Raw genomic sequence first — 72,089 nt, forward strand, 5'->3', positions numbered from 1 at the left:
AGCTAGTGTTAAATATATTAACTCTAAATAGTTATTAATTGGTTTTAGTAATCTACTTTCTTCAATAAATCAAACATATATACTCAATGTGACCATAAATAACAATACTTAGACCCACCAACAAATTTTTATATGTTGTTTTACTGTCAAATAAGAACATATCAAAATTAGCTCAAAATAAATAATAAATTATTAGAGAATTCTAATGCACAAAATTCTCTAATAAAAAATAAATAATTTAAATCTATTAAAAAACAACTCAACACTTTTCTTTGATGCCTGCAAAACATATACCTAAAATAATATTATATCAATGTTTGTATATAGTTTTACAATCATCGACCGTATTTACTATACATGACTCCTTCTTAAAAGTTATTCTATACACGTGTGCAGTCGGAAGATAAATTACTGGACTTTATTTTATTTTTCTAAATTATTATAATTATGCATTATTCATTAAATGCTAATTGTAAGATTGTAATATAATTATAATAAAGATATTTTTCTAAAATAAATTTAGAAGAGAGAATAGTACTTTTATTTTGGAGAGAAAATGAATTCATGAGGAATTGACACATCACTTTTATTAGTTGATAATGTATTAAATATTGATTTTATATAATTATAATAAAAATATTTCTCTAAATTAGTATAATCATACATTATTCGTTAAATGTTAATTGTAATATAATTATAATAAATATATTTTTTAAAATAAATTTTGAAAAGAAAATAGTAATTTCATTTTAGAGAAAAAATGAATTCATGAGAAATTAACACCTCACTTTTATTAGTTGGAGAAAAAATCCAATTTTAGTATATTTTGTCATTATTATACATTTTTCTCTAATCATATATCCACTGTTTTCTTTTCTTTGTTTCAGCATTTTGAACTTGGGTTTAACTTCTCGTAGTTCTCACTTCTCAGTCATTCTATTAGATGTAGTTAATAACTATTGAAATTTTTTTATTAATATAGGAGAAAAATATATTATTATATGATATAATTAATATGAGTATATTTTATTATTAAATAAATAAAGTTAATATAAAATATATTATTATATAGAATTTCACTACCTTTGAGTACTAAATTAAAATTCAAAATGATACTAAAAAAAAAATAAAGAGTATAAAATTATTGATTGAAAAACACTCTAAATAATAAAAAGCCAAATTAACTTTAATATTAAATTCATTAATACGATTTTAATTTTATATAATAGTTAGAAAATATATTAGTAAAAGCAAATGGAAGAATAGCTTTAATTAGTATTTGATAAAATATTTATTTAGAATAATTAAAAAATATAAAATTATGATATTATTAAAAATAATACATTTTTATGTTAAAAAAATATATTTAAATAAAATATTTATAAAATATAAAATTTAAAGCAACATAGCTTTATAAACATTAATCATTAATCAATTATGAACTAACATAAAATTATAATATAATTTATTTATGAAAAAATAATCAATAATTAATATTAATAAATATAAAAATCATCCAAACACTTTAATTAAAAGTATGAATGGTTAATTATTATTCATTATTAATAATATTTTGTTCATAAAAAAACTGAAAATATAATTATTCAGATTTAGATTTTAGAAAAATAAATGTATAAATAATAAATGATCTATTTTATCATGTATATTATAAATTAATGAATTAAACTAACTGATATAATGAATTATAATTAATTAATTGGTATAAATTATAATAAATTATATGATATTTAAAAAAAAATAAAATAAATAAAAGAATAAAAAATAGAAGAATAGAACTACAATAAAATAAATTGAATGTAAGTTTTTTTCTTTTTACAAATTTATATCACATCTGCTTCAATAATAATAAATAAAAATACATCAACTTAATATCTAAGAAAAAAGGATGAGATAAAATCATAACACAATTCTAAAATAAAAGCTTAAATTAAACCATAATATCATTGCACAACACAAATAAAAAGTAATTTCACACTATAATATACCACACAAATAGATAAATGACTTAAACTTAATTATGGATTTTTTATTTATTTATGCAAACATGATAACACCATGGTCTATAAATGCTTAATGGATAACATATCATATATTGCTCTAAATGATGAGCACGGGAGTTGAAGAGTGTGTGCTGATTTGTGTTCATGATAGTTGCCTTCTTGTGACGGCGCCTCATAGGAAGAAAAAGAATTGTTGTAAAAGCTACCCAATGAAAGAGTAATTGGTAAATGAATGATATTTTCTTTTAGCATATATGGTCTTTTATAGTGGTAAAATAAAAATGGAATGAATAAAATTTTGTATTTTTATATTAGAAATAGAATTTGATATTTATCCTAATAAAATTAAATAATTAATTAGTTATAAAATAAATAAAATAAAAATATTTTTAAGAATTAATCAAATCAATTAGTCAATACAAATAATTAGTATAATTAATTTTATTTGATTTATTGAATTCAAAAAATAAATTAAAAAATAATTGATTGAATTAATTAGTTGATATAATTAATTTATTATAATTGATTGGATTTAATAAATTAAAAAATAAATAGAAAAACATAGGAGACAATGATTTTTTTTAACTAAATTAATATGTATTTATTGTATTTAATCAGTATAAGTAACAAATCATCTATGTTATTATATATCTTATTTAATCTTGCATGGCACGGGTAATTATAAGTTATATTTTGATTTCTAATTATTTACGTACATAAATGATTAAAATATATAACATAAATATCGTAATTATTATAATTCTATGATATAATTATAATTAACATATTTTATCATAATTAAATATTGATTTGATATAATTATAATGAAAATACTTTCCCAAAATAATACAATCTACTATTATTCATCCACTAATTATTTGGCAATAAACCTTAATATGATTTTTTACATTTCCGCTATGGGAAATAACTACTTAGATATACCAAATAATATGTAACATATTACTATCTGTATAAGTTAAGGCACAAACACAGGATTTAATTAAGGTGATTGAAACTTTCACCAAACAGAATATGACCTCAATCGAATAAAAAAAGATACTCGATTTTGCATTAATTAGCTAGTCGAAGAAATAACATACTCAGTTATTATTCATGTTTCATTATATTTTTTAAATAATATATAAAAAATATATATCTTGTGCATAAAAATGTGACTATTAGTAATTTTATTAATAAACCTTTTTTTAAACTATTACTAATTTCAATTTTAATAGAAAATATGAGGAAATAATTTCGCTTGCCATAAATAATATACTAAAACTTTTAGTATATTATCTTCTATATAGTTAATTGAATTTATCAATGATTTTTCCGTGTAAATCGTTATTACCCAGTTTTTGATAACTACTTAATATACAAAATTTGAAATTGAAAATTATTATTGCTAATTCAATTAACTGGTTAATTGAGTAATAATTGTCAAATTATTAAGGTGCAAAATCATTGATTTACTCAATAAATTTCCATATATTATTTATATTTCAAGTAATAATTTGAAATTATATTATTTACCTAGTTAATAATACTATTATTAATAATTATTTTTTGCATTGATTTTTAAATCAATTATTAAATAATTATTTTTGTTAAGATAATTGTTTATAAATTATTTCAAATTATATTTTGTTAAGATATAATTATTTAGATTATTACTGATGGCACGGGTATAATTTTATTTTATATCAATTAATCAATTATAATTATATGACACGGGTGTAATTTCAATTTTATCCACCAATTATTGGCAAATAAATTATCTTTAGGTCAACGATTTAATATATGTATAGGTTTATTTTTTGTCAAATATAATGATAATACAAATAAAGAAATAAAGAATAAAAATAAACTTAATAATATCTGACACTACTTCATTTTATTAAATTATTTAAAAATAGCAAATCCACAAAAAATAATCGTAATATATAAATTGAGGCAATAATTTAAAATTCTATAATTATAATTTAATCAAATACTAATAGTAAAACCAAATTATCTAAACAATATTGAACCTATTCTAGTCCTTAGTCACGTATAGTATAGAATCATTCTTATAATGACAACCAACTGAAATAACATCGTAAGTTTCAATATTTAGAATTCGTGCAAAATCAGACCATTCTCTTGTTAGATAAGCTTCATCATCCGTTATCCATGCAATGCGGCAAGATATAGAATTATCACACCGAGAAACCAAACTAACTCTTATTCTCCTCATTGGCATTGCATGCATGCAAAAGAAAGCTAGTAATTTTTGAAAAAAATTAAAATATGTTAAAAAGTTATTCTAATAATTCACAGTTTAAACTAAGAAAATTTAAATATATTACCAATCATTGAAATTGCATATCTGAATTTGTCACGAATTTAGCAAAACTGAACTGAAACTGAGGGAACTCAATTTCATTATGTGCTCCACTTCGAAGATTTTTGGGCATACATAAAAAGCATAGAGGGGATGGAACTTGAACTTGCCCTATAAAGTTCCGTGTATGCAATTCCTCAATCAAAAATCGAGCTCCTCCTAAAAAATCTAACTTTAACCACGTTCCATTGGGTTGGTCATAATAGGTGAGTAGATCCAACCATCCTTCGGTAAAGTAGAGACTATTGCCTCTTATTTGAACGCTTACATCCATGTAGTTGGAACCCGAATCAGTGAAGACAACTCGATGAGATATTTCATGGATGTGATGCATTGTAAATGATTGTGGCAAAAGACAATCGATCTGGAACATTAGACGATAAGAATAACTTAGAGTAACAACAAATAAAAAATTATCAAAAGAATAATATAATAAAATGAGTATATGATATTATAAAAAATTATAAATTGTACCTTAAAAGGATAAATTTCAATAAAAAACGAAGAATACATTCTTATTCTATGGTAAAAAAAATACTAAATATAAAATTATGAATTGACTATCAAATTTAGATTCATGTACCACAGGAAAACACTATATATAGACTTTAGCAAAACAAAAATAAATATGTAAATTACCTATTATTAAGGTAATTTTTTAATAATGCATTAAATTTTGATTTGATACCATTATAATGAAGATATGTTTCTAAATTAGTATAATTATATATTATTCATTAAATATTGATTATAATATAATTATATTAAAGATATTTTTTATAAAATAATTTAGAAAAATTATTTGATATACGTGAATCGGGTAACAAAGATTTATTATTATTATTATTATTATTATTATTATTATTATTATTATTATTATTATTATTATTATTACTATTATTGATATTATTATTATCATTAAAATTATTAAAAATATTTTTAATTGATAATTGATAAGTAGTTTAATAGTGCATTAAATATTGATTTGATATAATTATAATGAAGATATGTTGCTAAATTAGTATAATTATATATTATTCATTTAGTATTCATTATAATATAATTACAATAAAATAATTTAGAATAGAAAAAAAAAATTATTCGTTTTGGAGGGAAAACAGAGACACGAGAGATCGACACGTCACCTTTAATAGCCAGGAGAAAACCCAGTTTTAGTATATTAAGTAGATAGTGTAATATATGAAAAGGCTGTCTAACTAAGTTATAGATAAAATAAATTATTACGATCGATAGTATAAATCTATCTTATTAATTTAGTGAGAAATGAGAAGTCAATTATATGGAATCGGATATTCTTAAAACGGATGGGAATAATGAATTTATATTAGTTAACAAGTGTCTTATCAAGTATTCTTAAAATATTTATTAAGGTATTAAATATTAAAAAATTTTTATTAAAAAATTTTATTATACTCTTAACTCTTACACTCTTTACTAAATCAATATCAATATCTCGTATAATTTTTTTAATAAAATATTGTAAAAAAAATTTGTATAATTAAAACTAAAATTTTAAAAATATTTTATAAAATTAGTGAATTAAAAAATATTAAAAATTTTAAAATTATAAAAAATTGAGAAAAAAATTGAAGAAAGGACTAATTTGGTGTGCGACATTCAATTTTCAGGGACTAAAATAAGTATGCAAAGTAAAGGACCAATTTGGTGCATTTGTAATAATGACATAATGAATAACACGTGGACAAATAATATTTGAACACATGGCATAATTTGACACGTGGTAAAATAGTATTGTGACATGTGACATAACCATCCATGTCATCATGCCATGTGTCGCTGACCGACACATCATCGTACCGTTACATGTGGTCAAACTACGAAGTAACACGTGTTATCAAAGATTCACGTCATTAAGCCACGTTAGCGCATTAACAGAAAATGGGTGAGTGACTAATATGATACAATTTTTCTAATATAAAAAACGTAAATAATACAATTAAAAATTTTATGGACGATTTTAGTGCAGCATAAATTTCAGGAACCACTTTAAAAATTTAGTCTGAGTCTTTACCTAAATTAATATATAATTAATCTTTTAAATTACGTTTATAAATAAAATTGAGACTAAATATATTTAGTATAAAATATTAAAATATATTAAATTAAAGTATATCTAAATTTTATGTTTAATTTAAAATAAATATAAAATTAAAAAAATAAATTTAAAATTTAAAAATTAAATAAAAATAATTTTAAAAAAATCTCATTAAAATTTCAATTCCAATCTAAAAATATGTATCAATAATTTAATACTCTTTCTCAATTTCTAAAAATATTAAAAAGACTGAAATTTTATTTCCTTAAACAATCAAACATAGGGAGGGTCATGGAAGACGGTGTTGAGACCTAGTGGAGCCCACGAGGATCCCATCAAGACCCATGAGTTTGACTTCCATTAATTAACCGGCCACAGCCGGTGAGTTTTGGTGGCACCGACACACATTTTCCGGTTACCGCTGTTACTTCTAATCAGTTTTAAAAACGTGACCCCGTTCCCGCACTCTATCCCTCTCAAGTTGTAATTAACAATATCAATGTGGTTAATCCCAAAGGGTTTAGGTTCGATTCTCGGTGTTAATTCCATCATTTTGGAGTATTAATCACTCCTCTTTGTCTTTCTCTCTCATTACGCCCCGTGCTTCTTTTCTTCTTCTTCGCTTCTCTTCTCTCTGTACTTGCAAGTTGCAACCTTTTCTTTCTTCCTCTTCTGTTAGTTGCGTTTCACGTGACACACCAAATAATTCAAACGCTCTCTCCGAATTGACCACACACAAGTTCGTACCAACTCTTTCATCTGCGTTTTTGGAACCTTTTATATAGATCTTGTTCGTTTCCTACTACTACTCTCACTTCACTTCTCATTCTCTACTTTACTTTCTTTGTATGACATTTTACTTGTTTTGTTCTTCAAATGTAGATATGGATGTGGATATACTTGTCATTTTATATGGAATCATGCATCAAAGTTTTCTCTTTGATTGTGGTTGCACTTATGGATTTGGATTTTAGATGCTTGTGGTTGTGGTAACTTCATGTTGTTGTTGATGTAGCGGTTTTTAACTAATGCGGACAAAGTTTTTTTCTTTGGTTGATGAATAGGGTTGGTCAAAGAAGAAAGATTGGCGAAATTGTGATACAGATTAGTGACAGTTGTTAAAATGGCGTCATTCAAATTATTGGAATATATAATAGACAGCTTGCAAATTTTGATGATGTTGATGGAAATGGAACACATTTCGTTCTTATTCAGTCATCAACCACTCTCACTTTATTGACACTGCATTTCAAGATTCCTTTTTTAGATTTTTACTCAGAAAATGGTTTCCTTTAGAAGCATCTTGTTTGGTTTGCCATTCTTCTTCCTCTTTTTTATTTTTATCGTGTTAAAGAATATTTCATTTTCAATGATATCACTTTGTCTTCGTCCATCATTCCCTTTTGCTTTCTAAATTTGACTTGGTTTAAGACAAATTAGTGATGTTCCTTTTATTTGTCTACTCTCGCTAAACAGAATATTGGAAAGTTTTATGTGTTATTACGATTTTAGGAATCTACTAGATTTTAAATAAAATTGATAAGATCGCGTTGGAAGCAATAACGTGTATCAAATAGCTTGGCATTATGCATCTATGTTATTTCTTCATATTAATATCTGCCTACCGACACTGTTGTTGGTTTCTGCTGAAGTCCTGAATTATATTCGGTGGAAACTTTCTGCACTTGTCATCTTGCTGATTTTTCCATTTTTAGCTTGTGCTGTGCTTGCTGGTACATCCAGACAGAGATTTTTATCTCCTTAGTTTTATAAATTATGATCATTGTGATGAATGTTTTAATTTTTAAATGCCTTCAAAACTATGTTATAAATTATGCTTGATGAATGATTTTTACTAATATCTGTCTCTCTTCCTTTTGATTTAACCACTTTTGCAGGTAGATCATAGCTGTTTTTGAATCACTGGAAAAGCAGCCCCCAAGAAGTTCTGGAGTTTTAAGGCGGAGGAATCACTATCCTGGGAAGTAGGTATGGATGGTGGCTACATACTCTAGGAGCTGAGAATTGTGTTGCACCAAAGGCAGCTTGCTAAGGTTAGTTTATGCTATCATTCCCCCTGTCACAGCTTCTTCATTAAATTGATATTTGAGGGAATTTGAAACCATGAAAGAAATTGAGAAGAGAAAAACTGCAAGGAATAGTGAGACCAAGAGTTCGAGAAGAACAGTAAGGAAAGAGAATATATTGCAAGATAATTCATCCAAAACATTAAGCGAAAAAGGAACAGAATCTAAGGCACCCCTGGCTAGACAAACCGCAAAAAGTTTTACAAGTGATTCAAACACGGTCTCAGAGAATTCGGAAACTTATGAAAACATGGTTATACATTATGTGGATGATGTTAACAGGTCTGAGGAGGTACCTGTTGAGATGAAAGTTAATGAAATGGTAGCTAGTGAAAGCAAAAATAAAGTAGTTGATGGTCATTCCAGCGATATGGAGAAAGAGCGAAATGATGGGAATGAAGAAGTGTCAGATACGGAGACAGTAAAGGATTCAGTATCATCACAAGGTGATTCTTTCACAAATGAGGATGATGAAAATTCTGAAAAAGCTTCTAAAGATCCCAAAAGTAAGGTTAGAGTAGCTCCTATAGAAGGCAATCGTCGATTAAGGGAGAGATCTGATAGAAAAACTAATAAACAAGCAGCAAAGGTATCCAATGGTAATCAAAAGAAACCTATCAACTCAAATAAAGGGCCTTCTAGAGTTACCAACAAAAACACTCCTTCAACCAATTTCAAGGCTGTGAAAGCTCCTGCAAAACTTTCGTCAGAATTGTCTGATGGAAATGGAATTGATGAAAAATCTGTTCATGTGGTCAAGGAAATTGATATTGTGGATGGATCCTCAAATGGTGCTCAGAGTGTAGGAAGTGAAGATGAAAGTAATGAAACAGTTGATGTTGAAGTAAAAGTTGAGCATGAAGATAATGCAGCCATGCAATCAAAAATTGAGGAAATGGAAGTGCGAATTGAAAAGCTAGAAGAGGAACTAAGAGAAGTTGCTGCACTTGAGGTGTCACTTTATTCTGTGGTACCAGAGCATGGGAGCTCAGCGCACAAAGTGCACACACCTGCTCGTCGCCTTTCTAGGTTATATATACATGCTTGTAAGCATTGGACCCAAGACCGGCGGGCGACAATTGCCAAGAATACTGTTTCTGGCCTTATTTTGGTGGCCAAATCTTGTGGTAATGATGTTTCAAGGTATGTACATTATACCACATTGTTAAGATTTTGTCATCTACTGATTTTGGCCTTTTTTTTTTAATCCAAGATTTTGGCTATGTATTTTGAACAATCAATATTCTGATCTTGATTTCTGTTATAGGTTAACTTACTGGTTGTCAAATACTGTTGTGCTGAGAGAGATACTTTCACAAGCCTTTGGGAGCTCATTTCAAACTAGCCACCTTGTGAGGTTAGCCGAGTCAAATGGGAAGTCTACAGCACTGAAATGGAAAGTTGGCTCCATTGGCAAACAAGGAAAGGGCTTTGTGAAGTTTGTTGAAGATTGGCAAGAGACAGGAACATTCGGATCTGCACTAGAAAGAGTAGAATCATGGATATTCTCTCGGCTAGTGGAATCAGTATGGTGGCAGGTATAAATGTTTGTCTCCTATTGTGAAATTATCATTGGTGCTTATAATCAAGATATAGGTGCATTTGCTGATGCAAGGAAATAACCCTTCTTAATTTTGCTTGGTATAAGGGGGAGGAGTACATACTCCATTAGCAATAACTTTAGCTGCATGCTATGTTTTCAGGCCTTGACTCCTTATATGCAGTCTCCAGTTGGAGACTCGTCAAATAAGTCCATTGGGAGGCTTTGGGGACCTTCCCTAGGTGATCAGAAGCAAGGGAGCTTTTCCATGAATCTATGGAGAAATGCTTTTCAAGATGCTTTTCAGCGGCTCTGTCCTGTTCGAGCAGGAGGTCATGAGTGTGGTTGTTTGCCTGTTTTGGCTAGAATGGTATGCTTTTTCTTTGTTACTAATATCCTTCCTTTCTGTAAGGAGCTTTTCATTCCCCTTTACTTTGCTTGAAATACTGAGTAGATGTAAAACCTTTCTCAGGTCATGGAACAGTGCATAGCTAGACTAGATGTAGCAATGTTCAATGCAATTCTTCGGGAGTCAGCACTTGAGATCCCAACTGATCCTGTATCAGATCCTATTGTGGATTCGAAGGTTTTGCCAATTCCCGCAGGAGATTTGAGCTTTGGTTCTGGTGCACAGATGAAAAATTCTGTATGTATATATTTGTTTGTATTAAACCTTATGGGGTGTGTCTATAACTTGAATTTGAATGTTTGGACAATAGGAAAATCTTCTATTGATTAAAAGCACCAGTTTCTTAGAGGGATAGTCATTAGGCATAAGATTCAAATTTTTGTTGCCTAGCATAGAATATTGCTGTAGTGATTGTTGGAAATAAAAATGATTAATATGAACTAACAAAATTGGGGTTTACAAACATGTTGATGTGAACAGCACAACTACTGTAGTTTCACGTTTTCATCTTATGGAAAGTTTGTTTAGGCTTATGAAAGGACTACTTGAACTGTAGGTTGGCAATTGGTCTCGATGGCTTACTGATATGTTCGGCATGGATGTTGAAGATTGTCTGCAAGATCAGGAGAGTGGTGAGAACGATGAGAGCAGGGACAACGATAGCAAACCTAAATCTTTTCTCCTCCTTAACGATTTGAGTGACCTTCTAATGCTCCCAAAGGATATGCTTATGGATAAACAAGTCAGACGAGAGGTTAATTCTCTTCTGTACCATTTCCCTTTCACTTTCTTTTTTGTTGCTCTATCATTATGTTTATTCTGTTTCTTTAATTGTTGAGCAGGTATGTCCATCCATCACCCTTTCGTTGATTATACGGGTGCTCTGCAACTTCACTCCTGATGAGTTCTGTCCAGATCCTGTTCCAGGAATTGTGCTGGAATCTCTGCATGAGGAGGTTTATTCATAATTTAGTTTTTTGCTTGATTTAATCAAACTTGTGAACATCAAATTTTGTTATTCAACTATACTATGTTATGAATGATTGGATGTCAAACTTAGTTATTGTGGTTTCTCTCAACATTCAAAACTAAACCTGTTTGCTTTTAATAAATGAACAGATATATTATTCTAATTCTCTCTCTGATAATGCCTAAAATATCAATTTCATGGAGCACCTATACTATATTACTACTAAAGGTAAAACTAGTTTTACTGAATTTATTTACTTTGTCTTTAGTTTATGGCGGAGAGGAAGTTGTCACCAGAATCTGCTAGGAGTTTCCCGTATGCGGCTGCTCCTGTTTTCTACGTTCCTCCCTCCTCGGCTAACGTGGCGGAGAAAGTTGCAGAGGCCGGAGGAAAGTCTCACCTAGAGAGGAATGCCTCAGCCGTTCAGAAGAGAGGATATACCAGTGATGAAGAACTGGAGGAACTTGATTCCCCTCTTACATCCATCATTGATAAGATGCCTTCATCTCCTACAGTTACTGCTAATGGAGAAGGCCATCACAACGAGCAAGGAAGTATCACAAATGTTAGATATCAACTCCTTCGAGAAGTCTGGTCCACGTGAAATCCTGCATTCATACTTTGTGTGTTTCCATCAAATGGTAAAGTGAATATGTAAGATATAGGTGCAATCAATTGTTGATGGAGGAGAGAAACAAATGGGAAAGATTCAAGATAATTTTAGAATCTTGGGTAATAGTGAAGCATGAGGTTGCAGTTTGTGTATATAAAGGAGAAGTTGGTATAGCACAACATTTGAGGATTTGATTTGTTCTGTTGTTTAAGTGTATGATCTATTTGTAATAGAAATTGTAATGTTGATTTATTACTATAAAAATATTCAAGCATCTATTACAATTTACAATATACAGGGCTTATGCATTGGATAATGTCTATACTCTTACACTCAGGGTTAGGAACTCTTGTTTGGTTAAGGCACAAAACCTTAAGTTTACTTCATGGATTATATTCATGCAGAATTACACATAATCCTAATTACTGAATGTGTTACTATCAGCAAATGAGGCACTGAAGGTTAAAAACTTCAAACCAATTCTCTTGACTCCCAAAATATTGACTTAAACAAGTATATTATATGGGACAATTTATTTAAGCCTAAATCTTTTTACTTCACAAAGTACGATAGAATTTCAGAAGTAGGCATCACATGCACAAAAAGCTAAGCCTAAAACAACACAAAAAACGATAGTTTATGAACAAATACAAGATGGTACCCATTAGACTACCATTACCAGTGGTAAGTAACCTGTGCGACACATTGAATGAGTCATTGCTCTAACAATTTCTATATTCCAAATTCATCACATTCCAAATAAAATAAAAAAGGAAACATGTGAAATATAAAGCTGATAATTTACATTACAAAGACTACACCCCCCAAAAAAATGTATATAATCAGATTGGAATATTGGAGTGTTCCTCATTTGGTGGTTGATCTTGCAAGTTTGCAATGCAAGTCCTTAACTCAAGGGACTGAAGAGACTTCACAACTTCCACCATTGATGGCCTCTTCTCAGGAACCACTGTGGTGCAACGGAGAGCAATGTCTAAGGCTCCAACCATTTCTTGGTGGCATGTAGTTGATGATATTCTTTGATCAAGAATTTGTTGCACCCCATTTGCTATATTCACTTTCCTCCTAACCCACTTCACTATGTCAATAATGGATTCACTTGATTCTGCTTTCTCAGCTTGTCTTCCACTCACTAGCTCTAGCAATACAACACCAAAGCTATACACATCTAATTGTTCAGTGGCTTTCTTGCTGTAACCATATTCTGCAATGGAATGTAACAGTATATCTAGTTAGTGCCATATTGTGCTATCATATCATGCACCACAATGAGAAAGAAATTATATGTTGGTGTTTAATTTAAATGCATCATGTGACATCCGATCAGGTGCTGCCATGTAAACAAAAAGAAATCATTTTTGTCTACGTGGCAGCATTGTCATCTGATTAGATGTCACAATGCATAGAAAAACTCATCACATGTTTTATAAGATGAAATGATCAATTTGCTGAACACACTAGGTGGGAAATATTTGTGCAGTGAGCTAATAGAAAGATGCACTTATAGTTTCTGTTTGACAAATATTCAAGGATGCAACTTCAAATATGAAAATGTGAAATCAAATGTTCATTCTGTGGTCATGGATAACTACTTATATCAGTAAATTTTAAGAAGAATTCTGCCTAATTTATCAGCTATCAAGAGACACAAGCTCTGCCATCAAATTTGCTAAGAGACAGAGAAGCCAATTTATAAGTCAACTAAACAGTTCACCTAAGAAACCAAGCTATTACCTTAGAAAGTTAACAATAGATCAAAATTTTAGAAATTACAGCATTGCATTTTCAGCTGAATGTTTTCACTATAGAACTGTTAAAACTTAAAACCTTTTATGTAATTCACATGACATCTCATACCTGGTGCAATGTAGCAGGAAGATGGTGCTTCAGAATCCAAAGTAGACTGAAATGCAGCTTCTCCAAGAACTCTATCAAGAGCAAAATCTGTGAGCTTTGGCTCAAAGTTTGCATCCAAAAGAATGTTACTGGACTTGACATTGCGGTGAAGCAATCGTGGCGCGTAGTCCTTGTGAAGATATGCAAGTCCCTGAGCAACTCCAATGGCAATCCTCAACCTAACACTCCACTCCAGCTTAAAATCCGGTCTCGAAATCAAATCCCTTAAGCTCCCTTCATTCAAGAACTCATAGATAAGAAAAACTGACTCATCAGAGTGGCAGAACCCCAGAATCTTAACAATGTTCTTGTGCCTAATCTTTGCCAGAGTCTTGACCTCGGATTTCAAACTCTTTGAGGACTGATTCCTAAAATTCACTAACTTCTTCACAGCAACAAGTTCACCACTTGGCAAGTTCATAACATAAACTCTTCCGAAAATGCCACCATTTCCCATTGAACTCTTCTCATTCATTCCTATGAGGAGATCATGCTCAGTGATCCTGAGGGGATAGAAGAACACTGATCTCCAAACACCTACTTCATTGTTTCCCTTACATGATCTCCTATACAATACAAAGCCACCAGCAACAATGGCAGTACCAGCAACAAAGGCTAAGGAGATCAATGCACATGTTAAGGTTGTAATGCCACCATTTTTGTGTCTTCCAACTTCATCAGAACAAGAATTGTCCAATCCAGGGCCACAAAGACCAGGATTTCCTTCCAAGAATGAAGCAGGAAGACCTGAAATCAAGGAATATGGTACTTTACCTGAAAGATCATTGAAGGAAACATTGAAAAGTGCAAGCTTCAGATTCTGAAGCCCTTCTGGGATTGGACCAGTGAGGTTGTTATCTGAGAGGTCAATGTAAGTCAACACTGGAAGCTCAGCAAGAGAAGAAGGTATTTCTCCGGTTAAACTATTATCAGCCAAAGAAAGTGAAACTAGCTTCCTGCATTTATTCAGTTCTGGGATTTGACCAGAGAGAGAATTGTGTGAGAGGTTCACAATGCTCATAACTGGTGAGTCACAAAAATTTGGTGGGATTTCACCATAGAAGTGGTTGAGTGATGCTGAGAATCTGTATAAGCTCTTAACAAGGCCAAGACCTTGAGGAATTTTGCCAGAGAAGGTGTTGTTGTCAAGCTGAACTTGCTCCAATTGTGAAGCTTCAGATACTGATTCAGGTATTTGACCTGAGAATCTGTTGTTCTCAGCTCTAATGAGCTTCACTTTTGGCAATGACCACAATGCAGAAGGTAAGTTACCAGAAAAACCATTGTTTTGAACTTGGAACCTCTCAAGACTCTTGCATTCACCAATGGAATTGTTTGGTATTAAACCAGTGAATGCATTTGTGTGGAGGCTGAGATGTATTATAAGGCCTCTGCAAATTCCACTTGGAAATGGCCCTGAGAGCTTGTTCTGTGAGACATCAAAGGAAACAAGGTTCTTGAGAGAAGAAGAAAGTTCTTGAGGAACTTTACCTGTGAGATTGTTCTCAGAGAGATCTAAATGAGTTAAGCCAAGTAATCCCACAAAAGAAGGTGGAATTTCTCCTTGGAGTGAAGAACCCTGCAGCATAAGCTGCTTCAGGTTCTTGAGTTCACCAATGTCATGTGGAATCTCACTCTCCAAGGTTGGATTCATAGACAAATCAAGAACCTCAAGCTTGGTTAAGTTTCCAAAGATAACAGGAACAGAACCTGAGAGCAAGTTGCTCCCCATGTTAAGTACTTGGAGATTCTTTAGTGAGCCTAAGGTATCAGGGATGATTCCTTCAATTTTGTTTTTGCTGAAGTCAAGAACTTTGAGAGAAGAAAACTGAGAAATCTGAGATGGGATAGTTCCCCATATGAGGTTGTTGCTGATGTTAAGAGTCTCCAGTGAGCTGCACTGTGAAAGATGAAGAGGTATGGGTTGGTTGAAGATGTTGTCAGCAAGGTTGAGATAAGACAAACTTGGAAGGTCACATATGGAAGCTGAGATATCACCAGAAAGATTCAAACTTTGAAGGCTGATTGAAGTTACAGAAGGTGGGGTTGTGCTAATGGAGCATGAGATTCCAGTCCAGTTACAGTGGTGTGTTGATGTAGTGTTTGACCAAGTTGACAAGGCATTCTTGGAGTCTTCAATGGAGGCCTTGAAGGACAGAAGGGTGTCAACCTCTGATGATGATGAACTAAGCTTGATAAAGAATGCAAAGGTAAGAGAGAGAAGAAGAAGAAGAAGGAATAAGGGGTATGTACAGAATTTAGTAGTAGCCATTAGCTATCACTATGTGTTTGTGTTTGTGTCTGCAAATGTAAAGAGATCTTTCTCTTCTTTGTGTTCTTTCAGCAAATCTTTTCTTTCTTTATATTCACTCTAATCAAAAGCCAGGGAATGTGAGACTCTACAATAGTCAATTCATATCAGATAAATATAAAATATGTTTTTCCGTAATATACCCAACTCGACATGTCAAGAACTAATATATTGCATATATGATCTTTATTTAATGTTTGTTGTCCGTTGCTCAATAAATTACTATATATGCAATCAAACAATCAACCTCTAATACTTATTTATGCGGATGAGTCAACTAATTACTCAATCAACTTTATCATTTGACCAACTCGATTACTCGAGTAAATGTCTTTTTGTTTAAACAATGACATCACATGTATGTTAAAATTATATAAAATATACATTAAAATACACATTAAGAATAAATAAAATTACATATATTTATACATAAATATATAGCGACTAATTTTTAAAATAGATCACTGTATATAACTTCCTTCATACTCGTTGATATCACTTATTTATCATTAGATGAAGTGTGATTTTTTGTAAAAGTAGAATTTAGAATTCATGTAATAATGAATGAATAATATATCAATGCAGAATAAAGATTTGATTTTCCATTTTTCTGCATGAAATTGCGTTGAGTTATGAAGCCTTTGCAAGACACAGCACAGGCCTCAAGAGAGCTTGGTGCCTAGTTTTCAACCATCTACCCCACCATTACTTTATTCTTCTTTCTCTTTTGTTTTCACTTATTAGAAACAAGAAACATTTATTTATTGCTGCTAACACATCGTTCCAAAACCTCATGAATTATTGGATGAAGTTAGGTGTATGCGTATCACTTCATTTGAGATAATGAAATTATATATGTTTGCTTCACCCCACAATTTCATATTTCAATAACAACTAGCAAGTAGCAATGCAGTCATAATTATTTTATAGATTTGTTATTCAACATTTTATCTTCACTTTTCAATTTGACTTCTTAGAGTATAATAGTCAACACTGTTAATAACTTCACATTTTTATGATAATATTATTTAAATCCTTTATTAATAAAACTAATAATAATTAAAATTCAACTATAAATATAACTAAAGATGATATTATAATTTCACGTCACAGAATAATTTAATAAATTTTTATAGAGTAAAAATTTGACTTTTGAATAATGTATCATTTTGTTTAAAATTTATTATCAAAATATTACTCTTTTAAAATTAATTATTTAAATTTTTTTTCACTAAGGTAATCACTAATTTATTATGTTATTTTTAATTATGATTTATTATTATAATAATACTAATAATATAAGAAAGATCACATCTGAATAATTAATTTTAAAAATACGATACTTTAATATTAAATTTTGGAAAAAAAATGGTTAACGAATTATAATTTAAATAGAGAAAAACCCAAAACTGACAATTACCTTAAAAGATAATAAGGCTCTTAACAAAAAAAATCAATCCGGCCCTGACACCTCGAAAGGACAACGAGGTCTCTGTGCTAAAAAAAGTCAATGTTATTTTTTTTGGCACAGGGGTTAATCTATCCAAAAAAAAAAAAAAAGATCAGGGTTGAATTAGGTTTTTTTTTTTTGGTCTCGTTGTCCTTTCTAGATAATTATCAGGAGTCGGATGGAATATTCACTCATTTAAATAGCATAATCTCTCTGTACTTATCTCGAAATCGCAAGTTCGAGTTCTACTATCACCTCTTTTTTTTTATTCTCGAAGGTGAATTCCTATTTTCATAAAAACTTGACAAATTTCTCGTAACAAATCATTTTTACAAATTTCATTTTTGCAAATTTTTTTTGGTGATCCGTGCAGAATAGAATCCTAAGCAAGAGGGGGGAAACAATGAAGTGAATAATAAGTGTAAAGATTATTAGGGGATGATAAAGTGATAACAAAATTCAATGCACGTACCCTCACAACATTGAACATGTTTTGGCTTGTATGGTATGGTCACGTGCATCATCTACTGTTGTCACGTGGGCCCCCCTATTGACCATCACAGACACCTCTGAAAGTCAGACATTCAAAGAGTGCTTTGCTTTCGCCCAATGCATCACAACAACATTTTATTCATTTTTCTATTCTCCTATCTGCCACAATTTAGCAGGATTATATTACCAATAATATTATCAGTATCGTAATTAAGAAAATAATATTCATGCCTCAATCGTCGAAATATAATAACAAACTTAGATAAATCGTGTGTTTAATTTATCCATCTATTTAAATAAATATTAAAAATTTAAATTTTATTTTATATTATTAGAAACATAATTATTAATATTATTTTTTTATTAATTTAAAATTTTGAATGATTAATTTTATAATATAATATTAAAATTTTATATCTCAAAAAATTAAAATTTGATCCTTAATAAATTTTAAAATATAAAAAAACAAAAGATAAATAAAAAAATCTATATAAAAATCAAATCAATTTAAAAAATATTATTGTTTGAAAAAAGTATTAAAAATAAAATTATTAATATTATTATTTATCAATTTAAATTTTTAAGATGAATAATTCATAATACGTATATGTAATAATTTATTAACTAATAATAAATTTTTAAATAAGATTTAGATTAAAAAAAATCTTTAATCTATTAAATTAGATAATATTATAAAAAATAAAAAAAATATCATAATATAATGCAGCTTTGTTTTAGGAGAAAGGGGTTTAAAGTAATAGAGGATTATTAATTAATTAATTATATTTCTTAAAATAATTAACAATAAAGAAAATATAGATAAATAATAAAAATATTAAATAATATAAACAATAAATATGTTAGATGTTCAATTCAATAAATATGCAGATGATTATATTTATTATTTTTAATTAAATTATTTTTTTTTATTTAATTTATTTATATACAATTAATAATAATTAAATATTCAATTTACTAGACGTGTATATAGTTATTTTAATATAAAAATTTAAAAAATAATTTAAAAAATATAATATTTTTTTACTTTATTAGATCAAATTTAAAATTTATTATTTACATTATTTACAAAAATTATTTTTCATTAACTGTAATATTGTTGGTCTGTCAACAAAAAATATAATATTATTGGGGAAAAGATACAAGGATTTGTGTGAAGAAAGAAAAGATCGAAAAGGTTCTCGTGACTCGTGAGTGAATCGCTGACAATGAGACAAAAGTCCTCACCGCACCTCGCATACTCTTTTGGAACTATATACCACATTTGCATTTACTAAATTAATAAATAATTAAATTCATCCACTTGTTATTAATACTATAATGTAATATTATTAAAATCTCCTCTTCATTTCTTAATTCAGTATTATTATTGAACACCCTCTTACTAAATGATAAATAGTCAAATTCGTATCTCAAAGGTTATTATTTTTTAAATTATTTTTTTAATTAATTAAATTTATCTTTTAAAAATTTTAAGTTGGACAAATTAATCTTTTTGTTATTTTTATTTTCGTACCGTCAAAATTATTCATATCACACAATAACATCACAATATACACCTAAAAATTTTAATTGACTGCTAACATGATAAATTTACGAAATTAAATCAAATCAACTCTAAATTAAAGAATTTTAATATCTCAAAGTCTCTTTAATTTAGAATTAATTTAATTTAATTATATAAATTTATCATATTAACAATTAATTAAGACTATTAGATATATATTATGGTCAATTTTGTATCATTTAATGTATTATATTAATAAATTTTTATATTGTCAACAATAAAAATGATAAAAAAAACTCAACTAACTTAAAATATTTAAAAAATAAATTTAATTAAAAAATTTTCGAAAATCAATTTAAAAAACGACTCATCTTTATGAATTTGATTATTTACTCTAATAAATAATCATAATGCTTTAATTGAAAAAAAAAATAAAGATCAACAGATTTCACCAACTCTTGTCTCTACATGATCTTTTATATTTAGGTCTCTACTGTGTATTAGTGGGTATGTGTAAGTCACTGTTGTCTTGTTTGGCCTTTTACGTACCTCTTTTAAATGGTTTTGTTATTTTTTTTAAATTAATAATTAGTTGATAAAATAGTGAATGAATAAATATGGCAGTCTATGCAAAAAGGTGCTAATTAGTTTCAGGTCTATTCAAGATTATATAAGGTTAAATTTATTTTTGATACTTTTCATTTAATAGTTAAATTGGTAATATATATGATGGGAAAAATGAATAAAGCCGTATATTTTTTGGTGGGTAATCATGTTCCTAACTTGCTATATATAATGGGTAAATAAATGGGATTTTTTATTTAAATAAATAAAATAAAATATTAATTATCGAAATAAATAAATTTAAAAATATTTATCGAATTGCGTTCTCCAGTCATATCTCGTTTATACTATAAACGAGATGGCATTGCATGTATCTCGTTTACACTGTAAACGAGATAAGACCGAACGGTGCCTATAAGTAGAAATCATTCACAGCATGTTCCTGGACCTCACTTTAACCTAATCAAACTCTTTTTCCCCTCTTTTAACCGTTTTCTATCATATTTGAGTCCGATACGGTGATGGCACGTCAGGCGGGGCACGATGGAGACATCAACAAACTAAATGAGACTTCCCATTACGCCGGGGCAGCCGACTTTGAGGTTAGTCGCGTTACGTTCAGTTAGTCTAATAAGTATGTGGACATTGTTAGGGTAGTCTCGTAGTGACAAGCACTGAGTAAAATGCTTTAGGGGTTGAAATCTATGATGAATTTAGAACAATATTTGCTTCTGTACGATTTGTTTGACTTAATTAGGATTTGCTTACCGACATAAGTAATTTAGAGACAGTTGTAGAGTAGGCACATGGTAGTATGTTCCTAAGTAGTAGTAGTACGTTGTTCTTAAGTAGAGTAGAAAAATTTGTTGTTATATGTTTATAGGTTAAAAATTTATTTTTGCATTCCACAGAGGTCTCGCCTTCTATTGCCCCGGCGAGTCAGCCATACCCTTCCTCCACTGGACGCCATTGTCCCATATCTGGCTGAGGCCGGATTCGGCGACATGGTGTCGCTCAGGGACTTCACATTTGACAATTTCCTGATTTCAGCACTCGTGGAGCGATGGCGTCCAGAGACGCACACGTTTCATCTCCCGTGGGGCGAGGTGACTATCACCCTGCAGGACGTGGCGTACCACCTGGACCTACGTGCACACAGGAACCCCGTTGGGGGTGCTTGCGTGACTTTGGTAGGTGGTACAACGGCAAGATGACCCGGCAGATCAGATTGCTGTCTAGCTGACGATGGTCTTGAGACATGGTGGGTGCAAGACAACTATGCACTCCACCCACCCTCCGAACCTCCCTGAACACAACAACACAGTATTGCTTCAGCCATGTCGTATACCTACTTAGTATATTGTATAAAAGTAATGAAAGGCGAAGGTAAACTTAAGCTTACCAGTATCCGAGGTTCTGACGAAGGGCCACACGGAGGCTCCCATTATCAGCTTGACGGCACTGCATATGGTACTTTAACCGGTCTGATTCGATCACTCGGTACTCCGCACTCCTCCAAATACTGTAGTTCTTGACACCCTGAAGTACTGCCTCCCGGCTTCTAAACTTGTGGCCGACCCGAAACTCTACACCGCCGTCTAGGTTGTAATCCTCTTCACCCGTGTCAAGAAACGGAGTCCTCTCATGCATGGCGTCCAAATCCAGACTGTGATAGTGAGACGGAACTACCAAAAGCGCCGGTATTGAAAGAGGTGGAGGCAGGACGTAGCGGGCCGCAGTAGGAACGGGTGTCTCCGGAACACACTCATTCTCATCCCCACTATCGGACAAGTCGCTACCCCCACTGTCCGTCACGTAATCCTCGTCCGACTCCTCCTTGCACTCCTCGGCCTGATCCAATGGAACAGCGACATGAATGGGCGGTGGTGCGAGGGGTCGGTCGTCCTGCACATAGGTCGAGTGTACAAAAGGATCATCGCCGCTGTGTTCCACCTCTGCAGACAGCTCCATCACTTGCTCCACCATGATCCTCCCATGGATGTCAAACATCACTTGCACATGCTCGTCGTCTTGTAGTCGGAATAGTCGAAATCGGAAGATTCCGTTACCCATGGGGGACAGCAACCTATACGCCACCCTTCCGATCTCCATCGTTTCTGTACCACCAAGCCTGCTCAATATCAAACATTTCAAATTCGACAACGTATTCACACGTTGAGTGAGAAACAATATCGGATCATCGCACTCAAATGTCACTCCATTGTCGCCGTTTCTCATACGGAAATTGGGATACACAAGCACAATTATGTACGGACTACTACTAGCCATTAATGCCTTGTATTTTTGTGAGAAAATATGATACGAAAAGTTTGTGAGAAATACCAAGGGTTACACATCCTTTTATAGCCGGTTGGACACAACTCCAAATATCTCATTTACACTATAAACGAGATAGACATGGCGCAACTGACGTGTCATATCTCGTTTACACTGTAAATGAGATACGTGGAATTCTATCTCGTTTACAGTATAAACGAGATATGACTGAAAAACGAAAAATAATAAATATTTTTAAATTTATTTATTTCGGTAATTAATATTTTTATTTTATTTATTTAAATAAAAAATCCTAAATAAATGAGCAAATTTGTATACCTGGTTAAAAATTCTCTCAATTGTTATACTATTCATGCATTTATATAGATGCAGGTACTACTGTCACTTGTACAAATTCATATTTATTTAGATCTCACGTACATAGTTTGAGTATATGCGTCTCTATTTATTTATTTCAAGGTGGAAAAGAAAGGAGAAAAAAAAAGGGCCAAATTTTATTAGTTTACTTTTTTTTTTCATTTCCTTAAAAGACATTTCAAAATCCAATATTGCTATAAATGAGATTATCTAAGAATTGTTATACAAATTCGATTACTATAAAATTTTGCATTATTTGAAAAGGAAGTTAGATAGTTTTTATAAGTATAAGATAATTTTAAGTTTAGTTATTTTGTTGGTCATTATAATTTTATTAAATTTTTATTTAAGTTTATATATATATATATATTTTATTGAGTCTCCATATAATATTAAATTTTGTATTAAGTTTTCGTCGTGATAAAAATATTGAAATTAACAGAATATTCTGTTAAACAAAACGAATATACTTAATACTTTATTGAATATTTTGTATAGTTTATTAGAATATTTTATTAATTTTAATATTTTTATTACAATAGATACTTAATTACAAAATCTGATATGATATATAGATTTAATTATATATATAATTAATTAATTAAAAATTTGATAAAATTATAAAAACCGACAAAATAATTAATCCATAACTTTATTACTTAAGCCCATTTTAAAAGATTTTATTTTCTTTTCACTTTTTTTCCCCTCAAAATTTTAACATTATTTCTGTTACATAAGTTTTGGTACCTTATATATGTTTAATGTGGCCGTCACGTTCATGTGATCCAAATTAATGCATCAGGATCACAAGGACCTTTGGAGGGAGTGTTTATGGATTGAATTCGATCTGCATATTCGCGATGTTTATCTAAATTCGATCTGAAAATTATAGATATAGATCTGATCTGCAAGACTTTTGAAATGGATCGGATTGGATCCGTACACTGACCGAATTGAATTACGGATTTTATGTTGGTATCTGTATATCTGCGTATCCGTAAAAATAAAGAAATAAATAAGTAAATATTTTTTTATATTTTATTTCAACTAATAATTATTATATATGTTGTATTATTTTAGTTTATTATTCAAGAAAATTATGTTTAATATTATTTTAAGAGTAGACATATTTAAAAGAATAGAAAAAATGAATTTTATTGATATTTTTTTAATAAAAATAAGCTTTCAAAAATATTTTTGTGTTTTGCGACTATATCCAATATCCGATCTGATCTGATCCGCAAATGTGCGAATCGGATCGGATCGAATCCAACCTTAAAAACTGCGGATATTGGATCCGATCCGATGATTTTAGTACGGATCGGATCGGAATTGTGGCCATATCTAATCTGATCCGATCCGCGTTCACCCCTACCCTCGGAACACCAATTCTTTCATCTTTCCCATATAAAATTGTTAAAATATATTAGTATCCGTTAGTATTTATTAAAGTTATTTAGTATATCTAAATATTTATTAGAAGATATTATATTTTTATTATTTCGATTCTGTTAATATATATAAATATTTTTATATATTTTATAATTTTATACAATTTGAATGTATACAATTCTTTTATTATTTTTTATTTTAAGATAATATCAAAGTCATATTATCCTTTTTAAATAAGGCATACATTTTTTTAGTAAAAAATTACTGTGTTTTTTTTACATTTCTCTTCCGTGTCTTCTTCTTTCATTGTTGTCACTATTTTTATGTTTCATCTCACCAATTAGTTTACTATTTTTGTCTTGTATTTTCGAGTCTAATGAACCAAACACCACCGTCATTAGCTACCGCAAGCGCCTTTAGCACCATTAGAAGCTCTATGTCCATCTTCAATAGGCGTGCTCCTTCCAGTCGTATTTTGAACATATTTTTATCCATCACAGACCGTACCGTATCATTTACTACCACGTGTGGTGGCAGATGACAGTGAATTTGGCTCATTAGATTCAAAAATACAAGATGGAGAAGATGAGTTAATCTGTGAGACGAAAAAATATCAAAACAATGTCAACAATGAAGGAAAAAGGCAAGGAGAAAAATTTATATGGAATAAAAAACAAGTAATTTCTCACCAGAAAAATAACATATATCCTCTTCAAGGAGGGTACCATGTTTCTGAAGAGTAAGAGAGAATAGTAGAAAAAGGAATTTTTTGTATATTCAAGTTATGTGAGAATGATACAATATATAAATGTATTTATAGGTGTTAAGAGAATAAATAATAAAAAAGTAAAATCCTATAATAAAGATCGTGCACTCGTTACGGCGCCACTGCCCGACCCACATCTCTATTGACCGCAAGTTGACTAGGGCTAAGTCAGTTATTGACGTGGCTCACGCGTCCTCTCACGTGCTGACACATGTCTTCCACATTGCTAACATGGCAGCTAATGTATTAGTTGACATGGCACTTATGTGTGGACCCTCCTAAATTTTTTTGGTGTCATTTTTTTTATTTTGTGTTCCTTTTTTTATGATTTTCGTTTTAATCTTGCTGTTTTTTAATCGGTTAGATATTTACATATTTTCATAGAAAAATTAGATGTTTCTCGTTTTTTTTTTTTTACAATTTCATCTGCATTCTGTCTTAGTAGTTTTATCTGCGTCTATTCTATTAATTTTTTTAGTTTTTTCTCATTTCATTATTTTAAACAAATTTTAAACTCAAATATATTAATATATGATTTTTTGTGTATATTTAATATAGATAATATATTATAAAAAAATTTGTAAGTACACTAATATATAAGTATTTCAGTAATTTTTAACTATTAATCTTAATTATATATATTATATATATTTTTTATAATTAAGATAAAAAACACCGGTATATCTATACTTAAAAATTTTTCTATATTATATAGTATTATATTAGACATGGACTCATCACTAGTAGACACCCTAAAATTAATCACACACAATACCCTTTCCCTTGGGTCTTGGCTTGTGGTTGTGGAGGACCACACTATGTTCATTCTGTTATTGTTTTATTCTTCAATGTTTCATTTGTATGTATGCATAATTGAACACCAATTATTAATTAAAATATGTATTGGATATTGATGCATAGAAAGCTAAGTGTAGCATATATAAGAGAAGGACAATGCTGCCACTTATAATTCACTTCCAAACTTTGAAAAAGGTTGGAGGAGAATTTAAAGTATTTTTAGTGATAGTGATGTTTAGAGTTTAAAGCCAATAGTAAATTACTTAGCTTGATCTCATTTACCGGTTTATTTTCTCATAATTTAATTATTTAATTTATTATTGTCACTATTTAAACTTATTGATCTTGATTTTTTTTCATATTATATTCACATAAAAAATTTTAAATTAATTATTATATATTTATATATGTTTACAAGTATTATTTTAAATATTTTTAATATATATTTTTTTAACGTATATATATATTTAAAAATATTAAATATATACTAAAATCAACAATAAAATCAGTCATCATATTTTTATAAGTTAAATACCAAACTCGCCTCTACCCAGCATCTCTACCCCTTAATTTTTTCTACTCGCTCCTTTTTGTTTTATTTTATTTTTTTGTTGCAATAGCTTAGATGATGAATTATTCAAACGTGGTAAAGTAAATTTATAATTGAACCTTTTCATTAGAACTGTAGTTTTCTTTTTTCAATCTACTACTATATGATACACATATAGTTGCTTCATTGAAAATCCAAGTTCCCAATTCATCGAATATTAGATTTCACATACTTTATAAGCTATTGAAAGAATAAAATTAGATTCTTAGAACTACCTTTTGGGTGAGAATACGGAATTCTTGATTCTAAATTTTGTTTTACATGAAAATTATGCATGAAATGTCTCTTTCACGTAGAGTTTCAACTTTTTTTTTTTTTTACCAAAGATATGAGACTCAAACCCACAATTTCTTAAATGAGTATAAGGAGACTATACTATAAGATTTTTGAATTTGATTATCGGTTTGATTATAAATAAAATTTGTAATATGATTTTGGAACGTATTTAATTATAATATGATTATACCATAAGGTTGTATTTTAATTTAGATTATTTTAGAATAAAAAATATTATTTATACATTAAAATTAGTCATTAAAATTAACCACTAATGTATTTATGTATAAATATATATGTGGTTTAATTTATTTTTAATATATTTATATTTTAGTATGTATTTTATACTGATAACTGACTTTAGTATACACGTAATATAACTCTTTTAGAATTTATATATATATATATATATATATATATATATATATATATATATTAGTAATTTTAGTGGCTGATTTTAGTATATACTTAATATGGTTTTGATATATTTTTTAAGTGATTGATTAATTACTATTTTTAGTTTAATTGTAATTTTTTTTTAAATCTAAATAACCACCTATTGATGTTGCTTAACACTGAAATGCTTTAGTATTCTAAAATCTTCAAAGCTGATATAGTGTATAATAAAGATAATAAATTAAAGAATTAAGATAATAAATTAAAGAATTCACCTATCTGTGATAAGTTTAGAGAAACTTAAACCATAAATTTCAACTTGCAAGAGTTTACCTAAACTTGATAAGAATTTAGTAATTATTAACACAACAGATTGGTAACTCTTCTCAATTTTTCATCAATAATAGAAGGAATTTAATTTAATTTGGTTTCAAATATCTAAAAAGTTGTTTTCTTTCATCAGAGTTGACTTTATTAACTATACACAAAACAGTACCATCAATTGAAAATTTTCTGTGACAATGTTCAACCCTATGAAGCTGAATAATGCTGCAGTGTTCTGAAACTGAAAGAAGGGAAAGAGATTCAAAAGGGTGGAAATAAAACTACATAGAGAAAACTCCAAATGAAAGAGGAAGTCAGAGACTTCTGGAGTTGTTAATTTTAATTAATTAATTAATTATATTTTATTTAATGAAAAAGAAAAAGTAAAAGTGAAAGCCTACTATGGATCTTAAATCCATTAGATTCTTCTTGTACAGTTCAGTACTACTACAGCATCCTGCAGGAACTAAAACAGAAATGAATCAATGGCAACATAGAAAGAAAGAAAAAAAAGAAAGGATGCTAGGAGCTAAAAGACAAAATGATAGAAAAGTTTTTTTTTTCTTTCTTTAATTAATTTAACTTTTTTTTTTCCCTGAAAATGAAAGAAAGTTAAGACTGTAAAATTAGTACCTTTGGCTTTGATGATTAGGTGGCAGAGACAATGTACAATCAACTCCTTTGACTTTTCTTTGCAGCAGAACCACTCCTATCTAATTATCTATATCACCAATAACCACCATGACTTAGTAAAATCAAAGAGCAAAATATTAAAATGATATTTTAAAAATTTTGTTTTCAATCAAAATAATTTTAAAAAAAGTAAATTATAAATATATGTTGAGTCTCACTAATTTGTTGGTAGTTTTTTTTAAGTTATTTTTGTCAATAATAAAATTACTAAAACATGCCAATGAATTATAGTTTAAATGGCATAATTTTTTCATACTCACCTAAGAAGTTGCGAATTTGCGCTTTTTAATTTTCATATGGCGCCATTGGTGGAGTAGGCCACACATATGGGATGCATGTGAGCTTTACCGGGGTGTGGTGTTAAGCCAATTGAAATCGGACGGTGCGATAGGGAGAAGGGAAAACGGACAGTCCGATTTGCAGTTTACCACCGATTAATATTAGCCGAGAACAACTAGGGAACCAAAAGCATATCAGCCAAAAATCAGCCAAAATGTGTTTGGGTTCCATGAAAAATCGGGTTTTGGTTTGTGCTCCGTGATCTCAGGAGCGGTTTTCAAACATATTATTCAAAAAGTGATTTTAATTAAACGGTTTTATTTACTTTTTGGCTAGTCACATTTTAGTTCCATATACTTTTCCATATTAGCCAAATTAAAAAACAAGCAACTCGGACCCTCCAAGTTTATTTTAAAAAAAAAATGCTAATCGGACCCTCCAATTGGTTTCCTAACAAAGGAATCGGACGATCCGATTTCTCTCTGTCATTGTTTAGAAACTTCTGTCCCACACCTGTGTCTAACACCATTGCACAACTCACACACTGATGGCATATCGAAAAAAATGAACTGCGAATTTGAATCTCCCTATCTTCGATAAAAAAATTACTAAAACATATTATCACAAAAATAATAATTAATCCACCTAATAAACAAGGCCAAGAAATTACAGTGAATGAGGCTCTTAAATTTTCTCTTTCATCTTAGAAATAATCATGATGTTAGCTTACCTACTAATAAAGTCAAATGATTTATCAATATATAATTATATATAGATATAGTTGTAGTACTAATGAAGATTGTAAAGTAATAATTAAAGAAAGAGGGTAGAGAGGAAAAAGAATAATATTTGTTTTAAAGTATGGATCAGGGGAGTCAAAGGCATCAAAGCAATGCGTGCCATTGGAATCATAATTTTGGATGATACCGACATATCAAAAATATTCATCAGTATAGTAAAATAATTAAGATTTCAATTGTTTTTATAAGCCTCTTCCATTTGATATGCTGAATTGGGTTGAAAATCTCAAAGAAGCATATCCCAACACTTTTGCAAGTCATAGTCAACTTTTGAATGAACAAGTTTCACATATATCTAAGGTTAATTTGAGCATCCTATGAAAAAAAAAAAAAAAAAACATAACATGTAGCATTGTACTATCATGTTAAGAATATGACAAGGAATCTAGGGTATATAATGTGCATAACAAATAACAAACACTAGTGTTATCAAGTTCATGATGTTGTTTGTCACAAGGATTTGACAAATGCAGAAACAACAAAGAAGAGAGTGTTAGTTACATTGCCATGTTTGTTTGCAATAATATTCCTAGAGACCCCAAAATGAATCAAAGAAGATCACATAAGAATAAGATACACACACAACACAAACTAAGGAAGTGGGGGGTGAGTGAGGGTAAAGTGAAGTCTTATTATCAAATTGCACTTATTTCAATTGGGGAAAAGTCATGAGGGATTGAGGGGTAGGTAATAATAATACACATCTCATAGATTAGGCTCTTGTAGGTTAGGGTGGGGACTATGTTTTGATTTTGTTGCCCATGTTTTGCATGAATGCTATGAAAAGTGTAATGGATCATAGATGTGTGTATCAGTGTATCTCCTTTCATTTGTTTTTATTTGGCTAAGTGGGAAAAGCATAATTATTCCTTTTTTCCCTCTTCAATTCCCTCCCATCATCATATTTATTTGTTCCCTTTTTTTTTCCATTTCTTTTCGCTGTGGAAGTTTGGCAATGGGTGCCGTGCACTGTGAAAAATATGCTAATTATGCAAAACTATTAAAGGAGTATTGATTGAATTACATAATTACAAGGAGGGCAAGGTAAAAAGGTTAGGTATATGCATGAAGAAGAAGAAGAAGAAAATGATAATGACTAAGAGAATACACTCTAGAGATGGTGTCCAAATTGATTCACATAATTGGCTTGATTTAGGACAGGTTTTGTTCTTTGAAAGGTTAATCATTAGAGAAAATTAACAGCACTAATTAAAAACTATCACTAATAATTTATTAATAAAATAGACTTTTTTTTCTAGATTACTAAATGTAAACATTGTGTAAATCTTTAAGGTGTCTTTAAGATTGACGTCGTGCATCAAAATCGTTTCTGAAATTTCAATTGTACCAATTACTCATGAGATTAGAAAAATTATACCATATTAGTCCCTGATCCGTTTTTCATTAACTACGCGCTGACATGGCTTGATAACATAGACCTTTGGTGACACGTGTTACCTCATGGTTTGGCAACGTGTAACGGTATAATGACGTATCGGTTAGCAACATGTGGCATGCTAATGTGGATGATTATGTCACGTGTCACAATACTATTTTGCCACGTGTCAGATTATGCCACATGTCACAATGTTATTTGGCCAAGTGTCATCCACTATGTCATTATTACATATGCACCGAATTGGTCCCCTTACTTTGCATCAAATGACTCATTTTAGTCATTGGAATTAAATATCACGTACCAAATTAGTCATTTTATCAGTTTGTTCTCTTTTTTTTTGTAAATTTAAAACTCTTAATATTTTTTGATACACTAATTTTAATTTTATTTTTTATTATATAATGTTTTAATTAATAATTTTAACCTGCATCATTACAACACGTATTAGCTAAATCCAAAATTTTATTGTTGCCTCTTATATTTATTTCTATTTGTTTTAATATTGTTGAAGTCATGATTACGATAAGTGCTTATATTAATTAATAGTGTAATATATAAAAAGATCGCCTAATTAAATTATAGATAAAATTTATAAAATATTTTATAAAAATACTTGTATTTAAATAATTTTTGAAAAGATAAAAATAAAATTAGTGTATTAAAAAATATTAAAAATTTTGAATTTATAAAAAAAAAGAGAACAAACTGATTAAATGACTAATTTGGTGCACGACATTCAATTTCAAAGACTAAAATAAGTCATTTGATGTAAAGTAAGGAACCAATTTGGTACATATATAATGATGACATAGTGGATGACACGTGGACAAATAAAATTGTACACATGATATAACCTGACATATGACAAAATAGTATTGTGACATGTAGCATAACCATTCACATCAGCATGTCACGTGTCAATGACCGAGGCCAAACTATGAGGTGACACTATATCATTAACAAAAAACAGATTAGAGACTAATATAGTGCAATTTTTTCAATTTCAAAAATATAATTGATGCAATTAAAATTTTAAGAACAATTTAAGTGCAGGACGGCAATTTCAGATACCACTTTATAGATTTGCTTTGTAAACTTTCAAATATTCGTGGATTGAGAGTCTACTACCTATAAGCAGAACATAGTACACAGAAAATTATTTGTGTTAGATCTCATAGTTTATAAAGTGAATTTATTAATGTTGTATTTAGTTTGTTGTTGTTCTCTTAATTCATATATGATGTTATCTCTCCATACTCCTTTATAAGGTGTAATGATGTTGTAATTTTATCTCCTTTCACCTACTATCCCAACTAACACCCTAACTGGGAATTGGATTCTCTTCTACCTAAGTCCTTAACTGCTGAGATTTGCTGACTCAAAAATTGATCAAATAACTCTCTCAATAAAGACAATTCCTCATGCTTCACAGTTCACAAACAAAGCTAGTTTTTTTTTTTTTTTGGGGTGTGAACTGTGAACAAAGGTACTCAAAATTAGGCAGTGATATTGGATTGGATCAGCTGGCAGTGGGTCCAATTAAACTAAGAAGCTTACTTTTGATATTTTCCTCTAGCCATGACAATTTTTGTCAGGCCTTCGAGTTAGAAGAAAAAGGTAGAAGATTTTTTTCCCTTTTTGGGCTAGGCCCAGTTCACTTGGGCTGATAGCTATATCAGTAAGAGAGTGACGTATCCCATAGGTAACTGGGAAGTGGGAATTATTGTATTGCGTCACGTAACCATCAAACTTTAGCATTTGTTTTAGGGTTCTTAACATTTATAAAATAAAATAAGATAAATACTTAGTTATCACTTATCTTTAAGTTTTTTTTAAGAAAAATAATATTTCTATCACGTGTATATTATACATAAATGGAAACAGCTAAATTTGATTTATTATTCAAATAGAACATAAAAATAATTAAGTTTTTAGGCGGTCTTTACTTAATTAAATAATTTATTGTTTTTTTTTTCTATTTACCATATGTAAGTGACTCTTTTTTCTACTTTAATTTGTCAAAATATTGATTTTGTATTTAGATAACTATTGTGGAAAAAAAAGTGGGAGAGTGTTGCTTAAACTTAGTCAAGTTGAGCAAAGTTGTCACTCTAAAAAAATATGGAGGCTTGAAAATTAGAGATACTCAATGTGTGAATTTTGTTTTATTAAAAAAGCTTGTTTGGCAATTACTACATAATAAAGATAAGCTTTGGGTAATGATTATGTTGGCAAAATATTTATCTGGGTTCTTGCTTTTCACCGAATTTTTTTAATAATGTTTCAAGCACTAGGCGAGCAATTTATAAGACGATAGAAAAGCTTCGTGATGGTTTTGAATGGTGTATAGGCAAGATGTCTCAATCATTTTGGTATCATGCTTGGCGACCATCTGGAACGCTAGCTCCTTTGGTTCCTTTTGTGCAAATTTCTAATTCTCTCTTGAAGCTAGAAGATGTCTGGCACCATGGACATTGACGGTGGGATATTCTTTGCACAATGATTCCATAAGAAATTAAACTCGATTTGATGCTCTTTGATCCTATCAAGCAAGCAGGAGATAAAACAGGTTGGTTTTGGACAAATTCAAATACTCTTACATATTCGACTAAAAACGGGTATCAGCGGCTATTGAAGAAGAAATTTGGCTGGAATGATAATGAAAATTGGCTTTGGCTTTGGCGCTTGAGAATACCGAAGAAGATAAAGTGTCTGCTCTGGCTTTGCCTCAACAACGGAGTTTCCACAGTTAGCTACCGGTTTTAAAGAGGTTTTGCTACTTCTGATTTTTTTCAAAGATGTTATCTTGCTCTAGAGGATATTAACTATTGCTTTAGGACTTGCCAAAAAGCTCGTCAGATTTGGATTAGCTTAAACTTGGGAATGACCGCTGTAGATTCTGGTTTGAATTTTGTGTCTTGGATTCGTTCTAATCTCAATAAAAAATGAGTTCCTCTTTGCAGCGGCCTTTTGGTGGATTTGGAGGGATAGGAACAATGACATCTTTTATCAAGATGATCCATGGAGTAGGGAGAAAATTGTTCACTTGGCTAAACATGCTGCTCGAGATTTCTCCAATGTCATTACCATCCAAAAACATATTACTCATTCCTCTTTGCAATATAACTGGGAACCACCTCTGATAAATGCCTGTAAAGTGAACTGCGATGCAAGCGTTTCTGAAAATGAGCAATTAACTGACTTTGGGTGTATTATTAGAGACAATATGGGAATTTGGATAAAAGATTGTTCTACTAGTATACCTCTTTCTAGTGTTCTCTGCTGTGAGTTTCATACTATTTGGAGAGGGCTTGTTATGGCTTGAGATTGCGAGTGCAAAGAGATCATATATGAAACTGATAATCTTGATGTATTTCTTCTTGTTTCGCGAGACACAATCAGCATGATTATGACTGACTTTGATCTGCTTGACAAAATCAAAGAGATGCTCTAGCATAATTGGACAATTACGGTAGTATTCATTCAACACACAGCAAAAAGAGCGACTGATTTAATGGCTAAGACGGTTGCTTTTAACAAGCAGGTGTACCTGGAGTGGTTGCTGCCCCTAATAGTTTAGACATTATTATTAGAGAGGAGTCCTACTTTTTCTCTTAGGTCTTTTTTTTTGTGTTATTTTCAGTCAAAAAAAATAATAATAATTAAGCTTTTTTATTTTATAAATGTGAAGATTTTGTTTTAATTTTTTTAGAATTTAATTTTAATGCATTATCAGTGTAAAGTAGTTTTATACATGTATCCAATTACGTAATATCACATAATAAAAAATTAAAAATAACTACATTTCATATTAATTATGTAAATGATCATTCAAAAGAATGGATGTAATCAGTGTATCAAAATTAAAATTATTTTAATTAATTTTTTTTATAAAAATTAAAGACAGTAAAAAAATAACACTCCTCTTAATACCATCTCTCGTTCTATTCTGTTAGCATTAAAATATTATTTTTACAGTTTAAGAACTTTGTTCCATGCATTTACATATTGTTAAAGAGGAAGTATAGGAGCCAATGGAGCATAGGTATAATGTGTATAATAGAGGGTTGGAAATATTCAATTTAATAGAATATCAAATGTTTAATATCTCTAGTACTCGAATGATTATTTTGGATAGTATGTATGAGTGTATTGTGTTTGAGAAATTAGTAGTATTTTATCCTGAATGTTTATTTTTAACTCATATTGGACCAAATAAGCATCCCATTATAGACATTATAAAGATACTCTATTGGCTCTGTAATGAGATTCATTGTTAAATTGATTTAATTATACTTTTTAACTGATGAAAAGTTTTTAGAACAGTAATTAGTTAGTTACTAATTAGTAATTACTCGTCCCTTGGACCGTGGAAATAGCGGCGGGAAAAAGAGTAAAAGCTGAAACCCAATGGCGGGAACAATTTCAACCCTTTTTCATTTTTTTTATTCGTTTAATTTAAATCTCAATTTTTTTATGATTATGAAAGGGAAAAACAAAGCCGCGAAAGAAAACCCAGGGAAGCGAGTGTTGGAATCAGTTTGCTGCGAAATCTCCCATCTTAGTTACTAATTAATATTTGATTTGATGGCGAAGAAGGACAAAGCTAGGGTTCCCGATGACGAACAACAAATCGATTCTGAACCTAACAACAACCATCAGACCCTCTACGAGGTAACTAAAATTGAACAAATTTCATTATTAAGCAAACGTCCTTCAATTGTTAGTAGTGTAATGGAGCCTCTTTTTGTCGTGATTAAGGTTTCCTATTATTAATGTTGTGGAGTTCAATTTTAGCAATGAGTTTCGTTGAGGTTTAGTCTCATGAAATTCTGAGCAGGGGAAGATTCATGACAGAACATTTGAACACTCTAGGTCTGTGGAGAAATTAAGTTCGAAATCTGCTAGGGGGTACTCTTTCGTGTTTTTCTATTAAGTGAATTCTTTTTGGTATTCATGTTTGGGGCTGATGAATAAGTATTATATTGTAATCTGATGTCATTAGAATGCAAAGATATTGTGCGGACCACCGACTTTGCTTGATAATTTTTATAGAGATTGAAAGGAGTGAGATGATTCAAAATGTTTAATGGGGGAAAAGAAGGGAAATGAGGGCCTTGAGTGACTAGGATGGAATTATGTGCCTGTGTGAATTTAAGGGCCGTTACATTTAGCTGATTTTCAAGAAAGTTAACAAATTAGCCAGGCATTATAATTCCTTATGGCCATGGCATGCTGAATTGATTTTTTTGGGTTATTTTGTGTATCAATCTTGATTCTACATCAGCTGCTTGTTCCCTTTTGTTGGTTCATGATGATATACAATTTTGTTAGGCGGTGACTCATTGTTTGCATGTGTAGGTTCTTGGTGTGGAAAGAACAGCCTCTCAGCAGGAAATAAAGAAAGCATACTACAAGCTCGCATTGAGGCTTCATCCTGATAAGAACCCTGGTGATGAGGTGATTATTAAAGGCTGCCTGATATGAATTTTTTTTTTAATTAACTTTCAGAAAAAGACAGTTGTAATTCCTTTTGTTAATATAGGAAGCTAAAGAGAAGTTTCAGCAATTGCAAAAAGTAATCTCAATTCTTGGGGATGAAGAGAAACGATCTCTTTATGATCAGACCGGTTGTGTTGATGATGCTGTGAGTATCACGAAATTTATTTTGGCTTCTGCAAATGAATTAATTAAGCAATAATGTTAGATTCATAATTAGCTATATCTACATACAAATTAAGTCGTTATGGTCTGTTAATGGAAAGAAATACCCTCATAATAAATTGTGTATAACAGAATGGAAGAGTAGCATTTCAGGATACTTTAAGTATGTCTTGGACATCTATAACTCGTCTATTCTTTTGTGAAATTCAGGACCTTTCTGGTGATGTTGTTCGGAATCTTAGTGAGTTTTTCAGAACAATGTATAAGAAGGTATTTGTTTAAACACGTGATACTGTGTTCCATGATGCATGGTGCCATACTTGTTTTCAATTTTGTGGTTTTCTAATATATGAACCACAGGTAACTGAAGCTGATATTGAGGAGTTTGAAGCTAACTATAGGGGATCTGACTCAGAGAAAAATGACTTAATTGATTTGTACAAGAAGTGCAAGGGTAATATGGACAGGTAAGAAAACATTGTGAATTTGTGATGTGTATGAACCATCTTTTGAAAGCCTTTGAGTTTGATATATGTGATAACTTTACTTCCCTCTGTAGGCTTTTTTGTTCAATGCTTTGTTCAGATCCTAAATTTGATTCACATCGATTCAAGGATATACTTGACGAGGCAATTGCTGCTGGTGAGAATATTATTATATGGATTTTTTAACCCCAATAGCTATTGGCAGTTGCTCTAGATCTTGTTTTGTCTGTAGGATAAGGTACTGATTATATTTGAAATGTTAGACTTGAATTGCAAATCAATTACATCATGGGAGAACATGCAGTTATTTCACTTTTTTTCAGCATTGAGAATCTGCATATTAACATAAACAATCTTGACAGGGTTCCATTATGTTACATTACACATTTGCTTGGGTTTCTCAAGATGTTCTTGATAATTGATTATTGTCTCTTCTCCAATATTTGTAGGAGAACTAAAGGACACAAAAGCCTACCAAAAATGGGCGAAGAAAGTATCTGAAATCAAACCACCAACTAGTCCTTTAAAGAGGAGGGCGGAGTAGGTTCATCAGTCTTAGTTTTCCTTTTGCTGTTTATAATGGCAATTTGGGACTGATCCGTTGCTTCCTGCAGGTCTAGTAAGAAGCCAGAAACAGATCTTTATGCAATGATAGCACAACGTCAAAATCAGAGGAAAGATCGATTTGATTCATTGTTCTCATCACTGGCTTCAAAATACGGTGGAGGTGATATGCCTGAGCCCTCTGAAGAGGAATTTGAAGCTGCACAGAGAAAGCTGGATAGTGGAAGATCCTCAAAAAAGGCAAAGCAATCAAAGCGGAAGTAACCAGCATGTAATTACGTGTATAGTTTGTTTTTCTTAACTTATTTCTGTGTGCATGATCTCAACTCCTGTTAGTGTAGTAATAGTTCTTTTCTGTTGAACTATTATGGTGTTGCTTTTAAATGTGTGTTGAATTGAATGGTTATTTTCAAGTTGAATGCAATCATTTTACTTGTGAGTTAAGTGCTTGTTATCCATTCATCAATTTCTCATGGATGTTTGTCTTAGTTAGGTACCAATCTTGCTCATAATTTAAATCATTCGGCAAATTTAGGCTTGAAAACATGTCGGCAAAACTGGTTTTATGTCCAAAACAGATTTTAGTGAATGCATATATGGTTGCTTTTGTCTTGCCTAACAGGAACCCTTTGAATTGAACAATTGAAAATAGGTTATGCTCCCAACATGAACCATATTTTCAATAAGTTAGGAACCCTTTCTAAATTCGTTCGTTTGAGAGTAAGCCATATTTTTAATCAAATGATGGAGTTTCTAAAGTTGTGACTTAAGTATAGAACATTGTGAGATAGTCAATGGCAATTTTAGTATTATGTAAAAATCATTTTCTATAAAAATATTCACAAACCAAAATTGAGTTCTTACAAGAAGTAATTTCTATATAGACAAGGTAAAATGCACCTATATAACATAGGAGGAGTAACATAATTACATAATTATACAAGTAGTTGGTAGATAATAGCAAAATTGCACCAAGCGATATCATGGGGTTAATGATCTTTTTTTATTTATCAAATACAAAATGATGAGCTTGTGTTTTTTAAAAGGACAAACACCTTTTTTTAAAAAATTTTACCAAATCAAGCCTAAATTGGACTAAACGATTTGTTGGCTTAGTCAAAATACATTCTGCGATTTCTTTTTAAAAAAATAAAAAAATATACAAAATAAAATTGCACCATGCGATGTTTGAATTTCAAAAAATTTAAAGATAAAAATAACTAAAATTACATTGTGAGATTTTTATAAAATTACAAAACGTTTTTTCTATTTTTTGGTTTTGTAAACTAATCTCTATACTTTTAATAATTACGAAAATGACAATACTTTTAAAAGTACTCATTTTGGCTGCACATCAAAATTTTTTTTTGCCTTCTTAAAGAGTAAGAATTACATTTCTTTCTCATTCTATAATTATAAACAATAAACAATTATGAGAGTTGTGATATCGTTTGTACTCTTGCAGGTTTGTTATCCATATTGGAAGTAATGGAATTCATGAATAATAACTAAAGCCTCTCCTAGCAACTAGCAAATTTAGTAGCTTCATACTCTCTCTCACTTGTATATGGATAATATATATATATTAACAATGACATGCTTGCAAGAGAGGGAAAGTGTTTAGCTTGAAGAGGAAAAAGGCAATTATTGGAAGCAGAGAAAGATGACCCCCTCTTTTGTTTTGTACCTGTTTTATTTATCTTGATTTCTGAAAAAAGCCATGTCAACTCTGTTACTACTAATTTATGAGCCTTAAAGATCTGACATAACTTCATTCAGGATTAACTCAAAGGATTGCTCAATATAAGAGTTAATTAAACCTTGCTGGATTATTCTGTTATCCTCTGTTGATCTTATTGTGGTGTTTCTTAGCATGCTACATCATCCATTCATCCTCCACAGTTTCTACTACAATGACATTGCACCTTCCTCCACAATTAAATTTTCTTTTAATGTTAGATATGCTTATACATAACTGAACCTAACTCATCAGTTAGTTTAATTGTATAGGTTAGTATTTCTCCATTTTCATTCATTCTAGTGATCCATTTCCATTCCAAAAAATAAGAATGATTCTAAATGAAACGATATTATTTGTTTGTTTAAAATTATTAGGCCTTGATGCAGATTAGAAACACTGAATAAGTTCAATTTGCCAATATGGAACAATAACTAGCAATAGCTACAGATCCGATCAGAGGCATACAAATCACTACAAATTGGTGATGAATAAGAAGAATATATTCATACATCAACAAACAAAATCACGAGGATAATATTTCACAAGAAGAGTTCTAGCATCAACAAACAAAGTTCCAACATCCAATTTAAAAAAGAAAACAAGTTAATTCCTAAAGCTTGTTTGGTTTTTCTCTACGGTAATGTTACTGTGGTGTCTCCTGCAAGCTCATGTTCTCCAATGCCAAATTTAGTGCCGCCTCTAAGGTTGCATTGGCCACAAGATTTCCATCTTTAATCTTGAGAGGGCTAGCCTCAGAGAGAAGGTCCAAGCATGGTGGTTGACGTACCTCTTGAAGCAGGGAGTGAGACTTACAATACCCTAAAACAAATTGTTCAGTGACATTACTGGGACCCGTTTCAACATGGAAGGTTTTCATCCTCCACTCAAGATATTGAGGTGTCCAGGATTGAACAAGATTCTCAGCTAAAAGCCCAAATGTCGACGGAACATAAACTCTAATTTTTATTTAAGTGAAGCAAACAAGGATCGAATTCTAAAACTCTAATATCATGTTATGAACCACCTACTCCAACAGCTTAAGCTTTTATGTTGAGGCACGTGAATAGTTTTATGTCTAACAAAAAGTTAAGGAGGTCTAACCTACCTCAAATCTAATGACAAATCAAGTTTGAATTTTAAAGCAAAGTATTAAGGACAAATGATAGGCTTTTCACTACCTGAATAATCCTACCGGTTGATAATCAATTTCTCTGCTATAATACCACAGCATTTCCCCTGTTCTCATTCCATAGTCCTTCTGCAGTGAGGGATGTAAAGAACAAAGAAAGCAGCGATACAATCTTGAATTTACAGATGCCAATGCCTTTAAATTATATGCACCAAAAGGAATATTGAACAAAGCTATGGAGTCTACAGGTACATGAACTAAGCTGCAACAATACACAAGTTTGTGCAATGACTATATTCTTGAATAAAGAAGGGCTGCAACTTCTTTTTTGTTATGTTCTTTGCTCAAAAGAACTTATCGTATCATATTATTGTTGTCTTCAATATAATTTTTAAAATTTCTGACAAAATTAGTTATTTCATCAGAGCTTATATTCACTTTTTCTAAGCCTTATAAATCCATGTGCCTTCCTAAATTCAAGGAATGAGAAAAATAGCTAAGACCACAGGGAACTGATTGATAACAGACAGAAAGAAAGCATTACAAATTGACGTTCTTAAAGGAGAATGAATAGAATCTGTAGAAGCTTGGAAATCGTTCACAACTGTCCACAAGTATGAACATTCTGCTTCTTTAATTCATACCTTATACCAGGAAGTGCATCAACTGGAAGTTGATTTAAATGATCATCAAATGCAAATCTTATGCCTCCATTCAATCCATACACACATAAAAGAGGGAAAACTTGACTTCCCTCATTAGCACATTGTAAGGCAAAATCTACATTAGGAAACAAAATAATCAACAACATATAAGGCAGTTAATATAACTAAAGCAGCACACTAATCATTTTGGGGTTGTAAAGACATGTATGTACTCACAGATTGGCGTGATAGCAAGCAAGAGGAAGTGTGAGCAAGAACATGATCCAATGACCTGTGAGGAGGCAAAGAACACAGAGTAATCCCTGCCCAATAAACTCGGGAACCACGAAGTAATTGACTCGAGACGAGGCATCAAAAGGGTTCATATAGTCATCTTCCAAGTCCGATAATATCAAAACCTTGGACACCCCACCATAAAAAGAACAATTTTTTCAGATTCATGGAAGCTAAGAAAGTAGAGAATTGGGAAAGAAAATAGAAATAAAGAAGAACCCCACCTGGTAAAAAGAAGAGGCAAAAAAGGCAATGTTGAGAGGGAAACAAAGAAGCAGCCAGAAGAGCAATTCCCAACCCATTAAAACGGAGGAATCAGAGACGTGGCGCAGAGTTTTCGGAGAAAGAGTGTGTTTTTCACAAGTTGGCAAGTTTTTGAGAGTTTAGAATCAGTGATATGCTTGGACTTTGGACATGGGAGAGTTGGTGAAGACTCTGTTCATTGCAATTACTTTTTTGAGTATGATGATGGTTGATCAAGGTGCTGGACAAACCAACATTGACAATAAAAACAGCTCAACTTTTTATATTAACAAGTGTAATAATCTGTGCTCATGCAATTAAAATTATAATTTTAAGTTGTTTTGTTAAAATTAATTTAAATTATAATTATTTGATTAATAAAAAAGTAACATGTCATGAATTATTCGTTTTTTTAATCTAGTATTAAGTATATCAATTTTAATGTAGTTATTAATCATTTTTATTAATTTATTCTAATGGCGAGCACGTGACGGCGCGACGGATTTATTTTTTTGGGAAAGTATGGGGAGCCAATGAAATATTTATACATACAATGGAAGTTTAGAGAGTATTAGAAATATAATCATTAGTGTTACTTTTTTCCATCAACTGAAGCTTGAAAGATGTTCATTTTATAACTTAATAGCCCATTGTACACATTGTACAAATAGTCCATTGTCTCTCTAGATTAATTGTAACAGATAACAATTAGATTTTAATTAGGATGAATTTCATGATCCTAATCGGGAGAATAGAGAAATTATTAGGTAGATTTATGAAAAATATGCGAGGTAAATAAATGGGTGAATTAGAGAATATTTTGCTGTGATTGTATTTGGAGTTGAGTTAAATAAGTTGTGCCCATGTGTGTTTGTGTTTATAATATCTATCTAGTTTAATTTTTATTTTTATCCTATGTTACAATTAATTTTTAAATATTTATTTAATACACCATATTTTTACCATTGTTAAAAACGTTATATCTGATTTAACGAACATGCAAGAGTTAGAATTGGAGCCTAATTTTGTAGACGACATGAATGATAATCGTCACACTCCTGTCAACCTTGCCCTTGAGTTGTGGGTATCTGGCAGAGATGGTTGTGTTTCCATCTTCTGATCCCATCTCCGAACGAATGTCGATCTGGATGGTAGCATATCTGATTGATTACAAAGATGTCTTGACAGTTATAATTTTGCAAAAGAAGTTCCTCTTCTATTTACTTTTAAATAAATTAGTGTAGAATTCGCATTTTACGTGAGTTATGTACGTAATCTATTTTATTATATTTATAAATTATTTATTTACAAAAAGAGAGATTTTTAATTTTGATATTGGATTTATAATAATGTTTTTTAATAACATGTAAACTTTGTGTGTTTTTTTATATAGAGATTACAAATTAGAAGGTCCGATTTGTATTAAAATATTTAAAATGCAAAACCTATCTTTTGATTTGTGACCTTTAAAAAATTTATCCTTCGATTTGTAATTATTTTCGTATTAAATTAAAACACATCATTTATCCATAACTGAGAATAATACAATAATAATTTTCATATAAAAAAATTAGCCGCAAAAAAATTATTACATATTTGTGAAAAAAAATAATTTACTTAGTATATAGATATACTAGTTAGTTAATTGTTTTTAGTAACTTCTAATTTAAGATAGATAATACATAATTAATTGATAACTTTTAAAGGAAAGAGCATATATTTTAACAAATATTATTATTTAAATTATCTTTTTTTTACAAAGCAATTACCTAAAATGCTTCACAATTTTCATATAAAAAATTTACAAATTTGATAAATATCAATGTTTATATATAAAAGTATATTAATTAAAATCGTAAAATAGCAATAAAATTTTTTAAAAAAATTTAAGACAATTTCTTACTACACGCTATTTAATCTTTTCAAAATATAGAATGCATTGAGTGATTTTTTGTATAATATTCATAAGAGGTTGAAAATTATAAATGTCCCTTTTTATAACAAAAAATCATGAAATTTACTGTTCCACACTAAATTTATGTTATTTTACAAACTACCTCAAATAGAAAAAGTCTCGAAAAAAGTTGAGTTTAAATACAAATCATTATAATTACATTTCATTGATCATATAAAGATAATTAATACCAATATATATAAACTATTATTCGTGGTTTTTAATCTTTTATTTTAATAATTTTTTATTTTTTAAATTTAAAATTTGAATAAGATAAAAAACATTCCATTCAAATAATAATAAATTATATTTATTTTATTTTTTAAATCAATTTAAATATATATAATATTATCTAAAGACCTTTCAAAAGCTTTAAAATATAAATTTGATAGAGACTATTTTTAAGAGATAAAGTATAAATTTTACATCAAATGTAAAAGTATTTAATTGAAAAATATTACTTTCACAATATCTTTAGTAATTTTTCTATATATAATTTTATATTATACAAAATTATTTTTTGTAAGAAATTTTTGATAACTAAGGATCTGTGGCTAAAAGATAAAGATCCAACTTTTATAATTAACGTGTAAGTATATAGATGATACGTGAGGGTTTTGACTAAAATGTATTAAAATTTAAGTTTTATTTTTAATATATATATATATATATATATGTGTGATATTTTCAAAAATAGATTCAATATTGATATTTAAATTGGTAGGTATACAAATATCTAATTTAACTACGATTATATTATATGTACACTTAAATCAGTCACAATTATAAAATATATGTTGGAATATAAATACATATTAAAAATGAATTAAATTACATATATTTGTACACAAATATATTAGTAACTGATTTTGATGTACGAATAACATTTTTGATTTAACTAAATTACGGGTTTTTTATTTTAATAAATAAATTAATTATAATAATTATTGAAATAAGTAATTTAAAAAATATTTATTAAAATAAATACTTCTCTCTTATCTCGTTTACACTGTAAACGAGATAATTTTTTAAATTTAAATCAATTCAATTGAATGATAATTTAATCTAAAATTTTTTATGTACTAATTGCATGCTAAAAGTTTGAATTATTAATATTTTTTATTATTTTCAATTTTTTTTAAATACATGTATAAATGAAATATGTTTATATCTCATTTGCACGGTAAACGAGATATACACGTATTGCGTCTACCTGCCTTCTCTCCTTTACAGATACATGCAAAATTATCTTATTTATAATATAAATGAGATAAAAAAGTATTTATTTTAGTAAATATTTTTTAAATTATTTATTTTAGTAATTATTATAATTAATTTATTTATTAAAATAAAAAATCCAATTAATATTAATAGGGTAGCTATTATTATGTTTGATATACAAATTTTGTGTATCAATGTTGATTCTAGAACAGTTGCTTGCTTGTTCCCCGTTGTTGGTCCACGACTATGTACAATTTTGTTAGGTGGTGACTCATTGTTTGCATGTGTAGGTTTTTGGTGATGAGGTGATTATTAAAGGCTGCCTGATATGATTTTTTTTAAGAGTAATGTTACACATTTAAGTTTTTTTATGAATCAAATATAATCAAATTAAACAATAAGATTTAGAGTAATGTTATTCATAATTGATTTTTATTGATATTAGACTAACTTAGTTAAATTTAGTTAACAAAAACACTTGGATATGTAGTATTATTTTTTGGAAAAGTATAAAGAGACAATGAATTTAGTGAACAATGTAGTTATACATACATTAACCTCTCTTCTTCACTTGTTATTTCCGTAATTTTCGTAGGAGTGTAGTGTGTTTTTATTTTATTGAGCCAATTTTAAAACCCATTGTTCATATTGTTTATAAAAGTCATTGTTTACTTAACAAAACCATTATTTTTTTTGATAAAGTATATTTTTTATCCCTAAGTTTGAAAAAAGTTTCAAAAACATCCCTAAATTTTATTTTGTTTCAATTTTGTCCTAAAAGTTTTCAATTTGCATCAAATATACCTTCAACGGCTAAATTTTCAAAAAATTTAAGACCAATTTAACAATAATGCATAAAAATTATACTTGATTTACTTGTGTTGAGAGTTGTTCTTATGAAATTGTTGTTGAATTAATTTTAAATTTTTTGAAAAATTAACCGTCAGGAGTATATTCGATACAAATTGAAAACTTTTGAAATAAATTTAAAATAAAATAAAACTTAAAAATATTTTTAAAATTTTTGTCAAATTTCAAAAACAAAAAAAAGTATACTTTACTTTTTTTTTTAATTAACTTTGAGAAAAAGACAGTTGTAATTAGCAGTTAGCATACTATTGTTCTTCATATCGCCTATCAAAACTGTCTCGAGCATTCGGAAATTCAGAGGTCTAAGGTTTTTCATTTTATAAATCAAGATACAAGAACTATCACGGCTGAGAGTGACATTACATGGTTGCTTTTGCAAGGGCAATGGTTATTTGTTTTTTGACTTTTTTCATTTTGGTTTGGAGGGAGAATGGTTGTTAATTTTTTGTTAGTTGTCTACGGTATTCCCCAGTCTGACAAGGCAAGGACTAATCCGTCGCGGATCGGAGCTCTATTTAAGGGTCTGCCGCTGGCCAATGAGTTGCTGCATGTACAAGGCTGGATTCGAACCTCCGACACTTGTTTAAGCGGACGAGTGGACTGACCACTCGACCAACTCAAGTTGGTTAATAGTTGTTAACAGTTGGAAGTTGGAACATGGCAAGAAGAGTAACGGTGTTTTGGTAACTCTTGGTTTCTACTTTGTAGAGTTGTGTAAAGTTATAACGATGTATTTTTTGCAGGTCTTTAATATTTATAATTTTTATATGATGTCGAGATGGTTTTTTTTTTTTTGTTTAAAATCAAATGATGGAGTTTCTAAAATTATGACTTAAATATAGAAGATTGTGAGACAGTCAATGACAATTTTAGTATTCTGTACAAAAACCATTTGCTATAAAAAAATATTCACAAAATAAAAACTGGTTCTAATAGCCAAAAGTAATTTCTATATGCACAAAGTATGAGTAAAATGCACATATGTAATACAAAATCTTATTTATATATCAAACTCAATTCCTAATATACTTATATATAATTATAAGTATTATTTAATTTATTTTTAATATAAATTTATATTTTAATATATACTTAACATAAATCTACATGATACAAAAGAGTAAATGAGCAATATACAAAAAGTTGGGGGAGAGAGAGAAATACTCAACAAGATATTTCATATGGTTAAATTGGACCAAATGATTTATTGGGCCGGTCAAAAATACATCCAGCTATTTCTTTTTAAAAAAAATATAAAATATAAAATAATAAATTTGTAACAGTGATTTCTGAATTTTAAAAAATTAAAAAAATAAAAATAATTAAAATTACATCCTGAAATTTCTATAAAATTCAAAATATTCTTTCTGGTTTTATAAAAATTCATATACTTTCGAAAAATCACAAAAATGATAATATTTTTAACAATCACGCATTTTGGCCCCACATAATTTTTTTTTGCCTTCTTAAAGAATCAAAATTAAATTTCTTTCTCATTCTATATATATTTATACAGGGGCAGAGCTAGATACAAAAAAAGAGGGTAATGACTCCCTAATTTTAATTTTTTACATATAAATTATGTATAAATTTTAGTTTAGTCATTTCTTAAAATTTTATTTTAATTTTATTTTATTATGTAAATATTTTTTGCCCCTCTAATAGTTTATCTAACTCCGCCCTTATACTTATAAACAATGAACAATTATGAGAATGGTGATGATATCATTTGTACTCTTGGAAGTTGTTATCCATATTGAATATTTGGAAGCAATGCGATTCATGAATAATAACTAAAGCCTCTCTTAGCAACTAGCAAATTTAATAGCTTCATACTCTCTCTCACTTATATGGATAATATAAGTGATAACAATGACATGCTTGCAAGAGAGGGAAAGTGTTTAGCTTGAAGAGGAAAAAGGCAATTATTGGAAGCAGAGAAAGATGACCCTCTCTTTTGTTTTTTACCTATTTTATTTATCTTGATTTCTGAAAAAAGACATGTCAACTCTGTTACTACTAATTTATGAGCCTTAAAATCTGACATAACTTCATTCAGGATTAACTCAAAGGATTGCTCAATATAAGAGTTAATTAAACCTTGCTGGATTATTCTGTTATCCTCTGTTGATCTTATTGTCCTCTTCCTTAGCATGGTTTATCATCCTCCACCGTTTCTACTATAATGACATTGCACCTTTCCCCATCTGGCTGCTTGGTTTTTAAAACCTAAAAAAACTCATTAGGTTCTTGATTTGACACCACATCGCCCAAATTGAACAGGAACATGATTATCATGACAATCATGTTGTTAAAACCAAGAACATAAATTATGCAGACATGTAACACAACCACAACCACCTGGTAGTTGATCAGTAACAAATTTTCTCTACTCACAACTTACATTTCAACCACCAAAGTTGATCATCATAACACAATGCAAAAAAACATAAACAAATGCTACACTTTTTATTTTGATTTTTTACTATCTCTCAATTTGACAGATCAATAATTATTTAGTCACAAATTTAAATTCTATTGTTGGTCAATAAATTACTGCACATACAAGACAAAAAAAAACAAAGGCTACAAAATAAACAAAGCATTTTCCTCCTCTTAAGAATGTTGGGGGTGTTAAGTTAAATTGAAGCATAATTATTATAATGATGCCCCTATGGTCCATGGACCAATTCCCCGGTAGTTGGCCAACGCATACCACACGAGCATCATAAAAACATACACAAAAACAGTGTCAACTATTGGCCAAAGACCAAATACTAGAAATTTTTTGTGGTTTATTAAGGTACACACGTACTGTGACATCACAACAGAGCGTGGTAGGAACATTCCTTGTTGTGAATGATCTCCTCATGAATCTGCAAACGCAAGCAAAGACTTTTCCTTTTTCTTCCCCTTAGTTTTCTTTTTTGATTTCCCATTACAAATATGTAACCTTTATATTGATTCATGCTCCAATGGGTGGTGGGGGTGGCAGCTATGATTACACACTCACCACTACTATTTTCTATATAACACACTGTTATTATTTTATATTATATATAAAACAAAATGTGACATATGTTGTCTTTGTTAACATACTTTACTTGACTTTCTTGCCCTTAAACATTCTAGTTCTACCCTTCCCTCTTTCTCTCTCTTCTTTTCTCTACTTTCTTTTGGGCAAGTCATCAACCTCTCAATTTTCTTGGTGGTGGTGCTTATTCTCTCTCTTTCTCTTTCCTACTAAGTCTTCTTCAGGGGGTAGTTTAGTGTCATAATTGTGGAATGTAAGCTTTACTCATTGTTTCATGTGAAACCTCTTCATGGTTGCTGAAACCCCATTCATTACTCTCCAAAAAACTTTCATTCATTCTCCTTCATGGGATATTTACCCCTTCTCTGTTTCACAATTTAATGCTCCTTCATGGTAACGGTTGTGGTTCCTCAATTATAGCATTTGGAAAGGGGAATAGTACTCTTGCAGGAAGACTCTGTTTTTTTTTATTGGGTTCTTCTCCCTTTAGCAAAATCAGGATCTAGGTGCTGTTTTTTGGGTTGGTTTTTTCTTCTAGCTTCTGGAGTCTTCCAATGGAGACAGATAACAACAGTGAGTCAAAGTCAAAGAAGATGGAAGACTATGAGGTGATAGAGCAAATTGGAAGAGGAGCATTTGGTTCTGCTTTTCTGGTTCTTCACAAGTCTGAGAAGAAGAGGTGAGAACACACAAAAGCCACTGTTTATCTTTTTGTTTTTCTTCAAACAATGCAGTATGAACACTTAGAGAAGGATGAAGATCGTTTTCTCAGTGAAAAATTGGACAACCCCATGAACAAAAATTCAATCTTTTCTTCGAGTTCGGTTGGTTTTTCCTGTAGCTATGATGTGAACTGCCAAACCATGCAGCATGAAGGGGAGGAGATTGATTTTTATTTATATAATGGACAACCCAACAAATAAAGTTTCATTTTTTTAACTCCTTGTTTCTGTCTTCAGATTTTGGTGTTTTTAATTGTTAGAATTATGTGAGAAACTGTACCAATTCAGTAGCAGTTAGGTTGTGAAGTCCAATTTGTTATCCATTTTTTTTTCATGGTTTCTTCAATGGCTGGTAGATATGTGCTGAAAAAGATTCGCTTGGCAAAGCAAACTGAGAAGTTCAAACTTACAGCACACCAAGAGGTTGGTCTAACAAATCTTTTCCACCTGATGCATACATGTAATTGTTTTTGTTATAATTTTATTTTAATATGGATTCTAAACTTAATTTGCCTAATTAATTGCACATACAATTCTTTTTCTCCAAATATACCTTTGTTTTGAATAGTATCATTCAATCTATTTATACTTCACAGCCACAATTTTTAAGTGTTTGCTAGATGATATGTACACAAGTCATGCCAATTTAAATAATCTTTTCGGTTTCTTAGTATCACTATATTTCTCTTCCTTAATGATCTATGAACATGCCATAGCTTGTTATGCTTATGTCTTGCTAATGCTACACATGAACCAGTCATCTGAGTATATAGTTATGTAGGTGCTCTGCTGCTCATCATTTTTCAAAGAGTTAACCAAACTTCAAGAGAAGAGAATACTTTTTTCGTGAGTATTATCATTATGCTCACGAAACGTTGAACACCATATGATATCTCATTTTCGTTTAGAGCCAATTGCCATCTTAAGATAGTATTTCCATAAGCATAGGACTTTATTCTTAATAAGTATGAACAGATTCTATCCTAAGAGATTGTATTAAGCTAATTGTGTGATACTTTTTGTCTACTTGCATAAAAATGACACAGTCCATTGTTATGTTACAGATGAATCTGATTGCAAAACTAAATAACCCATATATTGTGGAATACAAAGATGCTTGGGTGGAGAAGGTAGGAACACTTATACAGATGAAATATTAAGTTTGAAGATTTATTGATATCGTGCACGGCTTGTTTCTGTTGTTTGTCGCCAAACGGACTTGTTTCTAATATTTTTATTTATGATTTGTAGGAGGACCATATATGCATTGTTACTGGCTACTGTGAAGGAGGTGACATGTAAGTAATGATGTGATATCTACATTTAAAAATTTAAATTGTTAACATAAAAGCTTTTGTTATTAAGTAGGGATCCAAGAATGGTTTCATAATAACTGTTAGAACATCCTTTCAGGTGCAAGCATACTAGACTTCTAATGTGAACATTAGACTAATTACTATGTTTGAGTGAAATTGTACTGAATTTTAGACTGAACTTTTCTCATGGGATAAAAATGTCTTAGTGAATCTAGTTATTCCGGAATGGAGGTGAGTAGTATTGACTATTGAGTGTTAGACTTAGTCATTCTAATTCCATGATTATGATTAAATATTAACATAATTCTTGACCTAAAAGGTTGAGATGTTAGGAAGGATTTAAAACCTAATCTAGGAAATGAACCCTGTTGATTGATGCTGAACTTTCAACAAGAACTAGCTTAAGAACAAATCTATCTATATATTAAGTTCACAACATTGACAATCTTAATCACACTATAATATTGAAAGAATTTTTTGGTCTAATATATTTTGAAAGAGAGGTGAAACATCAATAGTGACTAAGTCCTAATAATGGACCACTGCATTCTTTGTGGAGCAGGGCTGAGTACATAAAGAAATCGCGCGGATCATTTTTCCCTGAGGAGGTATTTAATTAAGTTAATATACTATTCCTTAATGTTACCTTATCTGGATATTCCTTACCCACTCTGGTCTTGAATGCTCTCCTACAGAAGGTTTGCAAATGGCTCACTCAATTGTTGATAGCTGTGGACTACTTGCACTCTAATCGTGTGATCCATAGAGATCTTAAGGTATCACTTCTTCCCTTATCCTGATTAAAGAAATTTGTTATCTGATGTTTAAATTAATGCAACTCCTCCTGGTTTCAGTGTTCCAACATATTCCTCACAAAAGACAATAACATTCGGCTTGGTATGAAGCTTGATCCCTTAAAAGCTCATAACCTTTGGCTTTTACTATGCTATCCAAAGAAATGTATTTATATTGCATGGATCATACAGGTGACTTTGGTCTTGCGAAACGGCTTAATCCAGAAGATCTTGCTTCCTCGGTATTGTTTATATGTTTAATGTTTTCACATTTCTCTGATGCCTTCCTCTAGAAACTTGCTTGTTCTTTATGCTTTTTAGTCTAATATTGCTTTAAATTTGTTAACCAATGTTAAAGATGCTTTACTAAATCTGCTTAAGTGGTATCTGTTTATCAATTGAGCCCTTCTTATATCTTTCGTAGATTGTTGGAACTCCAAATTATATGTGCCCTGAGCTTCTAGCTGATATACCTTATGGTTATAAATCTGACATGTGGTCGCTCGGTAAGGATCATGGACGACTTATTCTTATTGACAAAGTCGTATGATATCTGACCTTCTCTAAGAATGATACATCTTTTTATATAAAGGTTGCTGCATGTTTGAGATTGCTGGACACCAACCGGCATTTCGTGCTCCGGTAAGCACTTGAAATGTCTACTCGAATTTAGTTTTATTAGTCGAAATGTAGTCTCCAATAATATGACACTTGAGATTAAATGAATGAAACAGGACATGGCTGGACTTATTAATAAAATTAACAGATCCTCCATTTCTCCATTGCCAATTATTTATTCTTCCACACTGTAAGTAACTACTTCAAACCAGTATCAGTCACACTGTTGTAACTTGTAATGATAATTAATATCATGCACTTTTGGTCAATTATTTAAATATTTTTCATTAAAGAGAATATGAAATCATTCAAGCCAAGCAAGCCTTTTCATTATAATGATAACATTTGAAAGCCGACTTGCATGCAACAGGAAACAACTTATTAAGAGCATGCTGAGGAAAAACCCAGAACATAGACCAACAGTGAGTTTCATCTTTAAAGCTAGTCTTGTGTTATAATTTGGATGGAACCAGTGATTTATTCTGATTTTGCTTCTTTGTTACCAGGCTGCTGAATTGTTACGCCATCCTCTTTTACAGCCTTATGTTCTCCGCTGTCAAAACGCATCATCCAATTTTCTTCCAGTATACCCCATAGTTAACTCAAAGGATAAAACAAAAAGATCTAAAAAATCTAGTGGTGGCAAGGACCAGAGGGACAAAGACACAACATCACCAAATTATTTGGAAAGGATTCATCCGATTGAGGGAAATGGACACTTACAGCCGAGGAATCTTCCAAGTGAGGGAGAGCTAACAGCTTCAACAAGTGCAGAAGACAACCTCGAGAACCGGATGGTTGATCTTACAAGCTATATAGTGGAATCTTCTACTAGTATTAGTGGCTCAAAAGATGGATCAACAACATCAGAATCAACTATTTGTAGTGTGTGTAGGGACCCTGACTTTAAAACTAGGCCTGCAAAGGAAACTGCAAATATTGAAATCACTTCAAAGAGTACACAAGATTCTGTGCATCAAGATCATGAATTTGCTGCTGAACTTCTTCAAAACTTAGAAGGGATTGACATAAATGCTGTTACAACACTAGTTGAAGATGCTTTTTCTGATGACGGTGCTAACAATGCTGAAGCAGATAGAGAAGATGCCAAACTTGAAGACTCAAGGAAATCAGCTTCTTCCAGTGCTGAAGCACAGAGAGAAGATGCCAAACTTGTGGACTCCATGAAATCAACAACTTCCAGTGCAGGCACCAGCAGCATTGGTAAAGATAAGTCCATTGATGAGGAAAGGTTGTTGCTGATTCTGCATCCTGTTAAGGTTGAATGTGACACCAAATCCGGAACCAGCTTGAAGGAAATCGAAAATCCTGATGCATCGAAGGAAGGCTCACAATTGAACTACTTGTCATCTGAAAGTAATGATACTCCTCCAATCAAGGATGAATGCTCCATGCATAAAGATGAAAATGCCAATGCAGTTGATCAGACACTGAATGGCATTTCGTTAAGCACTTCGACAATCAGCGACGAAACAACGAAGTCTGAGTTGGATAGTCCCTCCCAGCAAAGGGCTGAGGCTCTTGAATCTCTGCTTGAGTTATGTGCTCAGCTACTCAAGCAAGATAAGCTCGAAGAGCTTGCGGCTGTGCTAAGACCGTTCGGAAAAGAAGCTGTCTCATCCAGAGAAACAGCAATATGGCTGACAAAGAGCCTTATATCAGCACAGAAGTTCAATCCTGAAAGCTAGTTCCATGAGTGGCTCTTACCACTAATTTATACATTATTGTAAGAAAATATGTATTTTTTTTCTCCAGATTTCAAGAGTTTGATCCTTTGAGACTGCTGCTTGATTGAAGATTGTAGCCCGGAAGATGGCATCTCACATATTGTTTTCTTGGTTAATATAGTAAATGAAATATTTATTTTTGTTTACTGGGATCTGCACTTTGAAATTGTGACTGGTAGAAAATGTTCTGCAAACTCAGCAAAGAAAGAAAATTTTGTGCAGATTGTCCTCCAATGTTTCATTCAACAAATGTATATACATCAATGTTTCTGTACAAGTTTCTAAGCTATTCTTCCAAGTACATAGTACTCTTCAGACACATACTCACTGGAACAAGATAAAAGGAGACAACAGAGAGGCACCAACCACGGAGCCAACAAGGGGCAAGGTGTCCTTGGCCTCGCTGCTCGGTCCGGGAGCCTGAGCAGGAATCTCTGTCAAGGTATAGAAGCCAATGCCGAACTCATGGACGTGGCGGCGACCAAGATGGTGCATGTGAGATTTTTCGCGGATTTGTGGCGATAACTTGTTGATCAAGTAACTGGTTTAGTGTTTCTTACTGTTGATAAGTGTATTTTGACTATTTCACCCTTACTTTCCATTCCTACTATTTTTGCTTATTACATATGGATGGACGTTTAGTAACATAAATTTAGCTTAAAAAGTTAGTACTCAAATTCTAATAAAACAACGAACAATTAACCACCTTTCTTTTCCTTTGAAAAAAAAAGTGCCTCTACTGGTGGAAAAATAAAAGCTTTAGGTGGTGGGTATTAGTTATATATTGAAAGGTTGAAGAGTTAGATTATTTGAGAACAAAGTTGAGATATCAGATATTATATTCACTAAAACTCACATTAAAGTTGTTTTATAATATTTATATTCATGTTAAATCGGATTATTGGGAAAAAAAAAAAACACCAACTTTCTTTTTGTATAAACAAATTGCAGATTGCATCTGCTTTAATTGGGATACACATAATATAACTTCAACATCCTCGTAATATTATGAATCAAGAAAGAAAACAAAATACACTTCAACATAAAAAATAATGTCTATTTGATTACTCTTTTTGGTTAATGCAATTTTCAATACAAATTCCCTTCAATAAAAGCACTTAAAAATTTATTGGTCACCACACTTTTTTTTTTAACCTCCCTTTATCATTGATTCTGATTTTTGACATACATAGTAATAGTTGTTTACATATAGTAAAACTGAGATTGGAAATTGGGATTCAGCATTGTGTTTAGTAATCAGAGACTGAAATTTTAATAATATTTCTTCTAAAAAATATCCTCATTTAACTTTTTAAATTTGAAATCTACTATTCAACTCAAATTCTATATAATTATCTTAAACTAAACATAATACTGAGACATGACTCAGTCCAGTATATTTTATACCAAACACAATAGAGAAACTTAATTTAGTCTTTATTTCTCAGTCTGTGTCTCTCAGACTCAATCTTCCTTCTAAATGCAGCTTAATAGAATAGTAGTAAAGAAAATACAAAATAATCCTTGGCTGTGCATGAATGACATTTGACCATCATTCTATTATCCCATCATCTTCAATTCCCAAACAAAGCTTTGAATTTCATATTCATCTCTTTAGCAAGCAACAAAGACATCACATTTGCATCATAATAGACTTAGCCTTTTCTCAAAGACTAAGCACCGTTGCTATGTCAATGGTGCTTGAAATTGATTTCTCACCATCCTCAATCTTACATGTTTTTAAAATATATTTAACATATGCTAAAAAAAAGGATAAAACTTTATAATTATAAAAGATTTTTAAGTATACATATAGATTAATTAAAGTTTCAGAATCATACAAATAGTCTCCTTTGGTCAACTTAATGTGATTTATATCTTAATAATAGATAAAGTAATTCTTTTTAAGAAAATAATAGCATGCTAATAAGATTTGATTGGTCTGTAGTAGGGTCTTAACATTATGAATTTGATTAATGCTAATAAAATGTACCACTTACCAGCTTGACATGAATGACCTTCTAACACACCCCTCCTCCAAAAATTTCTATATAAACTTCCAACTCTTGACTTTATCATTGGACAATTCAATTCCAACATCACCAATACAATCTTCATTTTTTCAGATTCTTTCTTCATAACTTTGTTTTAGTAACAAATATTTTTTTGTGTGTATGGGAAAAATAATGGCAACAAAATTTGGTTTCTTTGGAGCTCAATTTCTCATGGCAGTGATGATTGTGACCATGTTTTGTGTGACCAAATCTGTGGCACAAGATTCAGAGATTGCACCTACATCTCAATTGCAGGCTGGATCTGGGCTTTCTTTGCCTCTCTCTGGGCTTGCATTGGGCTTTTCTTTGTTGGCTTCTCTTTTTGCATTAATATGATGCCATGAAACTAGCAAAAAAAAAAAAATCATAGAAGAAATACTTGCATGTCTTTTGAACATATTTAATGCGTATTATGTATTAAGAACATTTATTATTACTTCTTGTTATTTTTTTATAGAATTTTTAAGTCTTTATAAATAAAAATGATGGGTGGCCACAAATGTTCTTCATATACGCATTAAGTATGATCTAAAAGAATGTAACTATTTGAATCATTGTTGAAGTTTGGCACATGATTGCTTGGGATAATAACATATTTTTTCTTTTTATTTTTGTTTTTACTTTAGAATAACGGTTGAGTTATTTTCGTGTGATTTCAATAGATTGAATTCGTAAAATCAGCCACTGATACATTTATCAGATTTGGTTGTTTATATTATATCCTATATGTTCTTCTATGTTTTTTTTTTTCTCTGTATTATAAATGATTAGCTATATGATAAGAGGCACAGGTATATAATTTGCACTAGAATGATTCTGTTTAGGGCTGCACACGGATCGGATCGGATATAACCTAAAATTCTATCCGATCCGCACTGTATTCATCGAAACGGATCGGATACGATATCCGCATTTTTTCAGGCCAAATCCGATCCGATTTGATATCGGGTATGTCTACATAATTTAAAAAAAAAGAATTATTTTAAGATTTTATTTGGCTATTTTTACAAAAAATATCCATAAAATTCATTATTCACCTGTTTGAGCATATTTACTCCTAAAATATTACCAATAAAAGTTCTCTTGAATAACAAAAAAAAAATAATAATATAAGATTTAAGTTTAATTATTTTAAGTTGAAGTCCAACATAAAAAATTAAAAACAATATATCATAAAATTTATAAAACAACACGCTAAAATTCATATCACATTAGAGTTTACTTTCTTAAACTATGCTATTTATATGAGATGTGCGGATATGTGGATTTGCAGATCGGATCCGCAGATATCACTGCTAAATCCGCAATCCGATCCTACCATAGTGCGGATCGGATAATATTCGCAAAATTCGGATCGGATGCGGATAATATCCGCATATATATGCGGATATTATCCGATCCATTTGCAGCCCTAACTCTGTTTCTTTTTAATGATTTATTAAATCCTTCGGTGTTATGACTATATTGTAGTCCAATTCAGCAAAGGGGATTGTTCATGGTTTCTTTCAAATAATAGTTTATCAAATAAACAACAGTAAAATAACATATGATTAGAAATATCATAGAATAGGATTAAACATAATGTATATATAATTTCAGTCAAAATAACTAATATATGCAGGTTGAGTTAACAAGAACAATCATTCATAAAAATCATGTTAAATCATCTAATTATATAATATTTAGTATATGATTTGGACTGTCAAAAATGGGCTCTGCTGTGGCCCTACTTTTCAAAATGGATTGAGCCCTTATAATATAATATTGGGCCTACTAAAGGTTGTGATGATGCTAATGAAAGGATATTTAATTCCCTACTAAAATTCAAGATCCATTACTGATTAGTCTTTAATCTGTCCGACTAAGGAATATCGTGAAAAACAAAAAAAAAAATTCAATTTTGATTAGTCTAGTGTTTCAATTTCAATTAGTCTAGTGGTTAACTCACTATTTTGTTTAAACAAGTGTCTAAGAGTTGGTCGAGTAGTAAGTTCGCTCGTATGCTTAAACAAATATCGAAAATTCGAATCCCGCTTTGTGCACGTAACAATCTATTGGCCAACGACAAACCCTTAAACAGAATTTCAATCCGCGATGAATTAGTCTTTGATCTGTAGAGTTGGAGATACCGTAAAAAAAATTATTTTTTATACAACATTAAGCTTGCAGTGCTAAACTGCTAATAATATTGCCAAAATTTATAACATAGACTACTATGTACCAAAATCAAAATATTTATAATATACATAGTGTACATTCTTTACAAAATTAGAATGTAGGTGTATATATATATATATATGCATAGGCAATGTAGTGAATAACATATAGAGCCCAAAAAAGCACATGAAACTGCAATCTCTGTATCTATATGTTGTTCTACAGCCTTTGAAAGTCTGCACACAAATACAAATTCAAATGGCTGTTCAGAATTTCAGATCATATTAGATAACGGCAGCACAATGCAAGCATCAGAAACCACATCAAAGTAGGGACACAATGTTTTCAATCACAAACAAATTAATAACCTCAATCTCTCAGAATTAGCACAAATCTTTCTCATTGAAAACATCAATTTAATTTCTATTTACTTTCAGATATCCAATTATATATATGTTATTATATTAACAAAAATATTTTCAAACAAATAAAATCCAATTGAAAAGTATAGCTAAATTATAGTATAGAAAATTCTTATATTACATGGTAAAATTATAGAATTCTTTTACACTACTGTTTATATACAGTAATTAAGACTTGGGAAGAAAATTTTTATCAAAAAAAAGAAAATGTTCCCAATGACTTTAAAGTCCCAAAAAAAATACCATGAGACATGTGACACACGGGGCTCACATGCAGAGGTTATTGGTTTTAGGCCACAGTCCCATGTGCCTTTGTACAATCTGAAATTTAATTAATTAATTAATTAATTAATGGTGAAAAAAAATGAAAAATAAGATCCCTGAATAATTGTTGCAAAAGAATCCAAGTGCAATTGCATGATCACACAACAATTTCCCAATGCCAAGCCAATTAAGGCAAACACCTCCCCCCCAATTTCCTAAATCTGCATTTATGAATTTGTCACATAAATTCCCTAGACATCCCCACTGGAATTCAGTTAATGTCAGGGATGGGATTCAAATTATATTTAATATCGATGAACACTAATTTTTTATTTTATAATGGAATACATTTAATGTGTATTCTAAAAATATTTGTTTAGTTTTACTCTGTCTCCTAATTCAGTATGTTAAAGATTAATTCGTCACGAATTATGCTTTATTTAAATGTTTATTACTAACTAATGAATTTTATATACATAAATAAGATTCGAACTTCTGATATTTATCTAACTAATATTTATAGTTATCAACAAAGATGTTTAATTTGCATGTGAAGTAGTTTACTCTTTCTCTAGTAATAATAAAGAGTAAGGACAGAGACACTTTTAGGAGATTGAAAATCTATAATTACTTGCTTTTAAGATTTTAAATAATTTTATGGGTTATGATAGGTAATTAATAATTTTTTTAAACAATATAAATAACGGGTTTTAAAATTAGTCCAATTCAAATAAAACATATTACATCTCTAAATTATTCACCTAAATTTTAATATTAGAATAATCATTCGCACACCTAATGAATTAAACATTCGATATATTCATTGTTCACATTGTTTAATATTTTCATTGTCTACCTATACTTTTCTTAATTTTATACATCACCAAATATAAATAAATAGTTATTCATCTTTACTTTCTAAATAAATCTCATACTCCTTATTGTCTAGATATATTAATTTTTTTAATGAATAAAAAAAATATGTTAAAAAGAAAGGAGTAATAAAAATATATTCTAAAAACATATAAAGCTGTCTGCTTAAATTCACTTTTTTATATATATTTTTTTCCCACATATATAAGGAGGGGAGAAAAATGATGAAAAGTAGAGGCTTTAATTTGATTGGTGGTGTAAGATTTATTGATAGGGTATGGGAAAGAAAGAGAGATAATAATAAGGACACTATCCTTCAGTCGCGGAGAGAGGAAGTGAAAGCAAAAAAAGAAAGACATAAAAAAAGTGAGTTCATCCCACTCAACAAGCCACAAAGAGGGTTAAAGAAGATAAATGATGCAAAACTTGTACCTTTCTTTGTTTTTTTTCTCTTATTCTGTCTAACACACACCAATCTCTTCTTAGCACAACAATAAGGGCGATTTGGAAAACTTCAAAAGTTATTTATTTTAGTTTTTGACTTATAAAAAGTTATATTAATAGTATTTGGTACAATTTTTTAAATAAATTTTTAATTTTTTAAAAAATTATTTAAGAGTTTTTAAAGAAATTAAAAAATGTGACTTCTCCTATTTTTAAAAGCTATTTTATCACTCTTATTTAATGCACAACTTTAAAACAATGACTTCTATAATAATTTTTTAAACACAAAATAACTTATTTAAAAGTTACTATTAATAAAAATCCTTATATTTTAAGCTCCTTTTTCAGAAGAACTTATTTAAAAAATTTAACCAAACTAACCCTTGCGTAATTTTTAAACTACGGTTAAAATTGTACTTGTACTTACATTTTTTTTTAAACCAAAAATCTCAATACACTAAGGTAAAACAATTAAAGTGAATAGAATATATAGAGTTATTAGTCAAACAAATACAAATTAATTTAAAGTTATCTTTCGTATTGTATGTCATCAATAACTAAGAATCAAGATCAATTTATTTTTTGTAATTCCTAATCGATTTATTGATAACTTTTAAAACACCAATTTCTAAATTTCTAAAAATTCTGTTATTTCTTTCTAATAAAAAATCAGTTATTAAATTAATTATTATATATATTATTTTATGTATTTTTAATATAAATTTTATATTTTAATATATATTTTATACAAATATATAATTAATTTGGTAACTAATTGAGACAATAATCCAAAATAAATTTAATTTAATTTAATTTGGTGCCGTCTAGTTATAACATCTATAATTATATATTTAGGAAACGTGTAAGGGCCAGCAACTTTGTTAAATTTTGGCCAGCATGTAGCCAGCAAAAAAAAAAGTGAACCATTGGATAAAATCTCACACCAATCTCACACTATTAAAACTATCGATGAGTGCTAGGGGGCCAGCAACTTTTGTAATTTATAGCCATCAAACAACCATCAATGATGATTTTAATGGTGTGAGATTGATGTGAGATTTTATCCAATGGCTCACTTTTCTTTACTGGTTATATGCTGACCAGAATTCAATAAAGTTGCTGGCTTCCTAGACTTTTCCAAAACTATTATTGATGGCTATTTGATGGCTACAAATCACAAAAGTTGTTGTTTCGTAGCATTCTTCATATATTTATTGTATTTAATATTATCTAATTATTCAAACGATAAACATGATGCATTGGTTAGGAGAGGGTGGGCATTATTGGGGAGGTGTCTTGTCTTTTCTAGGTTTAATTTAATGCAAGGTACAAAACTAAAGAACTCAAACAAAAGAAAGAAAAATAATTAATAGAATCTGAAATGTCAATATGACTTTAGTTTCATTAAATCAATTAAGAATTTAGGACGATATATCTAGAAGTGGAAGAACTACTACCTAGTCTACCATGTTGATAATAAATAATATATACTACTCCTAAGTCCTGAAAGTCCAAGTAATAGATTTTAGATTTGAATGTGGAGAATTATTCACAATAAGAAGTATCACCCGACACAACACTGAGCAAATGAGGAATAACATGAACAAGTTAGGTCATTGGTATGGGTTTTGCTACTCAAAATGTTAATAAGAAAAATTCAGGACCCCCCAAACTTTAAAACACAAAAAAGGGAAGTGATTATAGGGAATTTTTCTTTTCTTTCAAAAACACTATTTCCTTCAAATACATATAGATGTGAAGACAATAGAGATCATAAAAACTAAACATTTCTACCATCAGATCCACATTTTTTGAAAAAGACGAGAAACACACACACAAAGAAAAACATTTGTTATCCCTTTAACGATTTCAATTATCAAATAGGTATGTTATAACAAAAATATTATGTTATATACTAAAAATTAATCAACAAATTAATTATTATGTATTTATATATAAATACATATATTATTTAATTCGTTTTTAATGAATATTTTATATAAATAATTAATTTAGTAGCTAATTTTTTTACACATAATATTGCTATATTGTTATTATATATTTTAGGTTTAATTATATTACTCTTTAGGTTCTTATAGTTTTACTAAATTCATAATTAGATTTTTATCTTTTTTTTTTTCAATTGAGTTAGAATCTTTACACTGCTTTTAATTAATTTTGTAATTAGATATTTTTTATGTAAAAAAAATTAAAATTAATAGAATATTTCTCTTAAGAAATATGTGATCAAAGATTTAATTATATTCTTAATTTTAGATATCTTCAATTTGCAAAAAAAATATTCAGTTAACTTTAATATTTTTTATACTATTAAAAATCTAATTACATAATTAAAAGTAGAGGTGGCAACTGTCATGGCCTTGGACACACTCCAACACTACTGTGCCGACACTCGAACTTACTCAACCTCTTGAGTTAAGACCAAGTCAGCCTAACCCTCAATACTTAGCAAGAACACGAGAAAAGAAGCTTTGGTGGAAAGAACACTTTATTACTCAAGTGTTTGTTACAAGTGACTCACACTAACTCTCACATCCTATTTATAGCCATCCACTTTCTTAATGGATAGTTAGGATTAAATCCAATCAACGATCCAGATTAATTATCTAGAACCTTTATTACAAATATCTATCCTACTACAACTTTCTAAATACTTATAGATTCTTCCATACTACTCTTCATATTCCTATATACATTCACACTTTTCTAAAATACTCTATGACCTTCCAAAGTCTTCTAAAACCTTCTAGAATATTCCGGGACTTTCTAGGACATTCTAGAATGTTTTAGAACCATCTAGAGCATTCTCAAACACTCCAAAAAATTATACAGACACTGTTAAATCTAACCTTCTAAAATTTACCGTGACATACGAAGTGGGTAGGAGCGGGTTTTTAATCTATCCGACCCAGCCCCACTCTACAATAACTCGCATAGAACCCACCCCTCTCCTACCTGTGGGTAGTAAAAAAGTTGTACTCTAACCCGCCCCGCGAATATTCGCCCCATTCCTACCTGCCCCTATAATTATTAAAATCCAATAAATAAAATTAAATTTCAAAATTTATATAACCATCATCATATACATAACATAAATTAAAGTAAAATTTTAAATATAATACAATATTATAATCATTTTACTAATTATTTTACATATATTACACATATTATATATTATATATATTGGGGCGGGTTGGAGCGGGCGTTACCTAAACTCGGCCCCACCTAAGAACCCGTCCTGCTAAAAAACCCGCCACGGTGCGGCGCAGGTAATTACCTGCCCCGAACGGATAGGGACGGAATGGATACCCACAAATTCGGGTGGTGTTGTCATTCCTAATAATTAAAAATAGTGTAGAGATCCAATAATTAAAAAGAAAAAAAGATATAAAAATCTAATTAAAAATTTAATTAAATTATAAGAACTAATAAAATAATTAAACCTACATTTTACATGAACTAAAAAATTGTGTAAATATAATTTCTCTTAAAAAAAACTGTAATTATAGAAAAAAATGTTTGTTATATGCATGTATTGTAGAGGAGGGAGGCTTTCCCTAAACGGTGACGTGAAAAACATGGCATACGCCACACACGTACCACTTTTTTGCCTTGTTTGCTTTGAGGCTCTTGCCTATCTTTTTAGCACTGTCATCTCACCTTGAAATCAAAACTTGCATATATTACTTTTGTTCTTTTACACATTTGGTAGAGTCCCATTATACATCACTACACCATGCATTAAATATAACTTGTTATAAATCCAATTTTTTAATTCAGGTTAGTCTAGTAGTTAGCTTAGTAGTCCGCTTAAATAAGTATCCAAAGTTTGAATCTCGCTTTGTGTATGTAAATCCTTAAATAGTTAAATTGAATACCAATCTGCAACAGATTAGTCATTGGTCTGTCAGTTTGAAAAATACTGTAAAAAACCAAATAAATTCAATTTTTTTTAAAGGAGAAAAACACGCATCAACTATACATACCCTATTATTTCACATTGATGAATTTAGATTTTCAATAGATAATAATTAAACTCAATTATAGTTGCTTAAAATGGGGTAACCAAGTTGGGGAGCGAGAATGGGGAATTGCTAGAAACAGATAGATGCATTGTGTGTCATTAATAATTAGGTAATGGATAGTAGCTGACACATTAACTTTGGTTCTACTGAAGCTGAACAAGTTGTGGGTCTTTTTTGCCAACTTGAAAGAGAAGACTTAACTTATTATTGACCTCTATCTCGTGGTTTAATTTAACCACAGGAATTGAAAAGAGTATAGCAACGACTCACTACACTTTTTTTGTTGCCTACCCACACTTTGCTCCCTCATTTATGATCCTATGTTTTTGTAGCCTCCTTTAGCCATGTGTAATTCCTTCCCTTTTGCTATCACATATATACCTAGAATGAAAAAAACCCTCTAAATTGAAGATATTAGTAAAGTAGTAAGTAATGATTTGATTATTTTTGTATTTATAATATTTATTACTTGTGAGTCCTACTATTTTGATCGAGCAGTTAATTTATTCGTTTACTTAAGTATATAATGAGAGTTTAAATATCGTTTTGTGTATATAGTAATTGTGTAATTCATTTGTCAACCACAAATTTTTAAATAAAATTTCGATTTATGACAGATTAGTTATCAACTGATCAAACTAAAAGATATTGTTGGAAAACAAAAAAATATATAAATAGATATATAATACATAAAAAATTATGTGTTAAAATTGTTGGAGATATTTATTTCATAATTTTTTTACATTTAGAATTTTTTAATTTTACTTTTTTATATTCGAATTTCTATACTTACTTTAAAGTTTTCTTTTTATTACGTAAAGAATATTTTATTATTGTTCTTAATTTTTTATTTGTTGTATTTTATTTATATCAATAAATTTAAAAAGATAATCTATTAACAAGATTAATCACGTTTTTTATAAGATTATAAAAAAATAAAATCCCAAAAACCTACCTGTTAATTTATTTATTACCTCTAATTACAATTCCCCGGAACGAATATTTCGCTTATTTTATTTAACAGGGTTCAAAATATTTACTACTCTTCGAACATTTTGTTGTTTTCACTTTTCACCGTCACTAATTTCACTATACCATCATACTAATTACAATAATAAAAATACTTATTATATGAAAGTAATATACGAATATAGTTTTGTATGATGTGTGTACTAATAATAATGGAAGATTTTCAAGTGTATCGTCGTACTGGTATATCAGTGATTTTTAACTATTGATCTTAATTATAAAAAATATATATAATATATATAATTAAGATTAATGATTAAAAATTACTGATACACCAATATGACGGTACACTTAAAAATCTTCCAATACTCTTCTAATGGAGTAGTAGTTCTGATTGTGGGGACTGTGTGTCAGTTTGAGACTGTGGCCTTTATTCTATTTGTCTGCAAGAATAGGAGAGAGTTAATATATGCACCAAATCGAACAAGATTTAGTTACTGTGTATGCAATTTTTATGTGTGGCACGTATAGTACTTCAATAATATTCTTCTTAATTATTAAAGACAACCACGAAAAGGAAAAAAAAGAAAAAAAGAAAACTTGTATTGATTGATTCATTATATGTGCAACGAAAGTAAGGTTAAGCAAGATATGTTGAGCTCCTCTTTTTTTCATATATCTAAAAAGCTGACATGTTTGTTGGATAAATTCAAGAACGTAACTTTATAAAATGGTGAGTTGTATGGTGTTTTTTATTATGGTGTCTAAATTATCTAACTTATTTTTAAAAATAAAAAATAAAATATTTAAAGTAAAAAATAAAATATTTAAAATTTATTAAATATTATCTATTTGTCTTTTTTTATAAGTTAGGCATAATTTTAAAGGTATCAATTCTATGCAAAATAAAATATTGATTTAATTACTCTATTGGTCCCTATAGTTTCGCGAAATTTTTAATTAGGTCCCTATACTTTTTTTCCTTTTAATTGAGTCCTTGCACCAAATTTTTTTTTTAATTGGGTTCCTACACTTTTTTTTTCTTTTTATTTAGGTCCCTATAGCAATTTTTTTAGTTGGGTCCTTATAAAATTAAGCCAATTATTACCAAGAAGGACTTAATTGAAAAAAAAATTTAGTGTAGGAACTCAATTAAAAAGAAAAAAAGTATATGGATCTAATTGAAAATTTCACGAAACTATAGGGACCTAGAGTAATTAAACCTAAAATATACATATATTTTTTTTTAGTATTTAGAAAATAAAAACTTAAGATGGTGGAACATGAATATTAATTAATTAATTAACATTTTGTTAAATTTTTTTAATTAATAATAATGTAAATTAGATTTTAAACTAGATAAAAATTATAGCTTTTATTATATGATGAAAGCATACTTTTTTTTATAATGAAGAGACTAATAGGGAGCATATCCCTCACACTAGATGAATTATTTATTTAGGGTTCTCAAACCCTAGCTAGAAATGGAATAAATCATGAAATGTCAGATAGCAATCAAAACGTGTTAAGGGTCAACTTGATATTGCTATTTATTCTTGGTACCATCAAATTCTCTGCCAAGTTTCTTATTACACACTACATACCATATTAACAAGATAGTGTTTCTATAATTAGAATAAACAATCCTCATTACCTTTTTGAAATATTACACAATATGTGTGCAACTTCATGATTATTAGTCAACTCTATCAAGATTATAAGACAATAATAATATAGTTAGGTAAAGCATTTTATTCAGTAGCCTATTTCCAAAGCTACCATATCTATAATCTCCAACACAGTTTCCTATATATATATATACCGTGCTTCTTGACCCTAAAAAAAAGTCACATTATATAATCATATGTCACTATTTATATATGAGGTAACCATTAATATAAGATACACCGAAACATCTAATGGACCAAGGAGGGAGCTATAATAAGTAACCTTATTACACAATCTTAGCTTCTATAGGTCAATAACTTAGCTTAGCTTTTTCTTATTGCAACAGTTATTTCTCAGTAAATCAATGATTAATTTGTCATAAATTTAAATTTTATTTAAAAATTTATTGTTAATCAATAAATTACTGTATATATAAAAAAAAAAGTTAAATTTTTGATATTTGTTTAACGAATTAGTGATCAGTTAACCACTAAACTAATTCAAATTGAATATGTCTGTTAGAGATATAACCATTAATATTGTCTTTTTCTATCCGCTTAAACTTTTAGAATGAGTAATTTTATGACATGGTATAAAAGTTCTATATCCGAAAAGTTTAGAGTTCGATCATTGATAAACTCTAAAAATTAAAAAAAATAACATAAGGCAAATAAAAAAAATACCTATGTAAAAAAATTCAAACAAACTCAAAAGATACTCTTATTTAAAAAAAAAATAGAGATATAACTATTAATGTTATCTTTTTCTATCAATTTAAATTTTTAGAATGATTGATTTCATTACCATGTCAATAACCTAATTAGATAAGATAGTATGAAATTAAACTATGTAATTTCCCACTTAATAATAAGTTAACATATTCTTTTATCCTATATACATTCCTAGGTTATTATTGAACTATGAAATTAGGTTATTTATTAATTAGATGGGAGATAAATAATTAAATTACTTCATAGTAATTAAGCCCTAATTAACAGTGTGGTATCCAGCGTTATATATAGTATAGTCTCTTTGCAAACCATAAATTCTTGATTTAGGCCCACACCCTGCACCAGTCACCACAATTGATTTTCCGACAATATCCTTTGTGTGAAGACAACATCACATGATCTCTGAAAATTTGCGTGTGTTCTTGGAGTGTAGGGTTTCAAGATCTATCATTCAGAAGGGTAGTTTAGAACAATAATGATTAGAATAATTGATCAACCATTAAAAATATAATAATAATAAACAAGTTGATTGATATTAAAACGGATTAATAATCTTAGTAATTAAGGAGAGAAAAATAGAGAAGGGGGGGGGGGTTGCAAACCTTCCAATCCTGAATGGAACATATGAAATTATTTTAACTTTAATTTTTTCATTAGGTATATACTTATTTAAGTGTTTCGTTTTTCTTTCAATCAGGTTAAATTTTTTTCAGATATATCAGAATTTCTATAATTTAAAAATATAAAATAGTTCAATCTTTTTTATCTCAAAAACAAAATTATGTAAAAATTTATGGAAAAAAAAACTTCTAAGAAACTTGTTAGAATTCGTAATAAATTTGATCATAAATTCATAACAACTTTGCCACACAACAAATAAATAAAGCAGAGATAGCGTTTGGTGGAGAGACAGAGATGGAAAGACTGAGACTGAAAGACAAAGACTAAGAGACAGTGATTGAAATAAATCTCAGTATTCTGTTTGATGCAAAATGGGAGACAGGAATTGAAACAAGAATGAAACTCTAATTTAATTTGCACAAAGGTTAATTAATTAAAATGAAAGTATTTTAGGTATAAAATGTTATTAAAGTTTCACTCTCCATCTCTAAAATTTCAGTCCCCTGTATCTTTATTTTTTGGAGGTACTGAAATACTGAAATTTTAGAGATAGAGACAGAAATTTTAGTACCAGTCTCTAAACTAACAAACACGATATTGAGTCTCAGTCTCTCAGTCTCTATCTCAGTACCTCAAAACAAACGCTAGTGAACGGAAAGAATACTTTAAAATAAAAATACTTTTTTATTATGAAAACCCGATATTATCAGAGTATATATCTTTTTTTCAAAAGAGATATTATTATTCCTAAAACAAATATTTTGAATGGTGATTTTACTGCTAAGAGTGGCTATGGATGGAACACATGCCGAAGCTGTTTATGGTATTCAAGTATGTATCATGTATGGGGGTTTAATTATATGGAGTTATGGAGGAAGACAAGTTGCACTCAACAACTATGAGTGCGATCATTTGAAAAGAGAGCTTTTTATAAAGCATAAGTAGGGGTCTATATACTCCACTACTATACTTTGATGATGAAGATGAAAAACACTATTCATATACATCAAATATTTTTTATATTCGTATAAAATGCAATTGTTACTAATTAATTGTGTATTTAATTCTTTTAACTAAAAAATATCTTGTATAATTGTTAAAAAAATATTGATATCAAAACAATATTTATTATAAAGATAGATAGTATATATAACGAGATTGGAGCGATAAAGATATAATAGAAAATTTGAGGGTTTTTAGTTTTCGTTTGTTTCCAAGTATAAGATAATGAGTTAAGAATATAAAAATATAAAATTATATTTATTAAATAAAATATGAATATTAATATTGTGTCTGAGATATTAAATTAATATATTTTATATTATTATATTTTTTGTTATTTTATTTTTAAAAATTTTGTGTGAAAAAATATGAATAAATTAAAATTTTTAATTTATTTTATTTTATATTTATTTTATTATTAAATAAATATAAAAATATTAAGAAAAATATTAGGAGATTATTTCTATACTATTAAAATTTAAAATTTTAAGTTTAAAATTTAATATTAATTAATTATTGACTAAAAAAAAAATTTTATTGGTGATGTAATATATTCCTCGGCATAAGAGGCCAATATATTAATGAAAATAATAAAAAGAAAAAGTATAGGGTACTAATATACTATCTGTCAATTTATTGTCAACAATAATTAATATCAAAAGACACTTCCACAAAAAAAAACACATATAAGAAAACATATTCAAAAGACACATTCACAAAGACATTTTTATTAGACATAGCCATAAAAAAAATATTTTCATTAGACACATTCAAAAAAATACTTCCATTAAGTACAACCATAAATAAGAGTTGGTAGAATCTTTGTTGATTACCTAGCAGAATTATAATAGAAAACTAGTTTGTATTGATAAATGTAAAGAAAAATATTATTCAGCAATATTTCTCTTTTTAATTTGATTTAGTCCCTGAATTTAGGTTTAAACAATGAAAACCATTAAATTTTAAAATATAAATTACAAAATAGTCTCTTTTATAGACTTTAATATTTGTATTATCACTATTTGAGTTTTATTTTTAATTTAATATACTAAGATATTTTAATTTGTTATGGTTTATTAAAATCTTTTATTCATTATTTATTTAAATTTAGAAAATACAATAGTAATTATACATTTAAAATTAAAGCTAATTAAGCCAAATAAATTTTTTTATTCATAGTTATTATTAGAATTGAGAATTGATGAGTTTAATTCAACCTCACTTATGAGATAATGAGATGAGGGGTGTTTCATATTTATAAAATTTTTAGAAATATTCTAGAAATGATTATATAAAGTATGAATATTTGTAAATAAGTGGTCTAATAATAGATTGAGTGGGCCTAATTCAATCTAAAAAATTAATTTATGGAGTGAATAATATCTTATATTTATAAACTCTTTAAAAAATTTATTATTAAGAGACGTGAGATTTGTAATAATTATTAAATTATACAACATTTTAAAGTATAAAGGGGTTATTATGGATAAATCTATATATATCAATTGCTTTAAACAGTGTACCTTTTTTTTTTTTTTTTTCTCAGGTAACCATCTAAGGATATGATCCTTCTCGGAAGCTGGTGAAAGTTATCTTTTTGAAAGGAAAAGTTCTCACTTTTAATTTTATTGTTTTATTTCTGAGAAAGATATGATGAATACTATGAATGGCCCCACCGTTAGTGTGCAATTTTATTATTTTAAACTTTAAAGAATGAGACTTACCCCACCAAAATCAAACAACATTTTTTTTAATGTAACTACAGTCAAAACTTGATCATATCGAAACCGGGATACTAATCATCGTCCTACTATTTAATTAATTAAGTGTCGAAACTTAATTCGCCAGTTTCATAATCAAGTAATGGGATTAACACTTTATATAGTTTCAGTACTGATCGGTTGGAGTATATAAATTATAAATATAATTAATTGAATTGATGTGAGTTAATTTTTATTTTATTTAAAAAAAAAAAAAAAAAAGAGGCGCCTACTTACTCGAAACTTTTTTTTATATATATACTAGAACACGAATGTTATTGCATCAAGTAAAACATGCATGATATATACAGTGAATTATCTAGCACAAAGATGCTAAATAAAAATTTGTTATAGAGATATAACTTTTTATGTATATTTATTTATTAGGTTAAGTTTTTATACCCTCTTTTTTTGTTTTATGTTGTGTTTTTAGTCTTTTTTATGCTCCATTTAATTCTGTTGAACTTATTTTAAAAAAAAAAAGTTTATGATAAATAATTTATTTATATAGTATTAAAATTTTAATAATAAAATATTTAAGAGTTCGATTCTTATTATTTAATTGATAGAAAGTAAAATGTTTATATACCGTTTATGTAAAGAAAAAAAAATCTCTTTTAATACGATAAGACGTATTAAAATTGTAATATTTATGTTTCTTTATTTATTATATATTAGGGTAAAGTATACTTTTTATTCTTAAAGTTTGGAAAAAATTTTAAAAATATTTCTAAGTTTTATTTTGTTTCAATTTTGTCTCATAAGTTTTCGATTTGCATCAAATATACTCTTGACGGCCAAATTTTCAAAAAAAATAAGACCAATCTAACAATAAAGCATGAAAATTATACTTGATTTGCTTGTGTTGAGGGTTGTTCTTATGAAATTGTTGTTGAATTGGTCTTAAATTTTTGAAAAATTAGCCGTCAGGGGTATATTTGATGCAAATAAAAAATTTTTGGGACAACATTGAAATAAAATAAAACTTAGAAATTTTTTGAAACTTTTGTCAAACTTTAGGGACAAAAATTATACTTTACCCTATATATTATGATCGGTTTAGACTTTAAATAATTTTATGGCAATTACATATATAAAATGACACAACTAAAACTTCAATAAATTGATGAGTTTTCAATTATTTGGTTAATGATATAAGAGTGATATAAAAATTTTCAAATATTTAAAACATTTTGCTAGATAGAGAGTGTATGTTTGAGTATAGAGAGCACAATTCTGGTTACTTAAATCAAAGAATCAGAGCTCTAATCCAATTTGATTTTAACTTAA

General features: G+C 29.5%; 7 protein-coding genes across 16 annotated transcripts; 3 read left to right on the forward strand and 4 right to left on the reverse strand.

The window, feature by feature from the left end:
- Positions 1–6,950: 6,950 nt before the first annotated feature.
- Positions 6,951–12,385, forward strand: LOC107645448 (uncharacterized). Of its 7 annotated transcripts, none has more exons than XM_016349476.3 (9): positions 6,951–7,220; positions 8,380–8,535; positions 8,851–9,711; positions 9,836–10,106; positions 10,272–10,478; positions 10,581–10,754; positions 11,074–11,271; positions 11,360–11,473; positions 11,756–12,385. In XM_016349476.3, exons 3-9 carry the CDS (start codon positions 8,873–8,875, stop codon positions 12,089–12,091), a joined length of 2,139 nt encoding a protein of 712 aa, XP_016204962.1. In that variant the 5' UTR covers positions 6,951–7,220; positions 8,380–8,535; positions 8,851–8,872; the 3' UTR covers positions 12,092–12,385. The 7 variants fall into 7 exon arrangements, with proteins under 7 accessions (XP_016204962.1, XP_016204958.1, XP_016204957.1 ...); XM_016349479.3 differs by lacking the exon at positions 6,951–7,220 and adding an exon at positions 7,307–8,214; XM_088489396.1 differs by lacking the exon at positions 6,951–7,220 and adding an exon at positions 7,660–7,791.
- Positions 12,386–12,695: 310 nt separating this feature from the next.
- Positions 12,696–16,420, reverse strand: LOC107645450 (Leucine-rich repeat receptor-like protein kinase family protein). The gene is made up of 2 exons (XM_016349480.3): positions 13,979–16,420; positions 12,696–13,325 (listed from the first exon to the last, which is right to left on the reverse strand). Exons 1-2 carry the CDS (start codon positions 16,287–16,289, stop codon positions 12,943–12,945), a joined length of 2,694 nt encoding a protein of 897 aa, XP_016204966.1. The 5' UTR covers positions 16,290–16,420; the 3' UTR covers positions 12,696–12,942.
- A 5,337-nt stretch (positions 16,421–21,757) lies between these two features.
- On the reverse strand, positions 21,758–22,648 carry LOC107646277 (uncharacterized). Its single transcript, XM_016350471.1, has one exon. It carries the CDS (start codon positions 22,646–22,648, stop codon positions 21,758–21,760), a length of 891 nt encoding a protein of 296 aa, XP_016205957.1.
- A 12,456-nt stretch (positions 22,649–35,104) lies between these two features.
- On the forward strand, positions 35,105–37,904 carry LOC107646278 (chaperone protein dnaJ 6). Its single transcript, XM_088490226.1, has 8 exons — positions 35,105–35,421; positions 36,109–36,207; positions 36,293–36,394; positions 36,622–36,681; positions 36,772–36,878; positions 36,971–37,053; positions 37,346–37,436; positions 37,511–37,904. Exons 1-8 carry the CDS (start codon positions 35,335–35,337, stop codon positions 37,722–37,724), a joined length of 843 nt encoding a protein of 280 aa, XP_088346352.1. The 5' UTR covers positions 35,105–35,334; the 3' UTR covers positions 37,725–37,904.
- Positions 37,905–39,619: 1,715 nt separating this feature from the next.
- LOC107645451 (protein cornichon homolog 1-like) lies at positions 39,620–41,749 on the reverse strand. Of its 4 annotated transcripts, XR_015885732.1 has the most exons (5): positions 41,493–41,749; positions 41,212–41,393; positions 40,975–41,110; positions 40,380–40,459; positions 39,620–40,020 (listed from the first exon to the last, which is right to left on the reverse strand). XR_015885732.1 is itself a non-coding variant. In XM_088489537.1 (3 exons), the coding sequence occupies exons 1-3, from the start codon at positions 41,568–41,570 to the stop codon at positions 41,089–41,091; spliced, it is 282 nt and encodes a 93-aa protein (XP_088345663.1). In that variant the 5' UTR covers positions 41,571–41,749; the 3' UTR covers positions 39,620–41,088. The 4 variants fall into 4 exon arrangements, 1 of the variants encoding a protein (XP_088345663.1); XR_015885731.1 differs by having other exon boundaries at positions 39,620–40,459; XR_015885730.1 differs by having other exon boundaries at positions 40,380–41,110.
- A 6,779-nt stretch (positions 41,750–48,528) lies between these two features.
- LOC107645452 (serine/threonine-protein kinase Nek6) lies at positions 48,529–53,934 on the forward strand. Its single transcript, XM_016349481.3, has 13 exons — positions 48,529–49,269; positions 49,669–49,735; positions 50,377–50,442; positions 50,564–50,610; positions 51,191–51,236; positions 51,324–51,404; positions 51,483–51,525; positions 51,615–51,664; positions 51,847–51,928; positions 52,015–52,064; positions 52,157–52,230; positions 52,411–52,462; positions 52,547–53,934. Exons 1-13 carry the CDS (start codon positions 49,145–49,147, stop codon positions 53,747–53,749), a joined length of 1,986 nt encoding a protein of 661 aa, XP_016204967.1. The 5' UTR covers positions 48,529–49,144; the 3' UTR covers positions 53,750–53,934.
- Positions 53,935–54,112: 178 nt separating this feature from the next.
- AGP23 (arabinogalactan protein 23) lies at positions 54,113–55,799 on the reverse strand. Its single transcript, XM_088490322.1, is given in 3 exon segments — positions 54,113–54,223; positions 54,226–54,313; positions 55,789–55,799. Coding segments are annotated over 3 exon segments (210 nt in total).
- Positions 55,800–72,089: the final 16,290 nt, after the last annotated feature.

Source organism: Arachis ipaensis, chromosome B6, assembly GCF_059453495.1.
Source record: "Arachis ipaensis isolate K30076 ecotype BB chromosome B6, ASM5945349v1, whole genome shotgun sequence".
NCBI classification, from domain to species: domain Eukaryota; kingdom Viridiplantae; phylum Streptophyta; class Magnoliopsida; order Fabales; family Fabaceae; genus Arachis; species Arachis ipaensis.

Bases quoted from the DNA above. Each gene is read 5' to 3' on its own strand.
- LOC107645450 (XM_016349480.3), bottom strand. From the start codon at position 16,289: ATGGCTACTACTAAATTCTGTACATACCCCTTATTCCTTCTTCTTCTT. The intron at 13,326-13,978 runs GTATGAGATGTC...ATTCCATTGCAG, and splicing joins TTCCTGCTACATTGCACCAG to AATATGGTTACAGCAAGAAA.
- LOC107646278 (XM_088490226.1), top strand. From the start codon at position 35,335: ATGGCGAAGAAGGACAAAGCTAGGGTTCCCGATGACGAACAACAAATC. The intron at 37,054-37,345 runs GTGAGAATATTA...CAATATTTGTAG, and splicing joins TGACGAGGCAATTGCTGCTG to GAGAACTAAAGGACACAAAA. The intron at 37,437-37,510 runs GTAGGTTCATCA...TGCTTCCTGCAG, and splicing joins CCTTTAAAGAGGAGGGCGGA to GTCTAGTAAGAAGCCAGAAA.
- LOC107645452 (XM_016349481.3), top strand. From the start codon at position 49,145: ATGGAGACAGATAACAACAGTGAGTCAAAGTCAAAGAAGATGGAAGAC. The intron at 51,237-51,323 runs GTATTTAATTAA...GCTCTCCTACAG, and splicing joins GATCATTTTTCCCTGAGGAG to AAGGTTTGCAAATGGCTCAC. The intron at 52,463-52,546 runs GTGAGTTTCATC...CTTTGTTACCAG, and splicing joins ACCCAGAACATAGACCAACA to GCTGCTGAATTGTTACGCCA.
- LOC107645451 (XM_088489537.1), bottom strand. From the start codon at position 41,570: ATGGGTTGGGAATTGCTCTTCTGGCTGCTTCTTTGTTTCCCTCTCAAC. The intron at 41,394-41,492 runs GTGGGGTTCTTC...GGGGTGTCCAAG, and splicing joins TTGCCTCTTCTTTTTACCAG to GTTTTGATATTATCGGACTT. The intron at 41,111-41,211 runs GTGAGTACATAC...TTCCTAATGTAG, and splicing joins GCTTGCTATCACGCCAATCT to ATTTTGCCTTACAATGTGCT.
- LOC107646277 (XM_016350471.1), bottom strand. From the start codon at position 22,648: ATGGCTAGTAGTAGTCCGTACATAATTGTGCTTGTGTATCCCAATTTC.
- LOC107645448 (XM_016349472.3), top strand. From the start codon at position 8,606: ATGAAAGAAATTGAGAAGAGAAAAACTGCAAGGAATAGTGAGACCAAG. The intron at 10,755-11,073 runs GTATGTATATAT...CTTGAACTGTAG, and splicing joins GTGCACAGATGAAAAATTCT to GTTGGCAATTGGTCTCGATG. The intron at 11,474-11,755 runs GTTTATTCATAA...CTTTGTCTTTAG, and splicing joins TGGAATCTCTGCATGAGGAG to TTTATGGCGGAGAGGAAGTT.